The sequence below is a fragment of the Lactuca saligna genome, chromosome 3 (genome assembly GCF_052625555.1).
Source record: "Lactuca saligna cultivar CGN05327 chromosome 3, ASM5262555v1, whole genome shotgun sequence".
In the NCBI taxonomy this organism is placed as follows: domain Eukaryota; kingdom Viridiplantae; phylum Streptophyta; class Magnoliopsida; order Asterales; family Asteraceae; genus Lactuca; species Lactuca saligna.
In genome coordinates, this window is record NC_136419.1 from 36,666,701 (window position 1) to 36,738,789 (window position 72,089).

At 38.3% G+C, this 72,089-nt stretch overlaps 4 protein-coding genes across 5 annotated transcripts; 1 reads left to right on the forward strand and 3 right to left on the reverse strand.

Annotated features, from left to right (window-relative positions):
• The first annotated feature begins 24,891 nt into the window (after positions 1 to 24,891).
• Positions 24,892 to 26,526, forward strand: LOC145035383 (12-oxophytodienoate reductase 2-like). Its single transcript, XM_078983930.1, has 5 exons — positions 24,892 to 24,996; positions 25,093 to 25,233; positions 25,333 to 25,463; positions 25,549 to 25,728; positions 25,812 to 26,526. The coding sequence occupies exons 1-5, from the start codon at positions 24,935 to 24,937 to the stop codon at positions 26,402 to 26,404; spliced, it is 1,107 nt and encodes a 368-aa protein (XP_078840056.1). The 5' UTR covers positions 24,892 to 24,934; the 3' UTR covers positions 26,405 to 26,526.
• A 3,553-nt stretch (positions 26,527 to 30,079) lies between these two features.
• On the reverse strand, positions 30,080 to 31,791 carry LOC145035382 (12-oxophytodienoate reductase 2-like). Its single transcript, XM_078983929.1, has 5 exons — positions 31,679 to 31,791; positions 31,384 to 31,524; positions 31,173 to 31,303; positions 30,889 to 31,068; positions 30,080 to 30,802 (listed from the first exon to the last, which is right to left on the reverse strand). The coding sequence occupies exons 1-5, from the start codon at positions 31,738 to 31,740 to the stop codon at positions 30,210 to 30,212; spliced, it is 1,107 nt and encodes a 368-aa protein (XP_078840055.1). The 5' UTR covers positions 31,741 to 31,791; the 3' UTR covers positions 30,080 to 30,209.
• Positions 31,792 to 36,800: 5,009 nt separating this feature from the next.
• Positions 36,801 to 47,015, reverse strand: LOC145035366 (uncharacterized). The gene is made up of 4 exons (XM_078983915.1): positions 46,977 to 47,015; positions 46,741 to 46,893; positions 46,432 to 46,659; positions 36,801 to 37,124 (listed from the first exon to the last, which is right to left on the reverse strand). Exons 1-4 carry the CDS (start codon positions 47,013 to 47,015, stop codon positions 36,801 to 36,803), a joined length of 744 nt encoding a protein of 247 aa, XP_078840041.1.
• Positions 47,016 to 52,143: 5,128 nt separating this feature from the next.
• LOC145035384 (Ribosomal protein L12/ ATP-dependent Clp protease adaptor protein ClpS family protein) lies at positions 52,144 to 53,600 on the reverse strand. 2 transcript variants are annotated; one of them, XM_078983931.1, is made up of 3 exons: positions 53,438 to 53,600; positions 52,683 to 52,875; positions 52,144 to 52,609 (listed from the first exon to the last, which is right to left on the reverse strand). In XM_078983931.1, the coding sequence occupies exons 1-3, from the start codon at positions 53,502 to 53,504 to the stop codon at positions 52,348 to 52,350; spliced, it is 522 nt and encodes a 173-aa protein (XP_078840057.1). In that variant the 5' UTR covers positions 53,505 to 53,600; the 3' UTR covers positions 52,144 to 52,347. The 2 variants fall into 2 exon arrangements, with proteins under 2 accessions (XP_078840057.1, XP_078840058.1); XM_078983932.1 differs by having other exon boundaries at positions 52,683 to 52,830; positions 53,438 to 53,595.
• Between the last annotated feature and the right edge of the window lie 18,489 nt (positions 53,601 to 72,089).

Consider the following 72,089-nt stretch of genomic DNA (forward strand, 5'->3'; position numbering starts at 1 on the left):
TCTCATCCTAGGCTTGCCCTAGGGAAAACTCAAGTTCAACACGACTGGGCCTCAGCTGCTGTAGGTCTCCTCATAATGCCAGTTAGCCACCACCTAAACACCATCACATGTGATGAGGATTAGATAATCCTTCAAGTAAAAGATCTGTCCCTACAACGGTTGGACTCAAACAAGAGCTGCGCAATAGGGCCAGTTCCAGTACTTTGGGATTATTCAAACCTGATTACATGTGGTGTGACGTGTTCACCTAGTGGCTAACTCCCATTACTCAGAACCCCACCAAGCACGAAGCAAGCAGCATTCGATTAAGGGGAAATAGACTCAAGCCAAACTATTCTTATAACAAGAAACGGCACTAGCATAAGATGCTAAGCTCATACTATCAGGCATAACCTAAACAGGCTATCCTACTGCTGTCTACTCAATTCTAGCATGCAATACTCATAAAGCTGTAACACATAAGCAGGCACATAAGGCATCACTCCTAGATCCTTAGCCCTATTCTAGCATGCGGTTCTACGTAAGCTGATAAACATAACATAAACTTGTATGGGTACTATGGGGAATACTTACTTGAGCTCGACCGGTCGCGCACGTCACACACTTCGCTCTTGCTTATGACTTTTTTTTCCCGAGTTTTTAGAGAACATTTTCTTTTGGAAAATCTTTCAATCCCTCGATTTGAGTTCAGACACTCCCGAAGGCGTGTCCGAATCCCTCAAACCAGGGCTCTGATACCAACTTGTAACGACCCAATTTTCATGTCCAAAAATTTCATTTTAAAATATTACTTTTAGAAAACACTAATAAATAAAAACATTGTTTGATCACGCCATAACACATCGCAAACCATGTTTTAATAATCAAACCATATAGCCCATCAAATATCAGAGTACAATCCCAGTGAATCTCGCAAATGCGGAAACCGAAGAGTGTGTGTGTGACATGTTGCTACCATGCCGGCTCCTTTTCCCTAGCTGAGGAGGTACCTGAAACCAAAACTGAAACCGTAAGCACAAAGCTTAGTGAGCTCCCCCATAATACCCCATACCATACAGCATATAACAATTAACATGCAATTAGGAGATACGGGCCCCGCCCACACTCGTGAAGATACGGGCCCCGCCCACACCTCACTTTCTGAGAGATACGGGCCCCGCCCACACTCGTGAAGATACGGGCCCCGCCCAAACTTCGCTACCTGGGAGATACGGGCCTAGCCCACACTCCATTCTCGGAGGGATACGGGCCTCGCCCACACCCAACCGTCAACACATATCATACAAGTATCACGCAGACAACAAGTGTAAACAGTTCTATCATACTGGTATATATCACAATCAACTTGACTAATAGATACGGGCTCGGCCCACACTATAATACTATCGTCTCATCTATACGGGCCGGCATTGGTGCCTTAGACCCGTTACTACTAAAAGGAAACTCACCTCGAAATAGCTGCTGGTCTGTGTAGGAATTGATCACCTACTACTGCTGCTGCTGCTCCGGAAACTCCCCGGCTGTAATTCCCACAATATACTTAATTATACACTGCTAACTGTCCTCTGGGTAAAAAGACCATTTTACCCCTGGTCTAGCCCTAAGTCAAATCGAAGTCAACTTTTAGTTGACCCGACTCGCCGAGTGGATCTCCACTCGCCGAGTCCCTAGCAAACTATTGTCCTGGGTCCCTGATTCTACTCGTCGAGTTGGGCTATGACTCGACGAGTTCATCTTCTAAACTGTCATTCAACTCCTTCATCCTACTCGCCGAGTTGTATGAACAACTCGTCGAGTTCATCTTCATCCTAAGAACACATATGCTAAGACTCGCCAAGTTGTATGAACAACTCGCCGAATCTGTTCTTGATCTATGAAGATTGCCTTGGACTCGCCGAGTCAGGCATTGACTCGCCGAGTCCTATCATGAGTGAGTCCAGCTTTCAACTCACCGAGTCACCCCCTATGACTCACAGCTCAACTCGATACGTCTAAAAGGGACCAATTTGGTGACTCGCGAGCCGACTCGCCGAGTCGTCGCCATGCATCCACTAGATACACCGATTTGTTTGATTCCAGTTCATGTCATTCATAGATCTGGGCTTCTAAGACACGAATCATACGTAAAGTTTCCAACTTTACGTGTGGATCTTCACTAATATGGATTTTAGGGTCCAAAATGCCTCAAAAAGGGTAGATCTAGGATGAACAAGCCACATGGGTCCATAAAGCTAACAGATCTGAGCTCTTGGAGCTCAATCTTGTCTAGATCTAAAGGCCAACCCACTTATTACGAAACATTAAGCACAAACAAGTTTGGGGAATGGCTCAAGAGTGCCTTAAATGAAATCTTAAGAATAGAAACAGGGGGAAAACGAGATATACCTCAATGAAACCTGCTGAAAAACACAATGATGCTTGGATGGCTCTCCTTCCTCTTGATCTCTTTCCCCTCCTTGCCTCAAAACCTTCAAGAATCCACACAAGAGCCTCAAATTCACAAGAAACAAGCTTAGGACGAGTTAGGTCGAGGGTTGGGAGCTCTGGGGGTGAATGGGGGTTGGCAAGAGGCAGATATGAGGTTTAAATAGGGTGCAAACCCCTGAAACTTAGGGTTTCATCCAACAGCGGTGACTCGCCGAGTCCAGGATATGGACTCGCCGAGTCGCCCACTTAAACGTGTCCCGGGTCTCGTCCCTACTCGGCGAGTCGAACCTTGTGACTCGCCGAGTCCAAGGCTAAAATAGGGCAATACTCAAATAAAATTCACATACCGGAAACCAGGTGCTACACGATCAACATGGTCGGTGGACATTTTCTTGGATGGCCCCGAGGATTGAGCTTCACGCGAAGAACCATGAGATGCGTGAATGGTCTTATCCCTTGCCATTGTACCTGTGAATGAATCTAGCAAAGACAAAAACTTGAACAAGATTATCCCTCACACTCGCCTCACACCAATCCAATCAAATCAAATAATTAAAACCGGGTAATATTCCAAATTGGCAATTTGGCACAATGCAACTCAATTCAATCAATTCAAGGCAAGCTAAGACTAATTCTATTTAACCTAATGCATAGCATAAGTCTAGTACAATTAGAAATTGAATGCAATAAATTAAAAGGGATTACCAACTTTGTGTGTTGAAGTCCGAAAGAAATACGCAAAAATCCGCACCCTAAGCTTGAATTTTAAGCCCACAAATTAAGTCTTTTGAATCTCCGGTGAGAAACAAAAATTTTGAAATTTTTGGGGAAAATTTGTGGTGGCGGCCGGTGGTGGAGCTTGGCTTTCCGGCGATAAGATTTTCCCAAATTAAGAGTAGATCGGTGTGTGGTGGAGTGTTTGGTATAGGTTGCCCCAAGAATTTTTGGAATTGGATGGAAGGTTGTGTCGGGATCTATGTTTTTCGGTTTTGCGGCGAGGATGAGAAGGGTGGCGGCCGGCGATGATTTTGGAGTTAAAAGGGGTGGGGTTTAGGCGGAATTAGGTGGGGAAGGTAGTGGTGGTGGAGCGCCGACGAAGCGTCGCTTTTCCGGCGATGAAAAACAACCGCAACGGGAATGCCGACGGAGGGTTGGAGAAGGAAGTGGTGGGAGGCGGTAGAAATTGGGTGGAGGCGGAAGATGTGAGCGGTGGCTTTTGGTGATGCTCGGCTGGTAGGGCCGACCGGTGGCGTAGACAGCGGCGGCGGCGATGTGCGGTCGGAGAAGAAGGTGCTGGGAGGCGATGTCCGTTGCGGACGGGAGGCACAAGGAGGGTAAAGGGGGCCGACGGGTTAAAGGGGTTATAAGGTTGGGTGATAAATGGGTCGAATCCGGTTCAAATAGTGGGTATGGGGCGGGTATCCGGGTGAGTTTTGCAATTTAGGGCAAATATGGTGGCCGCGCAATAAATAAAATGATTTAGTCTTGGCCGCGCAAAAGTCTTGCGCGGGTGGGTATTGGCCGCGCGCAACAATCAGTTTGCACCCCTTGTTTGTGTAATTTGGAACTCGGGACCTGCGCGGCTGGGGTTGGTCGCGCAAAGACTGCGCGGGCACCCGCGCAAAGACTGCGCGGGCACCCGCGCAAAAGTCAAAATTTTGGAATTTTTCAAGCTTCACCAAAATCACTGGAAGACTTCTATATGCTTATTTTTATGGCTAACTTCAAATGTAGAAACACCCAAAACTTCAAACGGACATTATTTATTTACATTGCATTTATTTAACGTCTTTGCCAAGACATAGTCCCGCTTCCATCAACTTTCGTAATTTGGTATTTCCAATGTTATGTTATCGAATTCTCCCGTATCAAAGCCTTCATAAAATGGTTTCAAGCGGTGCCCATTCACCTTGAATATTTGATTTGTTTCCAAACTCTTAATTTCAACCGCACCATGATCAAACACTTTTATGACAATAAAAGGTTCGTGCCATCGAGATCGCAACTTTCCCGGGAATAGTTTTAAGTGTGAATGATAAAGAAGAACTTTTTGACCTGGAATAAAGTGTTTTCGCGTGATGTGCTTGTCATGAAACGCTTTCGTCTTATCTTTGTAGATGCTTGCGTTTTCGTAAGACTCGTTTCTCAACTCCTCGAGTTCTTGAATTTGCATTTTTCGGTGCTTTCCACTTTCTTCAAGATTGAAATTGCACTTTTTAACCGCCCAATAAGCCTTGTGTTCCAATTCCACCGGTAAATGACAAGATTTTCCATAGACAAGGCGGAATGGAGACATACCAATTGGAGTTTTGTAGGCGGTCCGATACGCCCATAAAGCATCTTCTAACTTTAAGCTCCAATCTTTTCGGGTAGTGTTGACGGTCTTTTCAAGAATTTGTTTGACTTCTCTGTTTGACACTTCGGCTTGGCCATTTGTTTGTGGATGATAAGCGGTTGATATCCGGTGTGTGACACCATATCTCTTTGTCATTGCTTCCATCATTTTATTGCAAAAATGAGTGCCCCTATCACTCACCAAGGCTCTCGGTACACCATATCTTGCGAAAATGTTTGACTTCAAGAAGTCAATAACAGTTTTTGAATCATCATGCCGTGTAGCCTTTGCTTCAACCCACTTTGAAACGTAATCAACTGCCAAGAGTATATAAGTATAACCAAACGAAACGGGGAAGGGACCCATGAAGTTTATTCCCCACACATCAAAGATTTCACAAATAAGGATAGAACTTTGAATCATCTCATGCCTCATGGATATGGTACCCATTCTTTGACATCTATCACAACTCTTGCAAAATAGATAGGTATCTCTTGACATTGTTGGCCAATAGAGTCCGCATTCGAGCACCTTTCGCATGGTTTTGTCTTGACCAAAATGTCCCCCGCATGCATATTCATGGCAAAATTTCAAAATTGACTCGACCTCATTTTGATGAACACACCTCCGTATTAGTTGATCCGGACAATGTTTCCAAACATAAGGGTCGTCCCATACGTAGTATTTAGAATCACTCTTCAACTTGGCCTTTTGGTGCTTGGTAAAGGCGTGAGGAATTTCTTTAGTAACCAAGTAATTGACAATATCCGCATACCATGGAATGGAATTTGAGATATGGAAGAGGTGCTCATCCGGGAATTCATCAAGGATAGGAGAAGAAGAATCACCAACATTCAACCGACTTAAGTGATCCGCAACTAAGTTTTCGGCACCACTTTTATCCTTTATCTCAAGGTCGAATTCTTGTAAAATAAGAATCCAACGAATCAATCGTGGTTTGGCATCTTTCTTGGTAATGAGATACTTTAATGCGGCATGGTCGGAATATACAATTACTTTTGTCCCAAGAAGGTATTGCCGGAATTTTTCCAAGGCGAATACAATGGATAGAAGTTCCTTCTCAGTGGTGGAATAGTTGGCTTGAGCATTATCCAATGTTTTAGAAGCATAGTAGATGACATGTGATGCTTTGCCCTCTTTTTGACCTAAGACCGCTCCAATAGCAAAATTGCTTGCGTCACACATTATTTCAAATGGAAGCTCCCAATTTGGAGGTTGGATTATTGGTGCGGAAGTGAGCAAGTCTTTAAGTTTGTCAAAGGCTTCTTGGCATGCAACATTGAAGTCAAAGTCGATATCTTTTTGAAGGAGAAGGCACATTGGTCGCGTAATCTTGGAGAAATCTTTGATGAATCTTCTATAGAATCCCGCATGACCCAAGAAAGATCTCACTTCTCTAAAACATGTTGGGTAAGGTAGGGTTTGGATGACGTCAATTTTGGCTTTATCAACTTCAATGCCCTTTTTGGAGACGATGTGTCCCAAAATGATTCCTTGATTAACCATGAAGTGACATTTATCAAAGTTTAACACCAACTTTTTCTCTATGCACCTTTTCAAAATCTTCTTAAGGTTACCCAAACTTTCATCAAACGAATTGCCATACACGGTGAAATCATCCATAAACACTTCGATTATACTTTCAACATACTCGGAGAAGATACTCACCATGCATCTTTGGAATGTGGCGGGAGCATTGCATAATCCAAATGGCATCCGCTTGTAAGCAAATGTGCCAAAGGGGCATGTAAAATTTGTTTTATCTTGATCTTCGGGGGCAACGGGTATTTGGTGAAAACCTGAGTATCCATCAAGGCAACAATAATGCGATTTCCCCGCCAATCGCTCGAGCATTTGATCAATGAAAGGAAGAGGGAAGTGATCTTTCCGCGTGCTTGAATTCAACTTTCTATAATCAATGCACACCCTCCATCCATTTTGAACTCGAGTTGGTACCATTACGCCTTTGTTATTCTCCACAACTGTGATTCCCGTTTTCTTGGGAACCACTTGCACCGGACTAACCCATTTGGATTCGGAAATTGGATAAATCATATCTGCATCAAGTAGCTTAATTATCTCCTTCTTGACAACTTCCATCATGGGAGGGTTTAATCTTCGTTGAGCTTCCCTCCTAGGCTTGCAATCATCTTCCATGAGTATCTTGTGAGTGCATACATTAGGACTTATCCCTTTGATGTCCGCTATGGTCCATCCCATGGCTTCTTTATGCTCTTTCAAGACTTCAATCAATTGGTTTTCTTCAAAGTCTTTCAATTGAGAAGAGATAATCACCGGTAAAGTCTCATCTTGACCTAGATAAGCATATTTCAAATGGATAGGTAAAGCTTTCAACTCAAGTGTGGGTGGTTGGATTATGGAAGGTGGCATCTTGATTGGAGAATGAGATAAGGAAACTTGAGAAACATCCTTCTTTGTGGAATTAGTAATTTCTAAAGCCTTCACAATATTTTCGACTTCAGAATCCAATGTATACATATCCAAGGTATTCTTCAAACTTTCACCTTCAAGACTCATGTTAAGCACCATCTTCAAAAGATCCCCATTTGATAACTCGAATAATTGTTGGGTGATTGGCTCAATCACATCAACTCGATACAATGGAGATATATTGCTAGGATATCTCATTGCGTCGAAGATGTTGAAGTGAATGGTCTCTCCATCAAACTCCATGGTGATCTTCCCATTGTGGACATCAATAATCGTGTGAGCGGTATTCATGAAGGGTCTTCCAAGGAGAATCATAGATGACTTGGAAGGAGTCTTTTCTTCAAGATGAATGACAGAGAAATCCGCGGGAAATACTAGTTGATTAACTTGAACGAGTACATCCTCCAACATGCCTCTTGGAAATACACTTGACTTGTCCGCTAATTGAATAATGACTCCGGTTTCTTCCAAAGGTCCAACATTGAGAGATTGAAAAACCGAGTATGGCATGACGTTGATTGAGGCTCCAAGATCTAGCATGGCACTTTCAACATGTAAATCACCAATGGTACAAGGTATAGCAAACATTCCCGGGTCTTTGCATTTGGGTGGAAGCTTCTTTTGTATGACCGCGGATACATTTGCATTTACTTGAATCTTTTCATTTGTCTTGAATTTTCTCTTGTTGGTGCACAAATCCTTAAGAAATTTGGCGTAACGTGGGATTTGCTTAATGGCATCCAATAGTGAAATGTTGAGTTGAACTTTTCGGAAAGTCTCAAGAAACGCTTGCTCTTCTTCTTGTTTCTTTGAGGAAGCCAAACGGGATGGAAAAGGTGGTGGTATGACCAATGGTTTGATGGATTTGTTGGAAGGGTCGGGTTGATCAACATTTGGCACAACCGGTTCTTTTGGAGGAACCACAACTTTTGGAGGTTCCACTATGATCACTTCATCTTCTTCTTCTCTTGAAACTCTTTTAGGTTGACTTTCTCCAAGTATTTTCCCACTTCGTAAGGTGATGGCATTCACATTGGGGTTCTTCTCGGTTTGAGATGGAAGTTTTCCCCTTTGTTCTATCTTGTTGAGAGCGGTTGCCAAGTCTCCAATTTGTGCTTGAATGTTGGAGAAAGTATTCTTGGTTTCTTGTTGAAATTGGGTTTGACTTTGAGCAAGAGAAGTAACAAGTTCTTGAAGGCTCATTTGATGGTTACCACTTGATTGAACTTGTTGTGGAGGGTGTTGGTAATGTGGAGGGTTATAAGAATTTTGTGGATATGGAGGTTTTTGGGATTGGTATTGTGGATGTTGGGGTCTCATCAAAAGATTTGGTGGATTTTGCTTTGGTGGATAAGGGTTGTTTTGGGTATTCCTCCAATTTGGGTTGAAGTTATTTTGAAATCCCATGGGTCTTTGTTGACTTTGATATCCGCCCATTGCATTCACATCTTCCGGTTCACTTCCAAGTGTGGGACACTTATCCGTATAATGACCCGTCATTGCACAAATACCACATACCATCAATTGTTGACCACTTCCCACCACCATTTGACTTAACACATTAGTCAAAATCCAAGAGCTTTGATTCCAAATGTTGAGTGTTGCTAACTTCACCAATCACTTGTGTAGAATTTCTCTTCATGTCATTTCGAGTCCCAAAATTCCTTTGATTTTGAGAAATGGTACCAAAAAGTAATCGGATCTCGTGAGGGGTTTTGTTGAAGATGTCACCACCACTTGAAGTATCAATCATCCTCCGATATTTTTCATTCATACCCTCATAAAATTGTTGAAGAAGTAGTTGTTCGGGTATATTGTGTTGAGGACAACTTGTACACAAATTATTGAAGCGCTCCCAAAAATATGAAATGTTTCATTTTCCCCTTGACGAATCCCCAAAATGTCACTTCGTTGGCTTGATATTCGGGAGGTGGGATAGAATTTGCTATTGAATGCCTTGAGTAACTCTTCCCATGTGTGAATAGATCCCGGTGGTAAGTTGAATAACCACTCTCTAGCTTTGTCTTCCAAGGTGAGCGGGAATGCGGTTAACTTGAAATCATCCAATGTCACATTGTCGGGCAACATACTAACACATATCATATGAAAGGACTTCAAATGCTTTTGAGGATCTTCTCTATCCAACCCATGGAACTTGGTAAGTTGATGGATGAAACTTGACTTCAATTCAATCCCTCGGCGGTTGGCGGGATAAACAATAGCAAGAGGTGTATGAGTAACATCCGTTTCCATCATTTGTCTAAGTGTCAACTCTTGAGGAGGATTGGGTGGATTGGGGTTATTGGGATATTGTTGTAAGTAATTGGGTGGTTGTTGGTAAGGTGGATATGGGTATTGTTGGGGATTGTAGATTGGTGGTGGATACGGTTGGTAGTTAGGGTATTGGTTGTAAGGAGGTTGTTGTTGTGGGTACATTGGGTTTTGGTACATTGGAGGGGGTTGGTAATTTGGTTGATTTGGGTAATGTACTTGTTGAACTTGAAAAGCATTGTTTTGAGGTTGGTTGTTTTGGTGGAAGTGTTGGTTTTGTATTTGTGGTGGTGGTTGATAATTGGGTTGGTTTTGAGGAGGGGCTTGATTCCAAGGTGGCATATCAATGAGAGGTTCTTGTGGTTGTTGTCTTGGTTGATGGGGTGGGGTATTGGCATCTTGGTTGATTGGGTTTGGGTTGGGATTATGAGGTGGAGTGTGATTCATGGCTATGTGGTTTTCAAATGGAATGTCTTCAAAGGAATGACCAACAATTGGAGAACTCGGTTCGGTGTCGGTATCACTTGAAGTATGAACTTGATCTTCTATGGTGATTAGTGGAGAAGAGGAAGAAGCTTGAACTAGTTGTTGTTGCTTTGCTTGTTTGGCTAACTTTTTCAACCTTTTTGCTTCTCTTTCAATTTCCGGATTGTAGAGTAGTTCACCGGTTCTTGTAGACCTAGGCATAAACAATCAAATAACAAAAACCAATTTCCCCGGCAACGGCACCAAAACTTGATGGGGAATGTCAAGCCCACCAAGCAAATTACACCCTTTGATTGCTAAATAAACGTAATATAATGGTAAAAAGGGGTATCGATCCTCGGGGAAATGGTTGTATTCAATCACCAATGCAATTCAATAGAACTAGTGAAATTAAACTAACTAACTACAATTAAAATAAAAAGGGGGTGTTTGATTACTTGAAAACTAAAATACTTGAATAACTAAAAACCTTGCAATTAAGCAAGTTAATGAGATGCTCAAAGGTTGGGAATAATTGGTTAACTAAGGCAATTCAACACAATGAACATTTGTGTGTTTATCATTAGGATCTAATACAAAGCTTATCCTTCATCCCAAATTGGTTATAGCAATCATGAAGCATGATATGCCAAGATTCCTCATAGGTAGTATGGAGGTTGGGGAAGCCCACAACTGTAACATCCCGGAATCGCAAGAGTAGAGTTGAAGGGCTAAAAGTGTAAGTTTTAGAGGATGACTCGGCGAGTCCATGGATGGACTCGACGAGTCAGGTCGCGGTCATGGTCGCGTGTCAAGTGGCCTACTCGGCGAGTAGGTGCTGTATGGAGAAAACCCTAATTTTCGGGGTTGAGCCCTATATAAAGAGCATTATACCCCTCCACAGCCTCCCTTATTCCCCTCTTGAGTTCCAGAAACCCTAAATTCGTGGAGAGATCATTTGTGGAGCAAATTAGAGCTTGGAGAGGTGTTGTTTGAAGAGATCTTGAAGGAGAAGTGGCTTGGATCAAAGGGCTTTGCTTGGATTCGAGTTTGGCTGCTATTGAGGCATCTTTTGGAGGTAATATCTTCGTCCTTAGGCTGTGCATTCCTAGTTTCATCATTTTGGGGTTTGTGGGGAGTATGTCTTGGAATGTTTTGGAGTTTGGAGGATAGATCTGAGGTTGCTACCTCAGATCTGGAATATTGAAGGCCTAGAGCGCATTAAAGTTCCTGTGTTTGAGTGCTTAGTGAAGCCACCATGTCCCAAACCTTGGTTTTAAGGTGAATATGGCTTAGATCTCATTAGATTCACGTAAAGTTTGCCACTTTACGTGATGGATGGATTGTAGGAGGTTGGATCTATGTTTTGGATCAATTGCATGGCCTGAGATGCTTCTGTATGGATTCAGACCGGTGGTACTCGACGAGTCACATGGGTGGACTCGACGAGTTACTTGAAGATGGCCTGGGACTCGACGAGTTGGAAGAACAACTCGGCGAGTAGGTTGAAGATGGCCTTGGACTCGACGAGTCCATTTGGACTCGGCGAGTCTTGTCGAGGAAGTCCCAATATTTCTGGTTGAGTCGATGAATCGGTGAGTCAAGGGATGACTCAGTGAGTTGGGTGCGAGTGGACTCAGAGTTGTTGGACTCGACGAGTCTTGGGGTGACTCGGCGAGTTGGGTCGCTAATTGAGGGATGTTCTGAGCATAAGGACTCAGCGAGTCATCGGGATGACTCGGCGAGTAGGGTCAGTCAGGGGTTGACTTTGACTCGTCCAAGGTTGACCAGTTGTCTTCCAGGGGTATTTTGGTAATTAAGGGTATTTATTGAGTTGTATGTTTTGATGTTTAGTGGAGGAGTTCGTGTCAGAGTTCGGAGCAGCGGGATCTTATCTTTTCAGCCGGCAGTTTCGAGGTGAGTTATCCTCACTATATCAACAGGGTCTAAGTGTTGGATAAGGTGTCTAAGTCCATAACTATTTCTGGTATGTACTTGACCCGACCCGGCATGGTCCATTTGGGTTGCATGGCACCATGCAATTGGATAAACTAAATGAGAGAAATAACGCTTGGAGATTATTAATATATTATAAGTTCTAATATATTAATAATATTATTTGATTAGTTTGATCAAGAATTAATTTAGAATTAATTAAGTGATCAAAAGATAACTAATTAAATATATGGGTTGATTAAGTAAATCATCCATATCTTGTATAGTGGGCTAAAAGGCTCCATGGATCATCAAGTTGGGTTCCACCCATAGGATGCTCCATGGATGCTCCATGGGAGTTACAAACCCATGGGTCATGGAAATGAAGAGTCATGACACATTAGGGTTTAACCCTAGATGTGTCAACACTATATAAGAAGCATAATCTCCACCAAAATTTGTTGCAAAAAAGAAATAGAGGGCTTGGCCGATTTGAAGAAGTGAGTATACTCTCATAAGTTCTTCCAAGAGCATTTGGTGTTGTGTGAAGCATTTGAGGCATCACCACTTGAGGTGCTAGGCTCACAAGGTTTCAAGGAACACAAGCAACAACAAGGTAAGTTATTCTATCTATACTTTATGTTAAAATTGTTCCCCATGTATGCTAGATAGGAATATAACCTTGGAATTCAACTTTGCATGACAAATTAGACAAACATAGATCCAAGGTTATTAGGGTTGCATGTACACTTAGGAAGTGTTAGAATGCTCAAAACCCATCACTAAGGCACCAAGGCCGGCCCTTTATTGTATTGAGATTCGGTTATGGTTATTATGTTATTGTTTGATGTGTATGCATCCTGGTAGCTAGGATGGTACATGCTAGGAGGCCTTGCTAAGGTCAGTTTTCCCGATATACAGAGTGATGCTATGCTAGTGACCGGTTAGGTCGGTAACCCGATTAGGGTAATGATATGCTATGTGATCTGCTTGCTCGATTTGTTGACTATGACTGTTATATGAATGTATGTTTTGTGCACATGGTTGTTTGGACTGGAGATGGGTTGAGGCGGGTCCTACTTTGTGCTGTAGGCCAAGATACCCAGGGCGGACCGGTTGTTCCGAAGGCCCAGCGAGCGGTCCGGATAGGCTGTAGGCCCCACGAGGGCGGACCAGACGTGCCGAGGCTCGGAGAGTGGACCAGGCCGACTGAAGGCCCGATGCGGGCGGACCAGTCACACTGTAGACTCAGAGAGTGGACCAGGTGGGTTGAAGGCCCGATGCGGGCGGACCAACCCCACTGTAGACTCGAAGGACATGACTAGACCCGGAGGATGGATCCGTTGGACTGAAGGCCCGATACGGCGGACCAGTCACACGGTAGACCCGATATGCATGGTTGTTCTATGTTCTGTTATGTTATGTATGTTTTATATGTTTTGGACCGGAAGGTCGTAGCCTGGAAGGGCGTATACGTGGTTGGTATTTTGGGGGTATCTCACTAAGCTTTCGGGCTTACAGTTGTGGTTTAATGTTTTTCAGGTTCTTCAGAAGACTGTGGCAAGGCGAAGGCGCGATCGTACCGCTCCTAATGATTTTGTAGCAATGCGATTCTGGGAATACTTAATGACTTGTATTGAAAACCTTTTTGTAAACATTTTAGTGAAAATCGGGTTGTTTGAAAATTTTAAATTGGTTGTGTTTTTCGGATGTTACAAGTTGGTATCAGAGCCTTGGTTTGAGTGAATTGGAGGAACACTTGTGTGACTCCAGTCTCAAATCGAGGAGAGTTTTCAAAAAGAGAATTTAAAATGGTTTTCAAAATAAGTAAAGGAGGACGCGGAGGTACGATCAGCCGGAGCCAGTAAGTAACCCCAAAATACCATACATGACAATTGTTTGATTGAGCTTTGATAGAACAGCATGCTAGAGTTAGGCTAGGGATCTTCAGGATTTATTGATGAGTTGCCTGATTTATGATGCCTGCTAGACTAGGGTTCCTTGTGAGAGATTTCTAGTGTTCCTCTAGTTGTGAGGATAGAGCGATGTTATGTGTGTCGCTAGGGTGTTGTGGGAGTACTTCATACAAATATGGGTTGGTGTGGAAGGTAGTATGGGCCCGTACTACTGAAAGCACGGACTCATACGCGTATCAGGGAAACCATGACCTCTAGGGTTGGGATGAGAGCTGGTTCCCGGGATAGTGGAATATGTCTGAGATTTGGTGTTTTATTTTTAGTATGGAGATTTCAGGGCACGCTGGGAGTGGATCCGGGTCAGGATCAGGAGCAGGAGAGGGAGTTCCGGGTGGGTCTGTACAGCCAGAGGTTGTCAGTCAGGTGAGTACGCACGAGTTGGATGCGAGGATTCGTGAGATCCTGCATGATGAGGTTGTTGCATTGTTTCGGGCTGAGCTGCCAGAGTTGTTTGGGTCGATCAAGACCGCCATGGTGGAGTATTTTGATGTGCGCTATGCGGCTCTCACGGAGACGGCTGCCACAGCGGCTACGGCAGCAGTAGCAGCGGCAGGGGGAGGAGCCAGTAGAGGTTTTCAGTATCGGGACTTCGATAATACGAAGCCTCCCACTTTTGATGGAGTTCAGGATCCGATCGTTGCTATGAGATGGTTATCAAATGTGGAGGGATGTTTCTTCACATGTTCATGCCCTTCTGATCAGAGGGTGAGGTGTGCTTTGAACCTGTTGAGGCTCGGAGCAAAGGATTGGTGGAGATTAACCACGGGGTCGTACTCGGATGCGCAGAGGGCTGCGATTTCATGGGATCGGTTCAGAGAGATGTTCAGCACTCATTATGTTCCGCAGGTTGAGAGGGAGAGGTTAGCTCAGGAGTTCTTGGAGCTGAAACAGGATTCAAAATCGGTGACGGAAATCACCAGGATGTTTACTGAGCGGGTGATGTTTTGCCCTGAGTTCGCTTCGGAGCAGGCTCAGATGTCCCGGTATCTGAGTATGCTAAAGAGGGACATCAGACAGTTTGTGTCTGCGCAGAGGTGCGAGACTTTGCTGGAGTTGTAGGAGGCCGCCAGGCGGCGTGAGTTAGAGATTGAGTTACAGATGCGTGAGCTGAGGCAAGCTCCGGTTCAGTCGCAGCCGGCGACGAAACGGTCTAAGACCGTTGATTCCAGGATGGGAGATCAGGGTGGCCACGTCTGTGGAAAGTGTGGAAGGGGTCATGCCAGGGTTTGTCGGTCCGGTGGAGCATGCCGCAAGTACGGAAAGGAGGGACACTATGCGAGGGATTGCCGGCAGTCAGTGCCGGTTCGGGATTTGAGGATATGCTATCATTGTCATCAGGTTGGACATTTGAAGGTCAACTGTCCACGGCTTGCTGCAGGACCGGTGCAGGCTCCAGCACCGGCTACGTTGAGGATCACAGGTGGAGATCAGGGTGGAGCGGAGCCCCCAAGGGCTTAGGGTTGTGTTTTTTCAGCTTGCTGCTGTGGGTATGTTTCTTTCTGATGTTTTGATTATTTATGATTGTTGTGGAGTATTGTTATCTGTTGGTTTCGTTAGTTGGTTATGGAATTGCGTTTCGGGTTTTCGTGTGGTATCCGTTGTTCCTTGAGGGTTTGGCGAGTTGTGATCGAGATTTCGTTTTAGTATCTTTTGTTCCCTGAAGGATCGTTATGGTTATGGATTAGTACGTCGAGATATCGTTGATTATCTTTGTGAGGATTGGTGGCGGATGCGGCGTTGGTTTGAAGGCCAGTTAGATTCTGCAGTCTGAGGAATGGATAGTTGAAGATTGGGTTCCTTTCGAGCGGGTTGTGCAATGTGGGAACGTGATTTGTATGAAGGTTGTTGGCGCTGGCGAAAACATTTTGAGTGCATGTGTTGATTCCTGCAAGGTTGCTTGGGGAGATCAGTGATGGCGACCGGTGACTAACTGTCAGTATCCTAAGTGGGGGAGAATTGGAAATTCTCTGGATGATCGTTGGGCCTGAGAGGTTGTTTAGCTGCTTGGGGAATTCAGCGGTATTTCTATCAGTCGAGAGCAGGCTCGTATGGGTGAGTAACAGGCGTGCGGGGCGGAATACAGACCTAGAGCAGTTGATTGCGGAAGGCATGGGAGCAGGCCGGGATCGAGTATGTATGATGGAGATAGAGTTCGGAACCCCTAGAGGTCTAGAACGGTATGCACGGGAGGATTTCCCAAAGGGATGGTTCGGAGTGTTGAATGCTAGTTGAGCGTTCCGGATAGACTGAAGGCCGGTAGGCGTACCAGTCAGACCGAAGGCTCGGAGAACGGTCCAGTCAGATTGGCTGAAGGTTCTGAGAGTGGTCCAGATTGGCTGAAGACCTGGGGAGGCGGTCCAGTCATGCTGAAGACTCTGCGAGTATTGTTGGATCGGAATGAGGTTATGGGTTGCGTATGTTGCAGTGTGATTACATTGGGAGGCCTGGCCCCGGGTAGCGATCTTGAGCAGTGAAGGTAGTGCATGGGTTTGAGAGTCCCTGTGATGAGAGTTAGTGTAGTGGTGATGCATGGATGTTGGGTACGCTTTAAAGAGGTAATGTAGCGTGGGATGAGCACCATGGTGCCTGTTATGGTGACTGGGCGGACGAATGGTTTCCTTGATAAGGAAAGAGGGAGGAATGGAATTCCGAAAAGGGAGTGCGAATTCACGGAAGTGAAAGCGGCAGTGTAGAGTTATGATTGGAGTGGTCCGTCGATGGTCTTTGAGTAGTGTGCTGCGGCGGTGGAATAAAAGCTCATTCGACTTGATATGTTGCTCTGGGCGCGGAGGGAATACCGCGGCGTAGAGCCAGGGAAAGGGGTTCGGAAGGGATACAGAGGGAGAGTCTTGGACTCTCAGTGTGATTCTGATCAGGGTTTTGGGTATGTATCAGCGGTTCATCCCGGAAGGATGTTTGGAGGATATCAACGGTGTATCAGGTTATCCGAACGTGAGGGTGCTAGAGCTAGATCAGCATGTGTGTGTGATTGCGAGAGGAGAACTCGGGGGAGTTGCTCCGAAATGGAAGAATGGGTCTTTCGGTCGTCATGGGATGGATAGAGTGGAATTCGGATCGGGGATCCGATGGTTCGTGGCATTATAGCCATATGAGTCAAGTGAAGGATGGGAATTGGAGCAGTAAAGCATTGTTTTGAGGTTGGTTGTTTTGGTGGAAGTGTTGGTTTTGTATTTGTGGTGGTGGTTGATAATTGGGTTGGTTTTGAGGAGGGGCTTGATTCCAAGGTGGCATATCAATGAGAGGTTCTTGTGGTTGTTGTCTTGGTTGATGGGGTGGGGTATTGGCATCTTGGTTGATTGGGTTTGGGTTGGGATTATGAGGTGGAGTGTGATTCATGGCTATGTGGTTTTCAAATGGAATGTCTTCAAAGGAATGACCAACAATTGGAGAACTCGGTTCGGTGTCGGTATCACTTGAAGTATGAACTTGATCTTCTATGGTGATTAGTGGAGAAGAGGAAGAAGCTTGAACTAGTTGTTGTTGCTTTGCTTGTTTGGCTAACTTTTTCAACCTTTTTGCTTCTCTTTCAATTTCCGGATTGTAGAGTAGTTCACCGGTTCTTGTAGACCTAGGCATAAACAATCAAATAACAAAAACCAATTTCCCCGGCAACGGCGCCAAAACTTGATGGGGAATGTCAAGCCCACCAAGCAAATTACACCCTTTGATTGCTAAATAAACGTAATATAATGGTAAAAAGGGGTATCGATCCTCGGGGAAATGGTTGTATTCAATCACCAATGCAATTCAATAGAACTAGTGAAATTAAACTAACTAACTACAATTAAAATAAAAGGGGTGTGTTTGATTACTTGAAAACTAAAATACTTGAATAACTAAAAACCTTGCAATTAAGCAAGTTAATGAGATGCTCAAAGGTTGGGAATAATTGGTTAACTAAGGCAATTCAACACAATGAACATTTGTGTGTTTATCATTAGGATCTAATACAAAGCTTATCCTTCATCCCAAATTGGTTATAGCAATCATGAAGCATGATATGCCAAGATTCCTCATAGGTAGTATGGAGGTTGGGGAAGCCCACAACTGTAACATCCCGGAATCGCAAGAGTAGAGTTGAAGGGCTAAAAGTGTAAGTTTTAGAGGATGACTCGGCGAGTCCATGGATGGACTCGACGAGTCAGGTCGCGGTCATGGTCGCGTGTCAAGTGGCCTACTCGGCGAGTCCCAAGGATGGACTCGGCGAGTAGGTGCTGTATGGAGAAAACCGTAATTTTCGGGGTTGAGCCCTATATAAAGAGCATTATACCCCTCCACAGCCTCCCTTATTCCCCCCTTGAGTTCCAGAAACCCTAAATTCGTGGAGAGATCATTTGTGGAGCAAATTAGAGCTTGGAGAGGTGTTGTTTGAAGAGATCTTGAAGGAGACGTGGCTTGGATCAAAGGGCTTTGCTTGGATTCGAGTTTGGCTGCTATTGAGGCATCTTTTGGAGGTAATATCTTCGTCCTTAGGCTGTGCATTCCTAGTTTCATCATTTTGGGGTTTGTGGGGAGTATGTCTTGGAATGTTTTGGAGTTTGGAGGATAGATTTGAGGTTGCTACCTCAGATCTGGAATATTGAAGGCCTAGAGCGCATTAAAGTTCCTGTGTTTGAGTGCTTAGTGAAGCCACCATGTCCCAAACCTTGGTTTTAAGGTGAATATGGCTTAGATCTCATTAGATTCACGTAAAGTTTGCCACTTTACGTGATGGATGGATTGTAGGAGGTTGGATCTATGTTTTGGATCAATTGCATGGCCTGAGATGCTTCTGTATGGATTCAGACCGGTGGTACTCGACGAGTCACATGGGTGGACTCGACGAGTTACTTGAAGATGGCCTAGGACTCGACGAGTTGGAAGAACAACTCGGCGAGTAGGTTGAAGATGGCCTTGGACTCGACGAGTCCATTTGGACTCGGCGAGTCTTGTCGAGGAAGTCCCAATATTTCTGGTTGAGTCGATGAATCGGTGAGTCAAGGGATGACTCAGTGAGTTGGGTGCGAGTGGACTCAGAGTTGTTGGACTCGACGAGTCTTGGGGTGACTCGGCGAGTTGGGTCGCTAATTGAGGGAAGTTCTGAGCATAAGGACTCAGCGAGTCATCGGGATGACTCGGCGAGTAGGGTCAGTCAGGGGTTGACTTTGACTCGTCCAAGGTTGACCAGTTGTCTTCCAGGGGTATTTTGGTAATTAAGGGTATTTATTGAGTTGTATGTTTTGATGTTTAGTGGAGGAGTTCGTGTCAGAGTTCGGAGCAGCGGGATCTTATCTTTTCAGCCGGCAGTTTCGAGGTGAGTTATCCTCACTATATCAACAGGGTCTAAGGCACCAAGGCCGGCCCTTTATTGTATTGCGATTCGGTTATGGTTATTATGTTATTGTTTGATGTGTATGCATCCTGGTAGCTAGGATGGTACATGCTAGGAGGCCTTGCTAAGGTCAGTTTTCCCGATATACAGAGTGATGCTATGCTAGTGACCGGTTAGGTCGGTAACCCGATTAGGGTAATGATATGCTATGTGATCTGCTTGCTCGATTTGTTGACTATGACTGTTATATGAATGTATGTTTTGTGCACATGGTTGTTTGGACTGGATATGGGTTGAGGCGGGTCCTGCTTTGTGCTGTAGGCCAAGATACCCAGGGCGGACCGGTTGTTCCGAAGGCCCAGCGAGCGGTCCGGATAGGCTGTAGGCCCCACGAGGGCGGACCAGATGTGCCGAGGCTCGGAGAGTGGATCAGGCCGACTGAAGGCCCGATGCGGGTGGACCAGTCCCACTGTAGACTCAGAGAGTGGACCATGTGGGTTGAAGGCCCGATGCGGGCGGACCAACCCCACTGTAGACTCGAAGGACATGACTAGACCCGGAGGATGGATCCGTTGGACTGAAGGCCCGATACGGCGGACCAGTCACACGGTAGACCCGATATGCATGGTTGTTCTATGTTCTGTTATGTTATGTATGTTTTATATGTTTTGGACCGGAAGGTCGTAGCCTGGAAGGGCGTATACGTGGTTGGTATTTTGGGGGTATCTCACTAAGCTTTCGGGCTTACAGTTGTGGTTTAATGTTTTTCAGGTTCTTCAGAAGACTGTGGCAAGGCGAAGGCGCGATCGTACCAATTCCTAGAGGATGTCAAATGCTTACACATCCATAAAGGAGATATGATTCATAAGCTAGAGATGATTTCTACCATCATAAAGCCTTTGTTCTAGATAAATTCAATGATCCAATGCAAAATCAATGAAATAAATCAACTATTGCTCCATCAAATACTAAGCTCATGATCAAAGTATCAAATAGGCATAAGAATTGCAAACTAGAATCATAAACATGGAATAAATTGATAATCAACATAAATCCTTCAAAACCCACAAACATTCATTGGTTTTCAGCCAAAGTTAACCAAATAAGAGTATTAGCCACTCATGGCAACAAAGTAACAAGAACAATAATCTAATTGCATAAAGAAACTACCTAAGATTTGGAAAGATGAAAGGAAATGGTTTCTAGCTCCCAAGATCGCCTCTTGCAGGTCTCCAATGGTGGAAAATCGTGAATGAGCCTCCAGATCTGATCCCCAAGGGTTATGGCAAGCCAAATGACCAAAATGCCCAAACTGGGCAGTTGAGCGGGTACCCGCGCAACGGAAATTCCACCCGCGCAAATGTTGCTGTAATGCTATTGGTCCACCAAGCCACTCCACCCTTCCACTACCAAAGATTCCTTTGGTCCCCCCTCCTTGTCCATGTAATTTGAAATGCACCAATCATCATTTAGCCACCAAATGGATGCTCCAAACCCAAAATTTGAATTTTATGATCCATCTTCACAAGCCCAAATAATCCAAGTCAATAACTTTCAAAGCCCAATTCTTCCTCTTTGATTCCGCCAAGCCCAATAATGCCTCGGGAGCCCACTAAGCCCGTCTCCAATCAACCCGCAACCGCAACAAGCACCGGAAAACCTACAAAATATCTCATACAACATAACAAGCACCCGGTACGATCCATACTAAAGAAAAATAAATAAAATACAATGCATTAATGATAAAAAGATCTAAAAATCTAAAATAAACTAATAAAAATAAGGAAATAAAATAATCTATCAATCATAAGCTCATTTTAAAAGTCGGTGTCCCAATTATGTTATTGAGAAACATTGATCAGAAAAATGGCTTATGTAATGGAACTAGACTACAGGTTAAATCTTTGGGCAAACGTGTTATTGAGGCGATTATCTTATCTGGAAGTAATATTGGAAACCGAACTTTTATTTCAAGAATGTCTTTAACTCCTTCTGAAGACAAGATCCCGTTCAAATTCCAAAAAAGACAATTTCCATTTGTAGTGTGTTTTGCAATGACAATTAATAAGAGCCAATGACAGTCTTTATCGAAGGTTGGTTTGTTCCTCAAAGAACCCGTTTTCACACATGGTCAATTGTATGTTGTTTTATCCAGAGTTCAAAGTAGAGAATGATTAAAATTGTTGATGTTAGATAAGGATGGTAGACTGACAAATAAAGCTTCTAATGTTGTGTTTAAAGAAGTTTTTAGAAATTTATAAAAAAAATTTGTACAATTTTATTATTCATTTAAATTTCATTATTTGTTATTTTTTAAATTTATATTTCATTTCATAAAATTATAATTTCTTTGCATATCTACAAATACAAAATGCCTATTGCATATTCAAACAACTACCGGTTCGTATTATTAACCAACAGTTATGTTGTTATCTTATTAAATAAGTACAATTTAATTAAAAAAAATTCTAATCTGTAGTACCCACGGATTATAACCTAGTAAATCAATAATGAAGAGATAATCAATACTGGAATACTATCACCAGAACAACTAGTTAACTTATCATCATGGTTTATGGTTCAATATTTATAATTCATTCCAACTTAGTTATAGTAATTGAATTCAAAATCTTAAATCGCGCAGATCCTCCATAAATAGAAGGAAAGTTAGAGAAGTTATTTACAATCTTTAATCAAATTCATAAATCAAATAAGTATTTTTTTTCATGTAAATTGACTATAATTATGGTTTGAGAATCACCAAATAAAAAATGCACTTATACTTTGGAGAATACAATCCTTTGATTTAAAATGAGATTATAAGCATCTACCTAAATCATTAGTTACTAGTTTGTTTTGAAAATCCAGTATGTTATTTAGAAAACAAATAACCATAAACATTCAAGTATTTAAACTCATTATTAAAAACACAAAGAACAATTAAGAAATTTAAATAAAGATTTCATTCATAGATGTAAAATAAAAACTCATAATCCATTCAAAATATAGTTTGTTGTGCATGGACATTTTACCCGATGTTGTTAAAGGAGAAGTTAGTCACATATGATCATAAAAAAGAAATAAAATTTACCAAGCATTAAATCCACACGTTCATAAGTTTAATCTTTCAATAGTTCTTCAAAAACCCTTCAAAACTCTAAAGAATATGCTCCAAAACCCTATTCTACGATTTGGGAAAAGTCCACCTACCATGCCACAAAAAAGAGCCAAAACTTGAAATGAGAAAATCACCCCTAAAGTCCCGACTTGGACAGAGTAGTCTTGACATATTTTTCTACTTAGATAGTATGGCAACCGTCAAAATTCTAGATATTTCTAGACTTGAATATATTAATGTTGCACGTGTAGACACGACACATTCTAGACTTATTAGTCAGAAGCTAAGTCATGATCTTAGAAGAACCCGGAAACGTTTATAAACAAGGTCAAATGTAATTAGTATTCGCATCGACATGTGAATTATCCAACTATTTTATAAAATGCCAAAATTATAATCATACAACTCGTTACAAATTTCGTACATTCAGTACCTAAAATGTAGGTTTCAGGAGTGTCGGTGCTAGGTGTTGTACCTATGATTTATCAACCTATAGTGTGTATATAGAATGGGGGCAGGTTGAACATTTCACTAATAGGGTAGGTGTTTACTAGTGAGTTAGTGTGTCATATGTATGTCATGTAAGAAAGTCACGTGTGGGTTCACATCCAGTCTGGATAGCCTAATCTTCTTCACCTGCATATGTAATTAGTCAATAAATTAGTATCTATTTAAGTAAATGAGTCATGTGGAAGTCCAAAAACATTTACTGAAACACCCACGTATGGGTTTGTTTGAAATAGTGATTTAAAATAATATTTCTAAAGGTTATAAAACCATTTTCAATATATGATTAAGTCCCAGGACATCAAAAACTTTTAACAAGGAAAAATATTTTTTTAAATGAACCTTCAACCTTCAATATTAATAAAAATAAGTAGTTCCAAAAGTCCCTAGGACTTGAACTTAAACATCAACCAAACTTAGTTATGGCTCATATTTGGCCGTTGGAACCAACTTTGTCATCATGTTGAACATGGGGGTGTTCCAACTTTGTCATCATGTTGAACATGGGGGTGTTGAGAGGGGCAAAATAGACAGTTATACATGGCTCAATTTCTTTATTATATGTTTTTATTTAAAAATAATAACTTATAATAATGACAATGACCCTTGTTTTTGTTCGTCTTAGGCCTTTGAGAATATTTAATTTCTTAGGACCGGCTCCAATGTCGACGAGGTTTTCATTGGTGTCGACCTTACTCGCTTTGTTATTTCCTTGCGCATTGACATCTCTGATACAATACTATCGAATGTCAATATGCTTTACTCCTTCATGAAACATATAAAAATTTTCATGAGGTATATATCAGTTTGACTATCACAATAAATTATAAGCGCAAGAAAAATCACCACACACCTCAGTGCAAGAAAAATACCACAAACCTCATTGTACAACCCTTAAAGCCAAGTATCATCTTTACAAGTAATAGAATAGCCATGTTTTTAGCTTCCATGGTAGACAGAAGCAAAAGTACAAGTATTGTAGCCTTCCAACTCACAACAATCAAAAATATACATAACCCATGAGTGATCATCTTCTTTTGCCAAGATTGCCTACATAATCAAAATGAACATATGTAAATAACTCCTATGTTGATTTTGCAAACTCCAAACAGGCCTTAAAAGTATATTTAAGGCATTAGAATATCCATTATGCCAATTTTTAATGTTTATTTCCAAGGTTATCCTTACAACACTCAATGCATGTGATAAGTTGGGTCATGAACTAACGGTTGTATACCTTAATGATCTAAATGCATTTGAATAAGAAACTTTAGAGGGCAGATCAATTTCGTCATTTGATTGAAGATAAAGTTGGGAAGATCGCAAAAAATGACAAACATGTGGTGTACTTATTGGTTCTGCATTTTGCATGTTAAAGTCGTGTAAGACTTTGTTAATGTAGATGCTTTTGCTTAAATATAACATGCATATGTATTGATTTCTTGTAATATCCATGCCAAAAAATATCTTTGCATCACCTAAATCTTTCGCTTCGAACTCCTGGTTTAGTTAACCTTTTGGTATAGTGATGAGTCTTGTATCTTGCAGCATCGAGCATGTCATCAATATACACACAATCATAAGTAATTAAGACAAAAACAATGGTTTTTTTAAATAAACCAATATTCAATATACATTTAAAAAAATAATTAAAATTGTGTGAAGTCAAATTTAAAAAGTAAAAATTATATAACGATGAAACACTTATAAAAGTGAAGTGTAAAGTGTTGCTCCCTTGTGTATGACATGCAATACTTTAAAATAAATCTAGATCTTATGCTAAAAACTAAATAATATGTCAAATTAACGTTAGAGTTTTAAATAATAAATATTATTATTTTTCAAAGAGAAAGACTAAAATATCCTTGAGCATGGCCACTTTCCAACCTTGACTTGTGGCTGCTGGATAGAGTCAACATTCCTATAGGTATATTATGCTTTAAAACTCGTATATTGTTTTTGATTGAACCATTCTCCCATTTTTTTTTTCTTATAATTAGACTCTATTATATATATATATATATATATATATATATATATATATATACCAGAGACAATATTTTATTTTGAGAATCTTTAGGAGGGAGAGATCAGAGATGAAAGACCAAATCCCACTTCTAACCCCTTACAAAATGGGTAATTTCCAACTTGCGCACAGGTATATATGATATACTCATATATATACATATATGAAGTTCCGTGATAAAGATTTAAACTATTACAAGTTGACTTCAAGTGGTTTGATGTTTTGCAGGATTGTGTTAGCTCCACTGACAAGGTTTAGATCTTACAACAGCATTCCTCAATCATATGCTATCTTATATTACTCTCAAAGAACGACCGAAGGAGGATTTTTGATCACTGAAGGCACTCTCATATCACTTGCAGCCCAAGGGTCATTTTCATAAAACAAATATATTTCTTTTAGTTTATACATCTTATAAAAAGTAGTAAAAATACTACCGAATATATGTTTGTTTTGTTTGGTTTTAAGGTATAAGAATGCACCTGGAATATGGTCGAAGGAACACATCGATGCATGGAAACCCATCGTAGATGCTGTTCATGCAAAAGGCGGCGTCTTCTTTTGTCAACTCTGGCACCTTGGGAGAGTTTCCGATCAAAGTATGTTTTTCTTTTACTTTATCATCTTTTTATTACGATTTAATTTGCGAAATAAAATCTAGAAATTAAATCATCTTAAGTGTAGGTTATGAGGCAAATGCTGGAGTGCCACCTGTCTCTTCCACCGACAAACAGTGTAGTCCTGTAGTTGACAGCAATGGCCATGTTTTGTTTGAATTTCCACCTCCTCGAAGACTAAAAACCAAGGAAATTAGTGGAATTGTTAACGATTACAGAGTTGCAGCAAGAAATGCTATGGAAGCTGGTAAGTGTTCATGGAGTTGGACCAGTTTTCTGATGTTTAATTCCTTTTATATAACGAATTGAAGTCCAATACATGTTATATAGGATTTGATGGCGTTGAGATTCATGGGGCTCATGGCTATCTAATCGACCAGTTCTTGAAAGATGAAATCAATGATCGGACTGACGCATATGGAGGTTCAATAGAGAATCGATGCAGATTTGCCATGGAAGTAGTGGAAAACATCGTAAATGAAATTGGAGCGAATAGAGTTGGAATAAGGCTTTCACCATTTGCAGATTACATGGGTTCGGGAGATTCAAACCCAGAAGCTTTAGGTCTTTACATGGTGAAATCACTAAACAAATACGGGATTCTCTATTGCCACATGGTGGAACCAAGGATGAAACTTCTGGAAGAGCGAAGGGAATGCACAGACAGTTTGGAAGCCATGAGAGAGGCATTTAATGGTACTTTCATTGTTGCTGGTGGATACGAGAGGGAAGATGGTAATGACGCTATAAATCAGAAGCATGCAGATCTTGTAGGATATGGTCGATTGTTCTTGGCAAACCCTGATTTACCGAAAAGATTTGAGCTTGATGCTCCACTTAACAAACATAATAGAGAGACATTTTACACAGAGGATCCGATCGTTGGGTATACGGATTATCCGTTTCTTAAAACCACAGTTTGAGTTTGGAGATGATGGAGTAATTACGAAAGCATTGTTCTAAACTGATCATGTGTATTTCATATATTGTATCCAATTTAGTCCATGGTTTTTATAATATTTCTTGTCTATGGATGTTTTTTTTAGTTGTGCTATGGATTTTTACTATACTATTTTAATATATGAGTTATTAGTTATATAAACTCTTTTAACATATGATATACAAATTATAATGTAGATTACATATATAAATAAAAAAAATGAAAATATGATATATTCGTTACTAAAATTTTGAAACAACGGATATGGTTGATGGATCATAACTGTAGCGAATATATTGAAAATTTTTAAATTTACCGACATGCTGTTAATTATGCTAGAGAGTAGCTACGCCGATGCTAAGATTAATTACATCGATCTTTTTAGTTACCAACACTACCCTCAAAATAAATGTTGCTAATTATGTGACTAAAATCAGTCACGGGGTTGTCTCCAACGTTCCATTGACCATTGTTAAGGTTCGCTAATAGTGATCTTAAACTAAAACATACAACGTTATTGAGTTTCATTTACCCTAATCTTAAAATTGTTAAAATTTTAGCACTTCAACAAAGGACTCATACGATTTCACACATAAAGAGTAATAATGTTGTAAATGCTCACTTGTACTGTTGTACAAAAATAGGTTCACCCCTAGTTACACAACTTGGTGAGCACATGATGAAATTTCCAATACAATGTTTTAATGTGATGGGTTGTCTTCTAACCCGAAAATAGATAGTGACGTGGCTTGGTGCACATATATAGTGTTGGATGTAATGGCGCTACCATTGATATGTTTGTATATAGTTGCAAAGAATTTGACAAATAAAAGGTGAAATCAATTACTTTAGAAGGTTCCCTTTAGGAAATTTACCTAAAATCAACATGTAATCTTCAATTATGCTTCCAATCTTATAATCCACTTTCAAAACTGTTTTCCATCTTTTATCTCATTCAGTCAATCTCCCAATGTCCAAAATGAATAGAAATGGAGGGATTTGTGGGTGTTATCTCTAAACATGTGACAATATGGCAAAATAATCCCTCAACTTTCTAATTTCTAAGTTTAATCTCAAAACGACTTCCAACTAACACACTAGTCTTACGGTTTACATCTTCACTCTATTTTGTTAATATCTTAACATATTTATGGTTAAAGAAGTTAAGTCTAAATCATGCCTAAATTTCCATAATTGGCTAACATTCTAATTTTGACTTAATTCCAATATTAAAATCTAGTTAACATTCCTAGTATCGTTTATTTTAATATTTAATCCTACATATTAATGTTTTTTTATAAATTAAGTCCATGTTCTAGTTAAATGAAATCAATCAAGTGTCATTCTTTAACTTTAAATTAATCCCAAAAGCATTTGACTTCAAATATCATCTAGTAATAGTCAAAGTTTTACTTTAATTAATTTAAATCAATTAAAATTGAAATCTTATATATATATATATATATATATATATATATATATATATATATATATATATATATAATCTGATTCAATATATTGAGTGTTATATATACTCCTTATTCACATAAAAAAATCAAATACACACACTCAACTACTCACAAAAGAGGATACATCAAGCAAGTGAGGATATATATATATATATATATATATATATATATATATATATATATATATATATATATATATATATATATATATATATATATATACTCGCTTGATGTATCCTCTTTTGTGAGTAGTTGAGTGTGTGTATTTGATTTTTTTATGGAGTATATATAACACTCAATATATTGAAATCAGATTTTATATATATATATATATATATATATATATATATATATATATATATATATATAATTTTATTTTCTAAATAATTTTAATAAGGTATTAAAACTTCTAGCTTGCATATGTTACAATATCATCTATTCTTGAATGTATTTGTTATCATTTTCTATGTTGTGATTTACACATGACCACTTTCATATGTATGGTTGGTGTCCCTTATAAACTTATGTATATCACTTAGGATATATTGTAATACTGCAGCATGTATTTTGAAAATGCCTTTCTGAAGTAGTATCGGATTGTGTGTGAACTGATTTATCATTATGAATTTATGTATATCGTTTGATCACAAACTTCTCCTAGTCAAGTTGTGAGAGTTTTTCACTTTTTTATGGAACAAACACTATATGGTAATCAAGGTTGCAAGTTTGTTGTCAATGAAGAAGTTCTTTATTCGTTATGCTTGATGTACTCTGCTTAGTGATGTTTGGGCAGGTGTTTGCTTTGGATGGGTTATGGATTTTACTTGAGAGGAGAAATTATCGTTCGTAACTTATCTTGAGAATGATAATATGTTTACATCTTGTAGATCTCTTTTGGTTTCTATGTAGTTGAAAACTTTTCCTATTACTAAAGGATATTATCTAGGGATGTTTCTATAGAGTACTTGAAGATTTTCTAGTTTTGTTTGAGCATTTGGTCCCAAAAGGTATTGAGGTCAAATGCTTTTAGACTGAAAGGCATTGAATGAAGAGATGCTCACTATGCATGTTTAGCTTGATTTGGTATTGATTAATAAGTTTTTTCATTTATTTGGCTTTGACCATTTTATGACATAGTGAAAGCATTATCCAACTTATGGCTATGTCGAAACTTGGGGTCACATTGTGTTATTTGAGTTTGGACAATTGCTTCTTCCACTTGGGAATCACTTTTGCTACATTTTGGGTTGTAGGTATGTTGATATCAAGGTGGGTATTGTAATTGATGACATTTAGTATAGTCACAATGAAGTGAACATCGTTGGAAGAAAGAGGAAAAAAGCAAGTCATTGATGGATGGCCATTAGATGATCTCATCTCAAGGTAGTTGTGATTGTAGTGTTTGTTTTTCATCCCATGAGTGCAAGTCAATGAAGTGAACTTGGTTGCACGACTTTATATCACAACCATTTTTTGGTAATGTATTTGTGGCCACTTTAATGGGATTTTAGGTCACTTGTGACTTAGTTCTTTCCTATTTTCTCTATAGTGATTTGTTGATGATTGGTTGTCGATTTTTCAGTTGTTTACTTGTAAGTCATTTTGTTGAGGTCATGTGCTTTGATTTGTTGCTCATTTAAATATGTGGTATCTTAGTACGTTTCTTTTTCGTTGTTAGACATGATATCATGTTTTTGTATCTTAGTTTGTTATAATGTTATATGTTTTTGGGAAACGCCTATCCTACTTTTTGTTAGTATCCATCTTCATATTAATATAAAATAATGTCATATGGAATCTATTAATTTCTTTTTTAATCTCCTTTCTTATTTTATTTTTTATCTTATCTAATTAATAAGTAGAAAATTTAATAGTAGCAAAAAATATAGGAGTATTTTTTATTTCTCTTTTAGTTCTTTTTATTATTATATATTTTCATGAATATATTAGATTGTGGCCGGTGTTTGTTTGCATATGTCGTAAGGTCCCCAATGGCAATCTCTTGTGATACAATGGTTTATATTTTATTGTTAAAATTATATATTTATCGTTATCAATACCATCATATATAAATTGTCATTAACTTAAGAGGTGCTCTCATTTCTCTTTTATCAATTGAAGGCATTAACATAAATATTCATCACCTACACCTTGATGTCATCCCTAACGTTTTGCTAGAAAAATATATGTTTATTTTAAATTTTATCGAAAAAGGACATCTCCATATAATCAAACCATTGACTAGTAGATCAAATACAAGTAAATCCAAATGATCAATTTAGAACAAAGCTTTTGTGATTTCTTTTCACATCTCAAAACTCAAACAATCGTTTCAAGAAACGGATAATCCGTATACCCAACGATCGGATCCTCTGTGTAAAATGTATCTCTATTATGCTTGTTAAGTGGAGCATCAAGCTCAAATCTTTTAGGTAAATCAGGGTTTGCCAAGAACAATCGACCATAAGCAACAAGATCTGCACGATTCTGCGCTATAGCATCATTACCATCTTCCTTCTCGTATCCACCAGCAGCAATGAAAGCACCATTAAATGCCTCTCTCATGGGTTCCAAACTTACTGTACATGCGCTTCGTTCTTCCATAGCTTCCATTCTAGGTTCCACCATGTGGCAATAGAGAATCCCGTATTTGTTTAGCGATTCAGCCATGTAAAGACCTAGAGCTTCTGGGTTTGAATCTCCTGAATCCATGTAATTCGAGAATGGTGAAAGCCTGATTCCAACTCTATTTGCCCCAATTTCGTTTACGATGTTTTCCACCACTTCTAACGCAAATCTGCAACGATTCTCGATTGAACCACCATACTCGTCAGTCCGATCATTGATTTCATCTTTCAAGAACTGATCGATTAGATAACCATGAGCCCCATGGATTTCAACACCATCAAATCCTGCAAATCGTTTTTCGAACTTCATTACAAAAACGAAAAAGAAGAATTAAAAATCGGTCAAACTGACAAACTCCTTGCACACTAACCCGCTTCAATAGCATTTCTTGCTGCAATTCTGAAATCATTAGCAATTATACTAATTTCGTTGGTGTTTAATCTTCGAGGAGGTAGAAATTCAGCCAATACTTGACCATTGCTTTCGATTAAAGGACTACATTTCTTGTCTGTAGAAGAAACAGGTGATAATCCAGCATTTGGCTCAAAACCTGCATTCAGAATCAAGAATTTAGCTTTTTAGATTGTGTTGAATAATCCATAATCAAAGACGATAAAGAAAAGAATCATCAATCATATGTATATATATATATACTTTGATCGGAAACCCTTCCAGGGTGCCAAAGTTGACAAAAGAAGATGCCGCCTTTAGCATGAACAGCATCTACGATGGGTTTCCAGGCATCGATGTGTTCTTTTGACCATATACCAGGTACATTCTTGAACCTTAAACCAAACAAAACATCGTTTAATCCTTCAAATGATGTGTTAATGGAAGTAATATGTAATTTAACAATTTTAATCACCCTTGAGCAGCAGATGAAATGATGGTGGCTTCTGCAATCAGAAATCCCCCTTTCGTGGTTCTTTGGGAGTAATATAAGATAGCATGCGATTGAGGAATGCTATTGTAAGATCTAAACCTTGTTAATGGTGCTAATACGATCCTGCAAATTAATCATCAAATTAGTGAATTACCACTTGAAGTCAACCTGTAAATCAATCATCCATATTGTCTAAAGTTTGAATCTTTATGAGTATGAATTAGACGAAAGATGTATGAACGAATATGGATTAGTAAACAAAAGAGAATCAATTTACCTGTGAGCAAGTTGGAAATTGGCCATTTTGTATGGGGTTAGAAGTGGGATTTGGCCTTCCATCTTTTCCTTCTGACTATTCTCAAATGATATTAGGTCTATGGTTTATAATATGCGAAATTAGATATCCTCTTACAATTTCTTTATTTATTTATTTATTTATTTATTTTATTTAGACATGTGATCATATTTTGATAAGATTAATTATATTTTATTATATTTGTCATCATTTTAAATTGGTAGGAAGCTATATAAAAACAAAATTAGAATGATATTTAGGGGGTGTTTGGCTTTTCTTTTTGGAAATCAAAAGTCTTTTCGGTAAAAGTTACAGAAAAACAGTATTTCCTGCTTTTTCCAAAAAGTCACTTTTTCTTATATACAAAATCAAAAAGTAGCTTTTAAAATAGTTTTACCAAATATCTTTTGCATTCTATCTTTATTAAAAAAAACTTTTAGCCCCTCAAAAGATAAATCAAACACCTCCTTAATTTCTCTTATCTCATAGTACTAGGTGTGTGGCCCGTGTAATATACGGGTTGATTTAAAAAAAAGATTAAACATTAAATTAAAATTATAAAATGTAAACAGAAAATATTTTTTTTATGTAGAACATTGAAATAAGAAATATTTTAAAATAAAAAAGAAAGAAACGTATTTATTGCAATTTAATATCATATATATGATATTTAATATTTTATATATATATAAGTATATAATTTTAATTTTAAAAATTGAAACAAATCAAAAATTGACAAGTAGATAATATTTATTTCAAAAATACCACAAAATAATAAGTATCAAAATTAATGAGTGATTGACAAAAAAAAAAAAAAAAAAAAGAACTTTCATTTAGTAATACTAAAGGATTAGTGACGCAACAAAGTCTCTAATCCAAATCAATTTACGACGTTTAATGCATAAGATACGACTAATATAGCACCACTTTTAATACATAAATAATCATTCTAATTTGGCAAAATTATTCGTACTGATTATGAGATACAATTTTAAATATTTATTTGCTAAATTAGTGTATTTTCTAGATGAAACTATAACATCTTATTTAGCGTATGTTCTAATAAAAGCTTTAAGTAATGATTAAATAATAAGAGTAAATTACACGAATCGTCCCTGGGATAAGTGTCAAATTGCACGTTCAGTCCCTATTTTTGAAAATTAACTCGGACCGTCCCTCAAGCATTTGAATACTACTCGTCCAGTCCCTATTGTCGTTAAACGTTAGATTTCTCCGTTTGGGTGCCCCACATGCCCTGCACGCATGGGTATTTTTATCATTTCATGTCTTGTTCCCTTATTAGAGTCGTTGCCCCTCCCCTGCTTTCGTTTATCTTCGTCACCCTTCTTCCCCATTACTTCTTCCCCCTTTTGTTCTTCGATTTCCCTTCTCCAACCAACAAAAATGGCAATTAGATGCAATTGTGGTGCTGAAGCTGTGATTCGTACCTCGTAGAGCAAGAACAACCCTGGAAAACGTTACTATGCTTGTTCTAACCTGGTTAATTTCGATTTCTTGATAAATCTAACCTAATCTCCTAATTTCCCCTATTTTCTGTAAATTTTAGCATTGCTAAATTTTTCGACATGGTATTTTGCAGGCTCGTGGTTGCAAGTTCATTGGTTGGGTGGTGGAGAATTAGAAATGTGCTTGTATGAACATAAGGATGACGCTTGAACAACAAAATCTGAAACTGAAGTTGTATCTAGCTATTAGTTGGTTTCTGTTTGTGTCAGTTCTAGTGTACAAAGTATAGGATAAGTTCTTAGACCAAATTTGGATGTATCAGTTTAGATGTTAATGAAAATTGGGTGTTTTTTGGATGTATCAGTTTGAATGTTAATGAAAATTGAGTGTTTTTTTGGTAATTGCCAAACATGTATTCAGACCAAAGTTAGGTGTATCAGTTTGCATGTGTTCAGACCAAAGTTGGTAACTTCCAAACATGTACTCAGACCAAAGTATTCTTACCAAAACAACAATTTATGTCATATCATTAAGTCATCAAACCATTACAAACATGCATCCATACATTAACAACCTAATTAATCAGTAAGTCATTCAAACCATTACAACCATTAAGTCATCAAACCATTACAACTATCATAGTTAAAGAAGTAGCACAACATTAGTTCAAACTGAAATTACAGACCCAAAATACATGAAATAACATTGTTTCAAGTACATCAAAAGCACTAGCATTCAAAAGACAAGAAAGTAATACACAAACACTAAACCATCGGACTTTTCCCCTTGTTCACAGCACCTGAGTTCTATCCCACACAAGCATTCTGTCCCACATCATGTGACATCCCCAAAATCACGGCCAGAAAAGACCAATTTTGTTTATGCTTTATAAAAATCAGAGTACTTCATTTTATAAAAAGGTTGCGGAATTTGTTCCCAGAAAAACATGGTAAATACGTTATTAAAACATTTTCGAAGAAACGTATTTGTTTCATTTTAAAACGTTTGGGATGTCATCATTAATACAGGAACATAAGCATAAACAGAACTTACAATTATTCACATTAGTGGTCTACATCTCTTTAAATCTCTCAGTGTAATGTCACTTCATATCAACACCTGTGATATAAATAAACTGAGTGGGTCAGGTTGGGAAACCTGGTGAGCACATAGGGATTTCAATCCCACAATGTTATACCATATATACAGTTTAAAATTCACAAAGTATACAATTTCACCATACATATATATATATATATATCTATATATATATATATATATATATATATATATATATATATATATATATATATATATATATATATATATAAACAACTCTTATCCCACCCTGTCGATCCTCACAACGAGGCTATCCATACTCTCGGACCTAAGATTAGTCGTTTTACCTACTCCATACTTTTGGATCAGAAATGAACGAATTTACCAAATCCATACTCTCGGACTAGGGACGAATGACTAATCCATACTCTCGGATTAAAGATGAATGATTATGCCTAATCCATACTTTCGGACTAGGGACAATGACTAATCCATACTCTCGGATTAATAACGAATGATTATGCCTAATCCATATTCTCGGACTAGGGACAATGACTATGTCTAATCCATACTCCCGGATAAGTGACATATACTAACTTCTATTCTCTGAGTTTAACTCACTTGTACTCGTAAGAATATACTACCCAATATTTCTCATATTTAATTTAGGTCTACTCTTTATCCTAAATTATCAAATACAATCAGGTATGTTCTTTAACATGAATTTCAAGCAACATCAATTAACTCGCACATAAACATATAATTAATACTTCAATCAATACTTGTATTAAAATCATGTTCATGAAAGGGACTATGCACTCACTTGATTAGGTGGTGACTCAGCACTCGGACAGCACTTCGATACTCTCAAAACGATGTTCCTTCGATAAAACCTAGTACCGATACAACTAGGGTTTAGTTTAACGATAACCGCGACACATTAATCAGTTTGACTATTATTAAGCGTTAATAATGCTCAATATAACTCATAATAATAGCCCAAATAATTATTTTAAGGACCTAATAACATTCCTATAATTATTTGAAAGCTATATTAAAAATTGCGTAAGCGTAGCACACTTACAACGAATTTTATCGAAAACCGGAACTTAATTGGAGCAGCGTTTCGAAACCGAAAAACTCCTTTTTCTCGGGACTCCGGGAGCCTCGGGGATTCCTTAGGGTGCTAGGGGTTCACCTAGACTTTAGGGAGGGTTCAAAACCCTAGAGAGAGAAAGTAGTGAGAGAAAGAAGAGGTTTTGGGGTGAAGAGAAATGGCAGCCTCGCACCTTAATTTATAGGGTCAGGCTTCGGAATTTACGCTGGGCGTACTCCTCGGGTATGGATGCCAGCCGAAGCCAGCTGTCTCGCAATCACCGAATGGATCAGACCGAAGTTACGCGGGGCGTAAAGCGATGCTGCGTGGCGTGATCCGAAGCGAAGACCGTGTTCAGCAAGCAACGGACCTGATCGAGCCACGTCATCATTTCGCAACAGATTTCGCATTTTCATGCTTCAACTTTAAAAATTCGTAACTTTCGCATACAAGCTCCGTTTTCGACGTTCTTTATATCCACGCGAAGGTGGGAACCTACTTTACAACTTTCGTTTAGACTCTGTCGGCTAATTTTGGGTCGATTTTAAATTTTATATTATTAACGGGCCGGGACACGATTGGTCCGTTAAATCCTCATAACTTCTTCATCCGACATTCATTTTCGCCCATCTTTTTCTCGTTACGCTACTCTCAACAAGATCTTCGATTCTCGTTCAGGTTGTGTCGGCTAAAACCCGCTCGATCTAATATTCGAATTTCGGGTTGTACTCTGCTAGTCCGAAACTTCGAAAAATCATAACTTCTTCATACGAAGTCAGATTTGGGCGTTCTTTTTATCGATGTTCTTAGTTTAACATATTCTACAACTTTTGTTTATATTTCTAAGGTTAAATCTCGCTCTATCGTAAATTCACTATTTACGCTTCCCGGTGCCGTGCCGGTTCCGTCGCGAAACTTCGACGAGCCATAACTTCTTCGTTATAACTCGGATTTCGGTGTTCTTTATATGTACGGAAACCTTGTGACATATTCTACAACTTGGTTAAGATTATTTATTCTAAATAATCTTTTGTCGAAAAGTCATTTTCGACCCTTATTGTCTCTAATTTGACTAGCCCGGATCTGCGGGCGTTACACATCACTACCACCAGCATTCTGTCGCACATCACTACCACTGGCCTGTGATCCTCCCACTTCCTACCCCTTGCAGCTCCTTCCATTATGCCCAACATTTCCACACTTTGAACATCTAATTGTTCTGGTCCCGGTAGCACTATTATCTTCAGTAGCAGATCTTCTTCTTTTCTTTTTTGGCCTACCAATAAGCACATGATGTTTTGGGGGTAGTAACTTTGTTGGACAAGTACTTTTTGCCCACATCATCCTCCCATTAATTGGTTCAATCTTAAAGCAATACATCTCTTGCCATGTCTTCAACCAGTATGTTGGGTGAACCCATGTTTCAGGTATCCTAACATTCTCATTATTTCTCCTCATATCCCATATAGTTGCAATTGTGTGCTAGCATGGTATGCCAGTGACCTCCCATTTGTAACATGTGCATGTACGTTGTGTTATGTCAACTACACATTGGTCCACACCTTCACCACCTGTGACCTGATACTTTCCATTTCCACAAAACACAGCCCTATACTCTGCAGCTTCACCTTTGATCTTCTCTAGAGTCTTGGTAGCTATAAGAGTTAGTGGGCCAGAACATTTGTCAATTGTCTTTTGGACAATAACAAGCTTCTTCATTATGTACTCTCTAATAAACTCCAAGCAAATTATAATTGGTTTGTCACGACCCTTGACAAGTTTGCTATTCAATGTCTCACAAAGGTTCTTTAAGAATGCATCACAATGTGCTCTTCCTATATAATAACAATGTTGCATCATAATTTTCAGTAATCGTTTAAGATGAATACAATCAACAATGTTGAAGAATTCTAACATGTATAACTAACCTGTGAAGTGAGACCTGGACCAATGTGGGGGTGGAATGGTGTGACATCCCCAAAATCTCGGCCAGAAAAGACCGATTTTCATTTATGCTTTTAAAATAATTTCAGAGTAAATCCTTTTCATTTAAAAGAGTTGCGGAATTTATTCCCAACAACTTGATGGTTCATCCATCTTACGCCCTTGCGCCACTTCCTGTAATACAAATAAAACTGAGTGGGTCAGGCTTGGGAGCCTGGTGAGCATATAGGGTTTTCAACCCACAATAAATAATTAAATTAATTATTATCAACCAACAATAACCTAGTTACCCATTCCCGTTATTCTCACTTTATGTCCCTAAAATAAATAACACAAGGGACCTAATCTAAGAATATTTTCATCGGGGTGACAACACATGCTGCAGGTGTTCCTCAACAATATAAGTCAAATAAGGCAACCATGAGGGGGATGGAATACAACGAATGAACAACCAAGTTCATTAACACTTACAGGTTATGAGCCTGCTAGCGTTCCACGGTACTGTATAGAAAAGTCCGTGGTCGTCATCTAAATTCCGCTAGATGACTGGATCAAAACAACAACGAGGCCTCTCATCTGTTTATTACACACCAACTATCTACCCATGTTCTACCCAACATATTAGTAGATAAAAACATACATTTTTATACATATTTTCAAAACCTGTATAGCATGCTTGATCAATACATTTTCCATATAACATATGAGGCATACACACACATAACACGTATTTCATATAGAAATAATCAGATCTGTAAAATAGAAGAAAGTGAATATACATTCACACACATAACAACAAAGTATACACATAACACGTATCTCGTATAAAATACTTCATAATTATACGTTAGGAGAAGGTAACAACACACTCACACATATAAACAACAATATACTTAATACACTCAAACCATACTTGTATTTTTATTGCGTTTATGAAAGGTAGTATACACTCACCTGATCAGAAGATGATCGGACAGCACTACGACTTGCAAAAGTAGTAATCCTCAGCAAATCTGGAAGATCTCTACAAAAATCGAACTTCTCGCGGGCAGAGCTTCGGCTCGAAAACCGCACTTCTCGGGACCTTCGGGATCTCGGGACTTGCTTCGGGACTCGAGAATATTGCCGGGGCTTCGGGGTATTTCTGGCACGTAAATCGAGGCAAAACAGGAGAGAGAATGGAGAAAAATAGCAAAGAAGCCGGCTGCCCTCGCATCCTATTTATAGGAGGCTGGAGCCTCGGAGTACGCAGGGCGTACGCAAGTACGCGGGGCGTACAGGTCCGAAATCGTCACTGCGTTCGTCATCCGAAGCCACTTGATGCGAGTGTCGACATCCTTGGTGTACGCGGGGCGTACTTCGGATGAGTCCGATGACTCGTCCTCGGATAATACCGGATTTTTCAATTAAATTTAAGTACAAATTATTTAATAAACTTCGGAAATTCATATCTTCTTCATACGAACTCCGTTTTCAACGTTCTTTATATCCACGCGAAGGTGAGACTACGCTCTACAACTTTTGTTTAGACTTCGTCGGCTAATTTAGAAATTCTTTTTTATTATTTATTTTTAATAGGCCGAGACAGAAACTTTCGTTATAAATTCATAACTTCTTCGTTTGACGCCCGTTCTCGCCTAACTTTTTATCGTTTTACTATAATTAATGAGATGTTCGATTCTCATTTAGATTGTTTCGGCTGAATATCTCTCTAACGTAAATTCACTTTTTACGTCGCGTTGTATCGTGCCAGTTCTGTCGCGAAACTTCGACAGGTCATAACTTATTCGTTATAACTTGGATTTCGGCATTCTTTATATATTCGGAAACCATGTTTCAACTACTACAACATTATCTAAAGATATCGAGTTTATTTTACACTTAAATTTTGATGCTTATTTTTATTCTTAATTAATCAAACCACATAATTAAGCAATTAAGCACAAAACACATAATACTCAAATAATACACTTCTATTATTTCAAAATGGGTTACAAAGGTTAACCTAGACTATTACATTGCTAAAAAAGGCAAGCCCAGAAACACAGGCGTTACAATTCTCTCCACCTTAGAATCATTTCGTCCCCGGAATCACACCTCAACAAACAAATGCGGATAGCGACCCATCATGTCACTCTCCGTCTCCCAGGTGAGATTCGGCCCATTCGTGTGTTTCCATCGGACAAGCACTAACTCGACCATGTTGCGTCGCAACTTCTTAGTCTTTCGGTCAACAATTGCCTCTGGTTCTTCAATCAACCTTTTGTTCTCATCGATTCTCAACTCTGAAAGTGGAATCATGTCGGGAACTTCCCCCGTGAACTTCCGTAAATAACACACTTGAAAAGTGTTATGAATTCCATTCAGTTCTTCTGGTAGTTTGAGCTATTAAGCTTGGTTCCCAATCCTCTGAAGAACTTTAAACGGTCCAATAAACCTTGGACTCAACTTTCCCCTTTTACCAAATCTTATAAGTCCCTTCCATGGCAAGACTTTAAGCAAAACCGAATCCCCAACTTCAAAAGTCATCGGTCTTCGCTTTTTGTCAGCATAACTCTTTTGACGATCTTAAGCTGCTAACATTCTTTCCCTAATTATTTTCAACTTTTCAGCAGTTTGATGAACCATCTCCGGTCCCATAAATTGCTTTTCCCCAGCCTCCAGCCAACAAGACGGCGTACGACACTTTTGTCCATACAAAGCTTGGTAAGGTGCCATCTTAATGCTCGAGTGGAAACTATTGTTAAAGGAAAATTCTACCAATGGTAAATGTTCATCCCAATTACCTAGGAATTCCAAGGTACATGCTCTCAGCATATCTTCAAGTGTTTGTATCGTTCTTTCACTCTGACCATCAGTCTGCGGATGGTAAGCTGTACTTAAACATAACTTGGTACCCATTTCCTCTTGTAGACTTTTCCAAAACCTTGAGGTGAAACGACTATCACGATCCGACACAATGGTTTGCAGAACACCGTGAAGTCTCAAAATTTCCTTCACATAAGAATTCGCAAGCTTTTCCATAGACCATTTCTCCCTGGCTGCTATGAAATGCGCACTCATAGTGAATCGATCAACGACCACCCAAATCATGTCGTGACCATTCTTTGTTTTGGGCAGTTTAGTGACAAAATCCATAGCAATGTCTTCCCACTTACCCATAGGCACATGTAAAGGTTCTAAACTCCCATACGGTTTCTGATGTTGTGTTTTGACTCTCGCACAAGTCACACACTCGGCCACATACTTTGCAACATCAAGCTTCATCGTCGGCCACCAGTAGTAGGGTTTCAGGTCCCTATACATTTTAGTGCTACCGGAATGAATCGAGTACATGGTCTTGTGAGCTTCTTCCATCAGAAGATCTCTGACTCCTCCTGTCTTAGGTATCCAAATCCGATCTTGGAACACCTTTAATCCATGACCGTTTGTACCAAACACCAATGTTTTGCCTAAACGTTCCTCCTTCCGGTCATTCTTCTCAGAAGCTTCCTCTTGAGTTTTCTTTATACTTTCCACAATGGTCGAGACAACTTCAATTCTCAATGCTCTTGGCCTTTTCCTTTCAAGATTGACTTTCCGACTGAGAGCATCAGCAACAACATTAGCTTTATCGGGATGGTAAAGTATCTCACAGTCTTAGTCCTTGAGTAATTCCAGCCAGCGTCGTTGCCTCATATTCAATTCCTTCTGATTAAAGAGGTATTGGAGACTCTTATGATCAGTGAAAAGTTTGCACTTCGTACCATAGAGGTAATGCCTCCATATTTTTAGAGCGAAAACTACCGCTGCCAACTCCAAATCATGAGTCGGGTAGTTCTTTTCATGCTCTTTCAGTTGTCGAGACGCATATGCTATCACCTTTTTTCTTTGGGTCAAAACACAACCCAATCCAACCCCAGACGCATCGCTATAAACAGCGAAGTCTTCAACTCCATCGGGTAAAGAAAGTATCGGTGCCTCGCATAGTTTCTTCTTTAACTTCTCGAATGCTTCTTTATGCTTCTCACTCCAAGCATAAGTAGCTCCTTTGTGGGTCAAAGTTGTCAACGGAGTAGCGATCGAAGAAAAGCCTTGGATAAAACTGCGATAATATCCGGCTAATCCTAAAAAACTTTGGATTTCCGTGGGACTTTTCGGTTGTTCCCACTTCATCACAGCTTCGATCTTTGCTGGATCAACCATTATCCCTTCTTGGTTGACCACGTGACCCAAGAATTGGACTTCACGAATCCAAAAATCGCATTTGGAGAACTTAGCATACAGCTTCTCCTTCTTCAAGACTTCTAACACTTCTCGCAAGTGTCTGCCATGCTCTTCCTGGCTTTTCGAGTAAATCAGAATGTCATCTATGAACACTATCACAGATTTATCAAGGAACGGATTACAAACTCTGTTCATTAAATCCATGAATGCTGCCGGAGCATTGGTTAGTCCAAACGACATAACCAAAAACTCGTAGTGTCCATATCTAGTTCTGAATGCGGTCTTCTCGATATCTTGCTCTCTTACTTTTAGCTGATGATATCCTGACCTAAAATCGATCTTCGAGAAATAGCTCGAACCTTGCAATTGATCAAACAGGTCATCAATCCTTGGCAACGGATATCTATTCTTTATTGTTGCCTTGTTCAGCTCTCTGTAATCGATGCACATTCTCATACTTCCATCTTTCTTCTTCACGAATAACACCGGAGCTCCCCAGGGTGATGAACTAGGTCTAATGAAACCTTTGTCCAATAACTCTTGAAGTTGCATCATCAGCTCCTTCATCTCCGTCGGTGTTAATCGATAAGGTGCTTTTGCAATTGGCGTTGTTCCTGGTAACAAGTCAATTCGGAACTCTACTTGTCTATCAGCTGGTAATCCAGGAAGATCTTCAGGAAATACTTCTGGATAATCACACACCACAGGAATACTGTGCATCACCTTCTTCTCCTTCTTAGCATCAATCACAAATGCTAAATATGATGTACATCCCTTGGTCAAACACTTTCTGGCTTTCATTAGGGAAATGATTCCAGAATTCACTCGACTTTTGTCCCCATACACCATAAACGAATCTTTTCCAGGCGGGTTTACTTTAACTATCTTCTTCTTGCATAAAATTTCGGCATCATTGGCGCTGAGCCAATCCATTCCCAACACGATGTCGAAACCGTTAAGTTCGATAGGTAATAATTCTTCGTGAAACTTATTCCCATTAAGGTCGATTAAGATGTTTTTCATACGATGGCTAACAGGTACAAACTTGCCACTAGCAACTTCGACTAATAAAGCATTATCTAGTCTATCAACAGGCAAAGCTAGTTTTCTACCAAATTCATGCGATATAAAGGAGTAGTTGGCTCCAGAATCAAATAAAATTTGGGCAGACAATTTGTTAACGAGAAAGGTACCTGAAGCGACATCAACTTCATCTTTAGCAGCTTCCAGTGTCATCTGGAATGCTCTCGCCTTTGGCTTTGGTGGAATGTTGGGCTTAGCTGCCTCCTTCTTCTTCGGACAGTCTTTCAAAATGTGCCCCTCCTCATTACAACCAAAACACATCCTTTTGTTGTTCGTACATTCATTGGCAAAATGTCCAACCTTCCCACACTTGTAGCAGGTTACATCCTCGCTACATTTCCCAAAGTGCTTTTTCTTACACTTTTCACACCACTTCGCTTCGCCTCTTTTTCCCCCACCAAACTTTTTCGAATCAGATTTTGAAAATTTGCTTTTCTTACCAGAACCAGATGTTCCCTTAAACTTTCTCTTCTCACCAACCTCAACCTTGTTGGTGGTTCTCCCCTTTATCATGTTCTCAACAGACTTGGCAGCCCAGATAGCTGCCTCTAGAGTATGTGCCTGACGCACTGGCACCTCGTACTCCCATGGGAGTCCCTTCGCATACCAGTCCACCTTTGTCAGCTCGTCTGGAACGATACGCAAGGCAAACTCCATTTTATCGGTGAAGTTATTGGTGTATTCATCAACTGACATGCTGCCTTTCGTTAGTGTCAGAAACTTGTTCTCTAGCTCCAATAGATTTTGAGCCGAGCAGAACTTGCGCTTGAACTGCACCAAGAACTCAGCCCATGTCAATTGCAGTGGCTCATTTGGGCTCAAAGTCTTCCCTAGAGTATTCCACCAACGAACGGCTCCACCTCGGAATTGACGCACTGCATAGATGGTCTGCAACTTGCCTCTGTAGCCACAAGTCATGAAGGCTAACTCCATTTCAGAGATCCAATCCATCACTCCTATCGGATCCTCCTTTCCATTGAAGGTCGATGGTTTGCAAGTTAGAAAGTCCTTGTACTTGCATCCCATTCCATCATTCCTTCCATAATGGTTGTCTCGCCTAACTATCGGTGGGTTGGCTTAACCAACTGATCCACTGAAGTTTCCACCTTCCGAGTGCCCTTCATTCAATTCAGGCTCTTCCACACGAATTGACAGTTCTTCACGATTCTGTTGAAGCAACCGTCTAGTTTCATCCATCTGATGATCCAACATCGTTTGAATCATCATTTGCACACCACCCATGGTTCTTGGCTTAGGTGCTGCTGCTACGACAGGTCTTTGTTCAATCACTGGTGGTTGATTCCTGTTTTCATCAGCATTTCCAACTCCACTTCTTGTTCTCACCATTTTTGATCTACACACCGAATAAGGTGAAATTAGATCCTCATTCATGATAGATATTCAAATCATCCTTAGCACTCCGAAACGTTTACATGCTAGTTCTAATATCGTAGACGTACGCTTAGAATCCTACACAAATAAGGTTTCTAGATCCGGTCGGCAACAGACCATAGATCCGAACAAATAATATCATATATGACAACATATAATATTTAGCACATAAACATTTTAGGCAACTCTCCTAAAATAAACTAGTACTCGTGTCTAAAATATAACAGACACACATCTCAAAATTCCACTTAGCATTCTAAGTTTAAGTCTAGAAATCCTACAAATTCCTAGTACGCTTAAACTAATACTCTGATACCAACTGTGACATCCCCAAAATCTCGGCCAGAAAAGACCGATTTTCATTTATGCTTTTAAAATAATTTCAGAGTAAATCCTTTTGATTTGAAAGAGTTGCGGAATTTGTTCCCAAAAACAAAACATGATAAAACAATGTTTACCAAAGCATTTCATAAAAGAAATGTATTTTTCATTATATAATCAAAACTCGGGGTGTCATGTTCCGATATAGACCAATAAGCATAAACGATAACATTACAATTCATTCAACAAATATATACATATACAGACTTGTAAAAAAAAACAACTTGATGGTTCATCCATCTTACGCCCTTGCGCCACTTCCTGTAATACAAATAAAACTGAGTGGGTCAGGCTTGGGAGCCTGGTGAGCATATAGGTTTTCAACCCACAATAAATAATTAAATTAATTATTATCAACCAACAATAACCCAGTTACCCATTCCCGTTATTCTCACTTTATGTCCTTAAAATAACTAACACAAGGGACCTAATCTAAGAATATTTTCATCGGGGTGACAACACATGCTGCGGGGGTTCCTCAGCAATATAAGTCAAATAAGGCAACCATGAGGGGGATGGAATACAGCGAATGAACACCCAAGTTCATTAACACCTACAGGTTATGAGCCTGCTAGCATTCCACGGGACTGTCTAGAAAAGTCTGTGGTCGTCATCAAAATTCCGCTAGATGACTGGATCAAAACAACAACGAGGCCTCTCATCTGTTTATTACACACCAACTATCTACCCATGTTCTACCCAACATATTAGTAGATAAAAACATACATTTTTATACATATTTTTAAAACCTGTATAGCATGCTTGATCAATACATTTTCCATATAACATATGAGGCATACACACACATAACACGTATTTCATATAGAAATAATCAGATCTGTAAAATAGAAGAAAGTGAATATACATTCACACACATAACAACAAAGTATACACATAACACGTATCTCGTATAAAATACTTCATAATTATACGTTAGGAGAAGGTAACAACACACTCACACATATAAACAACAATATACTTAATACACTCAAACCATACTTGTATTTTTATTGCGTTTATGAAAGGTAGTATACACTCACCTGATCAGAAGATGATCGGACAGCACTACGACTTGCAAAAGTAGTAATCCTCAGCAGATCTGGAAGATCTCTACAAAAATCGAACTTCTCGCGGGCAGAGCTTCGGCTCGGAAACCGCACTTCTCGGGATCTTCGGGATCTCGGGACTTGCTTCGGGACTCGGGAATATTACCGGGGCTTCGGGGTATTTCTGGCACGCAAATCGAGGCAAAACGGGAGAGAGAATGGAGAAAAATAGCAAAGAAGCCGGCTGCCCTCGCATCCTATTTATAGGAGGCTGGAGCCTCGGAGTACGCGGGGTGTACAAGTCCGAAATCGTCACTGCGTTCATCATCCGAAGCCACTTGATGCGAGTGTCGACATCCTCGGTGTACGCGGGGCGTACTTCGGATGAGTCCGATGACTCGTCCTCGGATAATACCGGATTTTTCAATTAAATTTAAATACAAATTATTTAATAAACTTCGGAAATTCATATCTTCTTCATACGAACTCCGTTTTCAACGTTCTTTATATCCACGCGAAGGTGAGACTACGCTCTACAACTTTTGTTTAGACTTCGTCGGCTAATTTAGAAATTCTTTTTTATTATTTATTTTTAATAGGCCGAGACAGAAACTTTCGTTATAAATTCATAACTTCTTCGTTTGACGCCCGTTCTCGCCTAACTTTTTATCGTTTTACTATAATTAATGAGATGTTCGATTCTCATTTAGATTGTTTCGGCTAAATATCTCTCTAACGTAAATTCACTTTTTACGTCGCGCTGTGTCGTGCCGTATCTGTCGCGAAACTTCGACAGGTCATAACTTCTTCGTTATAACTTGGATTTCGACATTCTTTATATATTCGGAAACCTTGTTTCAACTACTACAACATTATCTAAAGATATCGAGTTTATTTTACACATTCTGACGCTTATTTTTATTCTTAATTAATCAAACCACATAATTAAGCAATTAAGCACAAAACACATAATACTCAAATAATACACTTCTATTATTTCAAAACGGGTTACAAAGGTTAACCTAGACTATTAGATTGCTAAAAATGGCAAGCCCAGAAACACAGGCGTTACAAATGGCTTCAAGCCATTCATATGCATCATTGTTCAATTTCTTCAGTTCCTCCATTGCAAGATTGAATTGCTGAACAGTTGTTGTTGCTGCACATTTCCAGAGACAATCTTTAAACTCCTTTCCCCTCCACTTCCGCTTCATATTCTCATGGATATGACGAATGCAAAATCTATTTTCTGCACAAGGAAACAATTTTGCAATTGCAGGCAACACACCCTACAACATAAACACAGTCAATTTTATATAATTAGTAAAAATAATATAAAGGGGAAGTAGTTAAACTGTGTATAATAATACCTTCTGCCTATCAGTTATAAATCTAAAGTTTGAATTGGTAGTGAAATCCAAATCATCACCAAGATGTTTTAGAAACCATATCCATGAACTGTAGTTCTCAGACTCTACAAGACCATAAGCCACTAGGTAAGTGCAGTTGTTTCCATCTAATCCCTATAATAGTAAGAACAAATTAGGTTAACATCTATAAGTCATAAGTAAGATTAAGTAGTTAATCCATGTCTAAAATTACTTACCACTGTAGTTAGAATCATACCAGGGTCGGGACCCTTCATGAATGCACCATCCAGTCCAAGAAAGTCTCTTTTCCCTACTGCAAATCCTTGTTACAGTGGCCCAAGACATATGTATATACGTCTAAAAATTCTAGTATCTGATGTACGGTTGGAAGAATTATCCACTTGAAGCTTGATTGTTGTGTTTGGGTTTCGACTTTAAACCTCTAGTAGATAGTCCCTCAATATAGAATATTGACCCCCAAAATCAACCCTAATAGTTTATAGGGCTTTTGCTTTTGCCCTAGACACTTTCATGCCTGACATCTGAATTTGGTATTTTCTCTCTAGCTGCTCGTTTAAAGCCCTAATTGGTATTTCTGGGTTAGACTCTAACTGCTCAAGAATTTGTTTGGAAAGAAACTTATAATTACAAGCTTTAATTTTTCTTGTTTGTAGACATTTATGCTCCTTTTCATACGTTTTCACAGTCCAGTTATCATCCTTTTTCCATTTACTTATTAAAAGTTTCCAAGGGCACTTACTGCTTTCACCTACTTCCAATGCACTTTTCTTTTTACTTGGTCCTCCTTTTTCACCCGTTTGTCCTCCTTTTTTACCTGTATGACTGGGTCCACCATTTATGTTCCTTTGACTTGGCCCACCTTTCCTAGAAGTCTCAAGTATCCCTATATCTGGTATTGTTCCTTTACATACTACCCTGACCCTGTTTTTATCATTCTTGACAATATCTAATTCTCTTCTTGTCTCTATCTCATGTAAGTAAATTCTGTCTTTTGCTTCTTGAGAACTTGAGAATCTTTGAAGTATACAGAAAGGGTCACTCACTTGAGTTGCATCGTTTATGTGTGCCTTTTCTGCAGCCCGAATTTTATTTCTTCTTGTACTCATTTGCCCTTCATCAGATGATGACTCAGATTGCAGAACATCAGTGTTGATCACCTCCATCTCCTCATCAGACATTGCTACATTCTCTGTTGTAATAGAGGCATCACCAACCCATTCCAAATTATCATAAATGTTGAGGTAGAAATCGTGCATGTCCACCTCAGGATCATCCAAAAAGTTATCCTTATCCACAATGAAATCACTATCTTCACTATTAGTTGAATCTCCACTACCCTCACTATCACTAGAGCCACCTAGGGCTTCACTAAAGGTTTCCATAATATGGGGTTCCATGTTTGGTTCTCTCACAGATTCAACTTCAATAGGGGATTCCATTCCAGGGGGTGAAATATGTGCAACATCAATATGACTAGGGGATTCCATGTTAGGTTCCACTGTAGGGGTTTGCATTCTTGGTTCTAAAACAGGAGGTTCAACTGTGGTTGTGTCGATCTATTCAAGACACAACCTTCTAGAACAAGAAGAGGGTTCAACAATCTCTTCAATCCTGAGTTTTGAAGGGTTAGGAGACATAGCATATGTATGCAAGTTGGTACGCCAAAATTCTGTATACACATCTATAAGCTTGTGTGAAGCAACGTAGGACCTTAAGTGGTTGACATCTTGATCACTACCCAACGCAAACAACCCAAAATCTAAATCCCCTAACGGTCGTTTAAAGTGATAATACATAACCTTACCTTCTTCAACGCAACCCAACTCTTCCATCATATCATCAATGTCGTGAATAGAGAACAAATCACTGTCGATCAAGTCCACAAATTTTTGTTGTCCATTGATGTATTTTCTCCCAGGAAATTTGGTAAACTCTCCTCCATAGTGCAACCGTATACTAAAAACAGTTGGATTCCCACCTTCACAAGAAAAAAAAACAACAATATTTTCAAAATCAGAGACAAAGTGATCAAGAACAGAGCATAAAATGGTTGGCTTTCCTTACTGTAACTTGCTTCCAAATCGATTTCATCCATCTGTGGTCGTATTCGCCACCCACTCATCTTCAATCTTGACGGAAAACTAGGGTTTTTGTGAGACGAGAAAGGTTTTGATCGGGGACTAGGTATGCAATGTTTGGGTGAACGGGATATGGCGCCATACGCATTTGATGATATACACAAGACATGAAATGACAAAAATACCCCTACGTGCAGGGCATGTGGGGCATCCAAACGGAGAAATCTAACGTTTAATGACAATAGGGACTGGGTGGGTAGTATTCAAATGTCTGAGAGACGGTCCGAGTTAATTTTCAAAATAGGGACTGAACGTGCAATTTGACACTTATCCCAGGAACGATTCGTGTAATTTACTCAAATAATAAATATAATCTGGTCTGTGGTTCATAAAGAAAAACACTTGTAAATTGTTCAATGTTTTAAAATCGTTGACGATTGATTGTTGATTAAGTTGCCTGATTTTTTACCAACAAAAAACTTGTGGTTGAAAACAAAAATGAAAAGCATGCTAGCATTCTTTAGTGGTTAATTCTTTTTATTTGTTAACAATATATGTTGACTTTTATAACTTTTCTATGATCCATATGTAGTTTATTATTAAAATACATCTTAGAAATTTAATCCAAAAAATTAACAAAAAAAATAAATGCAAACAAAAATGTGTGTTTACAATGTTAAGATATAACACCAACTACAACAATATTACACACATGAATTATAAAATCGATGGGGTTGAATACGATTTAATAACTAGATTTATTTATTAAATCTTATATAGTAAAAATGACAAATAAATATATTAAGATATTTAAGTTATTAGTTATTTCAGTCTTATAATTTCAAACGTTCGGGCTTCATACGAAACATTTATAAGTGGTTTTCAAATTTCAGTCTTCAACAATAAAAGTGCTCCCTTGATTACGAGACACAAAAAAATAAATTAGGGAAACTGTATACAAATATTGGGACTCCGGACTCATCATCGTGCAATATTATTATACTATACCTGTCATGCTTTCTTTTGTTAACAAAACCTATAAATAAATCTAAAAAGGGACAGTAGAGTCGTTATCGACATGAAGACCAAGAGTGGCGTGGTTGGCTATGGCTCACACCACGGTTCAAATGTACAACACATAAGGTGATGTGGAGTGACTATTTCCTATGTATATGGTGGGGAAGCCGGGAAATGGTAGTGATGTTGCGATGAGGTGAGAGTATTTTTGGAGTGATCAAGTGGTAACCACTTCTGATAGCCCAATATGATTAAGCATCTAAGAGCAGCTAGAAACTATAAACGGAAAAAGAAAACCCTACTGTCCTAGGGATCTTTAGTGTACAATATCAGTAGTGTAAGGGTAAAGAAGTATATAGGCCTGGCAATGGAGCGGGTTTTGACCCTGATCCGATCCAAACCCTTAATAATTATATGTGTTTGGAGCATAGTTTTTGATCCATTTACCTGTTAACGACCCGTACCCGCTAACCCTTTTATTAAAATGTTCGGGTATGGATCATCATTGATCCGCTCCATATATAACCCGCCCCGTATAAATTTTAGAATTATATATTTATATTTTATACTACCTAAAGTTTACTTTTAATTCCAATTGAAAGTCCAATGAGAAAAGACCAAAGACTATACTGTTTTTACATGGGTCTCGAGGACTTGATTTCTAGACTTCCAATCATCTACTAAGAATCATGATGTCATTCATTTGTATTCAATCAATCAATCATCAATTTAATTTTTATATCAATAAAGTCATTTATCAACAGAAAGAAAGTTTGTAATTGTTATTCTTTATCAATGCAATCGATGGTCAAAAATCAATCAGAAGTTATTACAATAATGATTTTAATTCCAATCGAAAGTCCTCGAGTATTTAATGTGTTCTCTAAATCAACATTTGTTTTATTTGATAAATGAAATTTTAAGATTTACGAGAAATATGTTTGATTTTTTAAAAAACCTACGGGTTACGGGACGAGTTTGGATATATGTCGATTCGGTGGATAAGGGTATGGGTTTGACTATTCAAAACCATGCGGGTTATGGAGCGGGGTTGGATCGGATTTTGAAATTTGTTAAAAGGGTTTGGATCAAGGTAGATTCGCTCCAAACCCGCCCCATTGTCAGGTCTAAAAGTATAGAGTTTAATTAAAAATTAATAGACTAAATTACATATGGTTAGTAAAAATTTGGTCTCTAATATTGCATTTTGTTTTTGATGACATAAATATTCACCGTGATTTTCAACCATCTAAAACCATTACAAATATTAATCACCGTTACCACCATTCACATCCACCACTTAATGAAATCCCAACAATGATTCATCCCCCTTGAGTAACCTTTGCTGTTGAATAAACCAATCCCCAACAATTGGTTTACTTATGTCTGTCATTGTTGTTAGAAAATTCAGGTATTAGAATGCTTGGATCAATGGGAGTTGTAAAAAACATTTTCAGATTAAAGCATTTCAATGGTACTTTTGAAAAATTTTAATCGGATAAAACTCGAAGTTCAAGAATAAAGAATGAATAAGATGATATGATCTTGTGTGTAACAGAAAATGATTTTTTTTTAAACGGGCATATAATCCTTGTCTGAAAACCGACAGGAAAAATTGTCATAAAACAGTTTCACAACCATCATAACTTGTTATAAAATTGTCCCTAAAAACGGGTTCAAATATAGGATCACTAAATTGAGTTTAAAACATAAACTCAGATTTCAAATACAACTCAACTCCAGCCAGGCGATTTTCCCATTGGACCCCGCCAGGGGTTTCCACCGCTTGGACCCCGCTCCTAGGGCCACTGCCCCCAGACCCCTATCGGTTGGTTCAGGGTTTTGCCCCTAAATAACAGTCTACTTTCAACCATGATAAACTTGAACAAATATGCATCCCCCACCATCCTAACTTATTCAATATTTATCAAGGTAACACGGATCAACAAATTAATTTCATTACACTAAATAATATCAGTTATACAAATCACCAACAATCATTTACTCTCAACATGACTTATATTAGGCTTTAGGCTTCGAGTGTCATTAGTCAATATATGTCGAGCACAGGTAAAGATTTTTTAAGCAATTTAATGGATTTTTATATCTTCGTGGTACATTTCATGCTTGTTTGGAATTTGGAAAATTTGGAGAATGATTATCTAGTATTATCGATTCAAACAATATAGCGTATTTGTCTATGGTCTCTCACTAATTATATTTTCACCATTAGCGTTTGTGCTCTCGCCTGCAATCTAATATAAAGAAACCAAGAAAGCATAATAGATACAGTAAAAGCAATCCGAAATCATATTTCTTAATTCTTATCATATTCAATATATATATATATATATATATATATATAATATCATTCTTTTTCATTATTGACATTGATATAGCCATAATCCTAGTACTTACAAATCACAGATGACTGACTATATATAGTGTCACTAGACCCATCATGTACTCACTTACTTACTAACTCACCTTTCTAACACCCTCCACTATCGGGTTCAATTGAACTCAAAAGCCCATTCCCTCTCAGCTGTGTGCAATGCTCTTCTGCATCTGCTTGCCCACACACAATCACCACAGACAACCCATTGATGTGTGCCTCTTGCATGATATTAACTGCATTGTCAACTGTCATTCCAGGTATAACCTTCATCAACACTTGCACAACATATTCCCTCTTGTTGTAGTTGTCATTGTGTAGCATCACTCTATATGGTGGTGCCATTTTCCTTGATTTCCTGAAGAAGAAGAAGAAGAAAAAAAAAGGTAAATCCTCCTAATATATGAATATATATGAAAGTGATACAATACCTCAAGTCAAACTCAGACTCTCTTCCAGGAGTTGTTTTCTCTATTACTGGCTTATCTAACACCCCAGCACCCTTTTCCAGCCTTGGAGGCGCCATTGTCATAACTGTGATCCATTTTGTGCTTTGTTTATGAAGCAGGTATTTGTCCCCTGTATATGGTAGAGTAATCCGTTTATGAAAATTAAGTAACAATTCTGAAAACAAATAGGGGATGGATTAGGAATGAAATGTTCAGATGTCTGTGAAGTGAAAAGAATGATTCTTGGTTAAGATTCAGCATGTGTTTAAGCGATACAGACAGACGCACGAGATACTGATACTCGGTTATCTTTCAAAATGCATGCAACTTCAACCAAATACATTGTAAATCATGTAGCAATCACATGATTTTGTTAGGTGTTTGTTCTGATCTGGATTGGTGCATCATACGTAATTATATCGATAGGTTCGTATGCTTATTTTTGACTGATTAGGATCGTTTAAAAGCCAAAGGAAGTGCGATGGAAACCCTAGGAAGTCGATTATGTCGAAGATTAATATCATCAACGATAGAAATAGAATCATGTTGACTCCATTTACCTAAATCATAACCGAAAACCTAAAAGACATCATCGTTGCTAAACGAAACAGCTAGTTCCAGCCACTTCGTGGATCAATTAAGCGTTAATACGCATCAATTGAAAACACAAACAAACCTATCTCAGTAATCGACGAATCAAGTTACACATACGCAAAGAGAGATATATATGTTCATACCTGGTTTGGATTGAAGAAGGCCATGGTTAGGGGAAGGAGCGAGTCGACGGCTAATGGCAGTCTCCATTGCCAAATCCCTCAATCTCTGTATCTTCTCACCACACACACACACTGTTTTCCCAAAAACCAAATCCTTTTTAATGACTTGTAAACTTTGCCTGTCTGTGGCCTTTAACTCTTTGATTTTTTTTCTTTTCCGATTTTTTAATATTAAATATTTGAAGAAAAATATTTTTATGGTTCAGTAATGAAATTGGAAAATGAAGGGAGAAAAACTAGTGGTTGGTGAGTGGTTGTTTGAGAATGTTGTGGTGTTACCAAGTACACTTGATTAGGGTGAGGTTCAAAATGGTTCCTGAATTTGAGCCCTTGATTATAATAATAAGCTTTGCGCAAACAACAATCCACGGTTACGATTGGTGAAAAATTATATTATTCAATTCAGTGTAAATTATGGTTTTTGGTCTATTATTGGTCTTTAGTTTAAAATTTTAACAACATTGATCCTTATTGTTGGTAATATTAGTTTTTGGTCTATATCTCGGTTACCATCAATGTCTTCCGTTGAATAGACGAATGATAAAATGCCCTCTTTGGTCATTTTCTAATTTTATGTTATCTTGTTTTTTTGTCCCTTTCTCTTTTGTGATAATGAGTAAATTAAAAGTGTTGGTCGGAGTTCATCAGCCGATTTCATGCCAAGAGCTCCATTGCTATCTTTTGGAGATGGAGGTAATAGAGAAAACTGTTGGCATCTAAGTGTGGTCGAGCGATGGTGATGGAGGCGAAGGATCAGAGTGCTAAAGTTATCGGAGAGTAGGCGAAGAGATGGGGAAAGAGGGTTGTGGAGGGTAGAGAGACGGTAGATGTGACATCTCAGAATGTGGGTCTAAAACTGTAAACAATCAATTCATCGTGAGTTTCTTTATAACTTGACCGAGTGAGATTTAATGCACATTTTGGAAAATAAATAGTGTCATAACAATTAAAATAAGATATCAGATGGTATCTTACTTCCAGTTGTGGAAAATCTCAAACGAATTACAAAACACAAACTGTAATCCTAGTTAATACATCTGAAAAACTGAAATGTTGTATTAAGCGTTTGTGAGCGAAGCAAACACTCTAGTCTCGTAGTACATGTTTCAAAAAATATAACGAACGTCTAAACGGAGTATGTATGCAAAAGATACGACCGTTATAAGAAACCAAAATGGTATAATACTGGTTTTCTTAAAACTGCACAAACGGATTCGATTCGTTAAGACATTTTCACACCTCTGATGGAAATTCCGAGAACGTTTTTAGACTCAGGTTATGGTCTATTAGACGTGATCTTTGAACGCGATTTCCAGAAGTTCTACAACTCGAAAAATTAATCTGTTTCGTTTTTTGAAATCGTTGAACTCGGCTCTATCATTCACAACTTTTGAAAAAATTATTAGGTTTTTGGATTTTCACACACAAATCTGGAAGCATTTTAAGGACTTTTTGAGGATAGTGACATCACCATGGCCTACCATCATTGCATTGCAAGATCAAAATCAGCCAACTTTGGCCTCTTTTCCTTCCTCCACACGTCCAAACATCTTCCCCCCTTACTTATATTGAGTGTATACAAGATCAAAAAGTACAAGGCATGGGTATGTTGGATGCTTGACTTTCCAAGAGGGTATGTATATTTTGGAGAATAAATAGTGTCATTACAATTAAAATAGAATATCAGATGGTATCTTACTTTCAGTTGTGGAAAATGTCAAATGAATCACAAAGCATAAACCAAAACCCTAGTTAATACGTCTGGAAAACTGAAGCTTCGTATTAAGCATTTGTAAGCAAAGAAAACACTCTAGTCGTGTAGTAAATGTTCATCTGTTTCCGAAAATATATAGAATGTCCAAAACGGATTCCGTATGCAAAAGATACAATCGTTATAAGAAACCAAACCAATATAATAGCGATTTTCCTAAAATTACATAAACCGGTTGGATCCATTAAGTTACTTGCACACCTCATATGGAAATTCCGAGGACGTTTTTGGACTCAGGTTATGGTCAAAAAATCGGGTGTTTCGGGTCAATTAGACGCGACTCTTTAAACGCGGTTTCCTGGAGTTCTACAACTTGACAAATTAATCCGTTCGGGCTTTTGAAATATTTGAACTCGACTCTATCATTCGCTAGTTTCGAAAAAGTATTATGTGTCGGGATTTTGGCATGCAAATCTATAAGCATTTTAAGGACTTTTTAAGGATAGTGACATCACCAAGGCCCACCATCCTTGCATTTCATGATCAAAATCAATCCACTTTGGCCTCTTTTCCTTCCACCTTAAGTCCAAAAATATTTCCCCATTACTTAGATTGAGTGTACACAAGATCAAAGAGTACAAGGCAAGTGTGTTTTGGCTCTCTGACTTTCCAAGAGGGTATCGCCTTGCATGGCCTTGTGAGATGCCCTAAGGGTTATAAAAAGGAAGTTTGGGCTCTTATTTTCATCACCAATTCATAGCCCTAACATCTCCCTCATTCTTCCTTATCCCTTCTCTCTTTTCCCAATTTGGAACCACCATTGAGGACCACTATTCCACCGCCAAAAACCACCACCCCAACCACCCTTTTTGCTCCTATTTTGTCAAGTTAACACCAGCCAAAACCCTTTGCCACATGCTGCCCCCTTCCCCTCCTCCTCCCTCTATTTCTCCACCGACAGAAGAGAAAACGGAGGCAACAAAGCTACCGAAGCAGCTCCGCCACCCCACTGCCACCTGTTGTCGTTGCTAGGCAGCCTTCGGCCACCACCACCTTGTGCCACTTCATGCTTGGTGTTTGTTGCGGTATTTCCCAAGCCCAACTCTCGATTTCTTTTGTGTTGTGTGAAGTATTTCAAGTCCAAAATCGGGTCGAAAGATTGTTGTTAATTATGGGTATTATGCAAAACATATAAATCCTATGTGTGCAAGCAACCCTAAAAATTGATCTATGTTTTCTCTAATTGAACATACAACTTGAACAACAAAAATAGAAACCCTAAAACACTAGTATATTTTTTATTTAATACAAATAGGTTTATAAGAATCATACCTTGATTGTTATATATTAGTAACAATGCAAATCCTTATGTTGATGAAGCCTTGAGAGCAAGTGTCACAAATGTTATGTCTCTAATGGTTCACACCCAACACTAGTAAAGGAAGATGACTGAGAAGGAAAAGAGAGGCTAGAAAATTCGGCTAGGTCTTCTAAAGAAGGGGTGGCTGAAAATTCTAGGGTTGAGGCTCAATTTATAGTGTAGTTAGGAAACCCTAGATAAGCTCTAATCCAATATTATCTTAAACCGGGTAATTATCTACTTTCTTGTTTATCTACCAGGGATTATTCTAGAACCCTATAGGCTACAAGAAACCGTCCAAGCCTAATGGAGGGTTGTAGATTGTCTCTTGCTCAACTATTGAACAATTACACTTCAGTCCATGCACTTTTAAATTTATTCCTTTAATCCCAAAATTAATTCCAATTAATTTCTGATTAAATATTACTATTTCTAATTAATATATTATTTCATAATATCTTAACAAATTATTTATTTCAGTTAATTAATCAAATAATAAATCAATCTCTTTCTCCAAAATAATCTGTCCAATTGCTAGTTTTTAGGGCAACCCAAAAGGATTGTGCTACTATCAATTTAAGTATATATCAATTATAGCTATGGGCTTAGACAATTAATCCAACAGTCTCTCACTTGGATAAGTCTAATAACTATAGTTGCCAGTATAACTTCTAAATTTGATTAGCAAATTGTATCTCTCAAAAGTCGTTGTCGAACTCTGACCCAGTCAGTTACTTGTCCTAAGATAAGTGATCAAATATTCCTCCGTTCTACAAGATATTGTATAGACATGAGACATGGATTATGATCAATCTCACTGTCCAAGTTTTGTTTCCCGATTTCTGATTTTTGATGACTGGTTTCAGACTACTAATTGAACACGTCAAATTAGCCCATGCTTGGTTAAGCACTTGTAAGTCAACACCAAATCATCGAGGGGCCCAAAGATATCACTTTTCCCGTCATGGAAAAAGGAACTAATAAACTTTGACTTATACGCTTGCACTATTTTACTCATCAAATCATGCACAATAATACGTTTTATAATCATCAAGTTACTAATGTGTTTACGCATTATCAATGCATAACTCACTTGTAAACATCAACTCATATGTCTCCGTTTCAAGAATATAAGATATTATCATCTCAGAATTACTCGTGATAAAATTCATGAAGTAATTCTCTAAGCATGGGTCAATCCAATACTCAAAATCCCTATTTTCTAAGTACTCATGAACATCGCAGCAAAGCTATTGTTATGTCTAATCCCCATAGACAATCTACAATTCAATTCATGGCAGTCTTAATTCGCTACTTACTTCCAAAAGTACGAGTGACTGTGGAATTTTGAAAAATCAAATTATTCTGGAAGTAAAACATGCAAAGTGAAACATAATAATAACCTAATTAACTATGGTCTCAAAACTATTGAATATAAATAAAACCCTTTTTATTTAATCAACATATTAATTAGACTTTATTCATTATATAATGTTTCTAGTAATCAACTAAACACTTGAATTAAACATTAGTCATGCCATGTTATAAACTTACATACTATGTCTCTCTATGGTTCTTCTTTTGTAAACAAATCGACTGGATACTATTCCAATAATGCTCATTTCACAATGCAAATTTTTTTCACTACTAAAAGTGTGTTAGAATACTAACCTTGCATGGATTGTCCTTATGTGATGTCGAAGCTTCAAAGTCATATATACTTATCCAATGATATTACAAAATGTTCCATTGGAGCTTTGTTACTAAAAACAATTCCAAAGTAACGGAGCTTCAAATTCAAGGCACACTCCTTGAACACCTTCCTTGCATTAAAGTTTCTAATTCATATGTAGATTTTAACCATCAACTCCCTCTATGGAATCATTTCTATATTCCCATATGATCTTTAATTTTGACCAAGAATTATCCCATTCTAAAACATGTCATTATGGTTATTCCAAACCATACCATACTTCAAACTGTCCACAAGCAACCAATCATTTGGCACAACCTCAGAATGTTCTTGACAATTGTTTAACAACTTTAGTCATACCTAGTTTGTGACATCCCCATTTTCACAGCCAGAAAAGACCGATTTTGTTTATGCTTTATAAAAATCAAAGTACTTCTTTTAATAAAAATGTTGTGGAATTTGTTCCCAAAATAAAAATATGATAAAGATTTATCAAAGCTATCTTTATATCCCTGGAATTTGTTCCCAAAATAAAAATATGATAAAGATTTATCAAAGTACTTCTTTTATAACTCGGATTTCAGCATTCTTTATATCCCTGGAATCCTTGTTTCGACCACTACAGCTTTATGCAAAGATATCGGGCTTATCTTACACTTTAATTTTGACGCTTATTTTTATCATTTATTTATTATACATTTATAAATAAGTAATAAGCACATAAATGCACATAATCCACATAATACTCAAATAATTCATCTTTATTACTTCAAAAAGAGTTACGATAGTTGACCTAGACTGTTACATCGTCTACCAATGCTTAGTCCCGAAACATGTGCGTTACAATTCTCTCCCCCTTAGGATGATTCCGTTCCGGAATCATGCATCAGCAAATTTCTAGTTCACGAAACTCCTCTCCGCTTCACTATCAAACAATATGCATGCATAAGAGTTATCAAGGAGAAACGTACCAGTGACCACTGTAGGGTCGGCTACCGCTTCCTCGTGGCCTATAGCCAAAACTCTTCCTATGTCACCCGCGTTCCCTGCCTTGGGGCAGTTCCTTTTGCAATGGCCCACCTCGCCACATTCGTAGCAAGCCTGGCCCACACCAGCTTCGGGGACTTGGCTGATTGGCCTTGCTGGAGACTTGCAGAAACGGGCAGTGTGCCCCTTCCTGTTGCAGTTAGAGCACTGCCTTTCCCAGTAGGGTCCATTGTGGTGGAAGCTACACTTATTGCACTTAGGCAAGCTCCTAGCATACTACTTAATTGGCGTATTAGCAATATCATAGCATGAACAGCCACGACCTGCTGCTTCTTGGCCGAGTTCTGCGCCACTTTTTCTTTCTTGTTACCCCAAAACTTCCACTTGTTTTCAGTGGCTTTGGAAGGTTCTGGGATGGCCAGGGTTGTTGTTGTTGATGGGGTGCGGACTCCATGATCTACAAGCCGCTGTGCCAGTCTCTTGGAACTGTCGAAGGTAGTGGGGTTTGAAGCTAAGACATTTCCCTGGAATGGAGACATCAGCCCCCAAATGTACTTCTTGAATTCTTTCCCTCAGTAGGGACCATTCTTGGACATAATGCCACCAGATCGCTGAATCTTGCAGTGTAGGCAACTACGTCGGAGCCCTTCATGGTTAGGCTCCATAGTTCCTGTTCAAGTTTCTGAACCTTGCCCCTTGGGCAGTAATCTTCAATCATGAGCTCCTTCAGAGCTTCCTAGCCCATAACATTAGCCACTATTATAGTTAGTGACTTGACATGGATATTCCACCATGTGAGGGCTCTATCTGAGAAGGTGCAGACAACAAATTTTACTTTGCTTCCTTCTGGATAGGAGCAGATCTCAAATATCGACTCAGTCTTCTCGAACCATTGTGAGAGGGCAATGATTCCTCCAGTCCCATTAAAGGACCTGGGCTTGCAGTTTGTGAAGTCCTTGTATGAGCACTCCCTAGAGCGCACTGGAACATCACCTTGAGTAGAATGTACCGTTGTTCCACCCTCGCTAATACTGCTTGTACTAAATTGAGCTAAAGTTGTCATAACAGCCGCAGATACCGCAGCTTGGAGAGCTGCAGGATTGTATTGTGGAGGAGGTGGTGGTGGTTGATTTGGAGTTATCGGATGGTTGCGTCTCGTCCCTCTTCGTGGATGCATTTCTTACTGAAAGTTTACAAAGATGAAGATGATAGTAAGAATCAATTGTGAGTATAATGAGAGTGGTCCACAGACTAAATCGCCATAATCCAACAAAACAGATGAGAGTATGACTTTAATGAAGATCTAAGAACAGAAGGATGAAAGAATTTAGATAAGGATTTCCCATAAGATTAGATGTCTGTCAATAATATTGGCATTAATGATGTAACAAGTTAGGGAAAAATAACCTAAAAGTAGGTCTTACATTAAACCATATAAAGAAAATTTTGACAACACCAAGACTTTAATAGACTAACAAGTTCCAATTCTTATCATAGACAGGAAATTAAAACTAGAGCTTTTACATAGACCTAAGTTATATCCAAAATAGAAAGTATAGTAGACTCTACTAGCGACAAGATCCGCTCGAACGAGTCCTTGAGTCATCCAGACGACGCTCGATATCTCGCATGCGCCTTTCAAAGGTCCCTTGATGAGCTCGAAGTCCCATGACTTCATCTTGGGTTGCAGTAAGTTCTCTCTAAAGGGACGTATGCTGGTTCAGAGTTCTTCCCTAAGCAGACTACAGATGGCGAATGCGAACCGTTTTGACTCCTGCATCGGCATCCACCTCCACAACTCGGTCGATGGCCACCCTTCCTTACTCCTCATTGCGAGTAATCCTGCGAACCAGGATAGGAAGGACTCTGTCTGCTAAGCCGTAGAAGCTTTGGTCTCTGTTGTAGGGTAAGGGTTGACCCTGCTCGTGACTCCATCTGTTCAAGTTTGTTGCCCACAGAGGTGTGGGGCCTTGAAATGTTGGACGAGGGCTAGGATTTGAGATTGGAGCCACCAAAGGTAGATTATTGACTTTTAGCTCGGAGTCAAAATCCTCCGAAAAGTTCTCTGCAAAGTCATCATCCAATGGGATTGCCTGATTCTCTTCTGGCTTTGCGTCGAGCCATCCACCATTGCCTTGGTTGAGAAAGTACGGGTCGCCAGGAGGATGGAATCCAACCATATTATCTACGCGAGAATAAGGATAAAAGAGAGAGTTAATAGACGTACTACTTAAGATAATTATTGAATCATCCTTACTAGCTACTTCAATACTTGCATAGTGCATACCAGTCACATGTAACCGAAACAGAAATAGATCTTCGAATATGTCACACCCCCAAACCGGAACGACGGAAACGTTCGGGGGCGGAGGACGTCATGTTTAGTATCACAACACATGTATCATAGTAATCATAGTAACAAACAACCATTGTATTAATATTAAAGTTTTTACAAATAGTGATTCACAAAAGATTGAATCCAAAACTAATTAACAAAATAAGACATGAAGCTACTATACTTCATCTTCTGAATCCCGACGAGCGTACCTGTCTACTATTTTTGAAAGAGTAGATCATCATTTAAGTTGGTGAGTTAATGAGATTTTAGTGATGTTAAGTATGTTGAAAGTTCTTTTTAGAAAAGTTCGACTGTTCCTCCAAAAGATCCTATATCTTCTGATATGATGAAAGATAAGTATAAATGACTCTACAATCCTTTCTATAGGTACTAAATGGATACAAGTTATATATAATTTAGAGTAAACAACCAATTGATTGCGGGAATCTGCCCTAAGCCCACACCCAAACATGGAACAGGGAACGAGGCGGAGGTCACACATCCCATTGGTTATTAGATCTTTACTGTATATAACCCTGGTGTATTCATTCAGTACTTACGAAGTTAATTGTAATAGTTCCTTTATATTTGATGAAAACATTCTTTTAAGAAAAACCCTTATTTCCTTTAGTAAAAATAGTAACCACAATAGTTCCTTCTATAATCACTTAGTTTATACTAGTTATATATAATCTAATATTGAACGGATAGTTAAGTATGTGAATCTGCCCTAAGCCCACAACCAAACAAGGAACAGGAAGTAAGGCGGAAAGCACACATCCAACTGCCTATTGGATATTATTTATATATAACCCTGATTTATAAGCTGAGGTATTATGGAATTAACCACTAAAGGTCCTTTAAGTTATATTGGTTTAATAAAATGGATTAAACCCTTTTTACTGATAAGTTTCTAGTTTAGTCTACTACATGTTCTATCTGAAAAGCATATTTGTGTACTAGAAATCAGTGTATTGAATTTGTGTACTATGACCTGACCCATACTCGGTACTCCTTATGATTACTTGGTGTATACGGAATACATATATAACCAAGATTGCATATATAGTAGACTGGGTGCATCTGCTCTAAGCCCACAACCAAACAAGGAATAGGAAGTGAAGCGGAAAGCACACGTCCTACTAAATGCTAGATCCGATTAATATATATCCCTGATGTATACCACTAAGGAATCATAAGGTTAGCATTATAGGCCCCTTTCTAAATGAATGTACTAAGACTTGACTGTTATGTTTGTCTTGTTGTAAAAATGAGAGTATTCAATAATGTTTGTAAAAAGTAACTACTGAGCACTAACTACCTTAAAACCAGTTTGTTAATTAAGGTTATAATGTGATGTGGTTGGATACGACATGTGATAAACCTGACGACCAAAAGGCGTCAACGCGAAATGTGATATTTGTCACCCTTGGACGTGAAGTCCTACTGTAGCTAGCAGCAAGGTGCGGGGTGTCAATCCCATATAGATCTATACACAAACTCTTGCTCTCCCTCCAGGAGACTCTGGTTACAAAACGTAACCTAGCAAGTAAATTGCTAAGTCGTGAAGTAGTCTCACATAAATTTTATCTTGTTCTTGTTTTAGTATGTTCTTTCTGTTCTAGTGTGTAGTATGTTTCTTCCTGTATCTCATTATAGTATGTTTTGAACTCCTAAACTATACCTATTATAGTTTACTAGAATGTTTGTTTTGAATTGTAACTGAATTGAATAAAAGACTCATTTATCTACTGAGTTATAATTCTACTTTAAAAATGGAGTTTTGTAAACTGTAAAGTAACATAACTTTAAAATTGTTTTTGAAATGTTTTGATCACTTATAAATATATAAGTAATCCTTTAAAAGTTGTTTATAAAAAAACATTTACACAATTATCATTGTATCCAAATTGAATCCCCCCCCCCCCTTTTAAAAGCATTTAAAACACTTTAAAAGATTGATTATAGGGGTATGAACTCACCTTATGTGGGTGATTAAATTGCATATGCGTGTAAGGATGAGAAGCTCCGGAAATGAACTCTCGAGACACAAACGAGTCCTAATGACATATATAAGCATGAATATAGTGTTTAAATCAACTTTCATGCAAGAAAACACTCCAAGGGACTAAGGAACACTTGAAGTGAAGTGTAGAATCACATGTGATTGATCAAAGGGATTTTTATGGCCGCCAATTGGTGTTTACGGCCATGGAGTGTACGGCCGTAAACTCATGGTAAAATGTGCACAAGAGGGTGATTGAATGATAGGGAAGCTTGCGGGACTATTACTCAACAAGAGGATGAACAAAACTAACCTTTTGGAAGGTTTTGAGGTGTTTACGGACACACCAAGTGTGTACGGCCGTAAACACTTCAAATGGTGGTATTTGGGTCTTAAATTAAAGGGGTTCAAGAGTTCTTAATGGATAGCAAGTACCTAGAAGTGTTTAAGGCTCAAAATATGACCAAAACAAGGGTTTACGGCCATAACCAAGGGTTTACGGCCGTAAACTCTTGAAGTTTATGTGGTTAGATGTTGTTTAAAGGCTAGGAAATCAAGTGTTACATATGCTTAACTGAATGATAGAAGATGTACTCACACTTTGAAGGTACTTGAGGAGTTTTCAGCCCAAATGGATGATAATTATGAAGATCTAGACAAAAGGGTGGATTCCATGGATGAATCATAAGATGATTAACAAACTAAAGAGGATATAAAGGATGATGGATGAATTACTTACCACTTTTGAAGATAAGGAGGAATGTTTTTGATGATAGTTGAGAGAGTATGGGAGGGTTTGCGTCCAAAGGAAAGGAAAAGTGAAGAAAAGTGGCAAGGTTCCTTTATATAGAAGGAGTTCACAGCCAGGAGAGAGTTTAGGGACGTAAACTCCCTGTTTTGGGTTTTCTGGCTTGAATACAACTTGAAGAACTTAAATTAATGTAACATACACGTTTTGAAATCATGTTTTGAAATAAATAAAATTGTGAAATACTATAAGAAATTGAGTGTTGAGTTCTAACAGATAGTTTTTACTACAAATGAAGTAAAATTATGTTTAGAATCACTCATAAAATATTGGAAGTCTTATGAGATTCCAATCAAAAGCCAAATAGTGAAATATAGCGAAAATATAAAATTTGAAATACATAAAATTTTATTATTGAAAGTTATAGATAATCTCGTTAGAAATATTTAGGTGAAAACCTCGTCGAAATTCGAGTTATAACAAAGAAGTTATGACCAATCGAAGATTCGCGACAAAATCGACACGACGCCGAATGACGTAAAAAGTGAGTTTTTGATAAACTAACTTTTAGCCTTAGTGATATAAATGAAAGTCATAGTATTCGTTAAACCGAGAAGTTCGATAAAAAGAACGCCAAAATCTGACTTCGTATGAGGAAGTTATGATTTTTCTAAGTTTCGAATTACTAGTAGACAGCTAAAAACTCGAATTTTAGATCTAGCGATATTCAGCCGATACAACCTAAACGAGAATTGAAGGTCTTGTCATTTTTAGTACAACGGTAAAAAGACTGACAAAAACAGACATCGGATGAAGAAGTTATGAATTTTTAACGGACTTTTCCTGTCCCGGCCTGTTAAAAATATAATAATAAAAATGAATTCAAAATTAGCTGATGAAGTCTAAATGAAAGTTGTAGAGGATATTCTCACCTACGCGTGCATATAATGAACGTCAAAAACAGAGTTCATACGTAAAAGTTATGAATTTTTGAAGTTATTAAATAAAAATAAAGGAAAAATCAAAATCTTATTTGAGGCCGTACGCCCCGCATACACGAGGTTACGCCCAACGTACCTCGCACGTATCTGGTCCGGAGTCAGCCATGTAGTCTGCCTTCGCATGTTCGCCACATAGAAGCCACGTTTGAGACCCGGGAACCGAGCATGCGACACCTCGCGTACGCCCAACGTACCGAGGATTTACGCCCCGCGTAATAAGGTGCTTCGCACCCTATATGAGGGACGCGAAGGTCTCCGGAAATGTTTGCTCATATTCACTCTTTTACACCATCTACTCATATTTTTAGCCACTTTTAACCCCCAAAAGTCCTGTTATCATCCCCGACATCTGAAGCAAGCCCCGATGCCCCGAAGTTCCCGAGAAAATCTTATTTTCAAGTCGAAACTATACCCGAGTAAAGTCCGGTTTTCAACTAAAAACCCCGGTTTCGCCCCAGAAAGTCATATTTGGAGCCGAAGTGCTGCCCAAATTATTATTTTAACCCCGGTTATTTCAAGGTGAGTTCAATATATAGGAACAATTGTATGTTATGTGTTATATGTTCTATGTGCTTTTCAGTGTTATTATTTCGGGTTATTTTCCTGTGTTATTTTATTCGCTATTTTTATAGAAAAAGTAATACATTTGACCATGTGATCAATGGAAGGACTTAGATTCACATTGGTATTGGTACGTAGCCTCTGGTCATGTAGATCATGTCTCCGTAAGAGAATGACTTTTATTCTATGGCATTGGCAAATGGTTAGACATGACTATAAGCCTGAAATCTAACAAGATGTTAATCAGAAATCTTATGTCTTCTGTGCCATTTGGGCCGAAGCTTTATTGATGTTTATCAAGTATGAAAATTGTTATGTCTCATTGATTGTATATCTTTGAATCAAGTCATTCATTGATATGAAAAGCTTGTCACATGAATTCACATATGCCTTTGTTGCTCCTTGATTCTCTTTGCTTCTGCCATATTGAAGTATATATATGACATAACATTATATTGTATCTATTATTGAACTCACTAAGCGTCACCGCTTACCCTATCAATGTTTAACAATTGCAGGTGATAAGTAACCAGTATAATCATATATTGTTGAAAGAATTAGAATAGTTTGTAATAATACTTTTGTACTTCAGTTTATGTTTGTATAAATTACAATATCCTGGGTAGTTATGTAATATATAGCACTTTGTAATAGACTGTTTGTATCCAATAGTTTGTAACCTCTTTATCAATGTAAAATATTGTTTTTATGAATATGCAAGTAGCATTTTTTGGAGTAATAGTATTGTGAAGTATGAAAGTTTGGGACTTTCTGAAATATGAAAGTTGGGGTCTTTCAATTAACTCATCCCTAAACCCAATCCTTAAATGTAATAGGCTTAGAACTCATTAGAATGACCCTTCACAAGGCTAGAAGACAACGAAATTAAGTCTGACTTTTTGGTTGACTGACTTGACTTATAAGACAAAAAATATCGGGTTGTCACAGAATAAGTGACCCTAACTCTAAATCCACAACCAAACAAGGAACAAGAAGTAAAACAAAGATCACAGATTCTAATTCTATGACACCTTAGTCTCATATAACCTGAGCGTATCCACTCAGCAACTATTGACCTACTAGAAAAGACCTTTTTAGTTCTCAAATATGTAATTATAGTAACACAAAATACTCCTATAGTATTTTAAGTTTATGTTCTGTTCTAAAGTTTTCATTGTAGTAGTGTTGGTAAGTTTTTAGACTTTTTGCAACACCACAACCATTCTTAGGCACATATTACACTTTTCGGATAGATATAGTTGATCAGGCTATATCACTCCCAGATCTGATTATATGTCTGTAAGCCTACTTGTGTTGTCCAACAATCGCAATACTTTTTGTTCTGTCCTAGTATGACACTGATTTTAGTATGAATGCAGGTATGTATACTTTGGTTAAATATTTTATTATTTAAAACTATTAACTCTTAGTCAAAGTATTTTAATCTTGATGTGTTTATAGTTTGTATATCTTTTATGGGTTGATATACTCAATTTACTATAAACAATGCTCTAATACCAATCTGTCACACCCCCAAACCGAATTGGCGGAAACATTCGGGGGTGGAGGACGTCATGTTTAGTATCATAACAATGCATAATAGTAAAACAAGCAACACCATCATCCATTGCATTGATAGTATAATTTTATACATGTGTGTTCTGTGCAATAATAATAAGACACCAAAAAATAAATAATCAAAATAAAGACGAGTCTTGAAAGTGCTCTGTATTCTCAAAACCTGTCACCGGTACCTGTCTACTGGTGGCCTGAGAAAACAAGTTATTTTGAAAGAGAGGATCACTATTTAAGCAGGTGGGTTCATAAGTATTTAATGTCAAATGTTGTATAAGTTTGAAGAAAGTGTTTGTAAATGTTTGTATCTTCTAGAAAATCCTATATTTTCTACTAGAAATATAGCCTTATACCAAGCTCGAATGTTCTGTACGTTGTTTGTTTGTAAAAGTGAATGTGTTTCCCAAGTATCACTATCATTACCAAAATATAGTTTTACATTACCGTTTATGTGAGAAGATCACAAAGTGAATGCAATGGGAAAATAATAATGTACTGTAGTATTGTATATAATAACTACTGTTGTACTAACTACCTTAAACTAGTTGTTAATTAAGGTATAATGTGACATGATTGTAACCATGCTTGATCTACTAGTAGAAAACACGACGCTCAAAGATGTCGAAATGTTATGACATTCATCATCCGTAGACCTGCAGGTCCTACTGTAGCTAGTAACAAGGTGTAGGATGGTCAATCCAGTATAGATCTATACATAAATTCATGCTCTCCCTCCAGGAGACTCTGGTTACAAAACGTGACACAGCAGTATGATGTCATGCCACGAAGTAGTGGCTCACATTAATGTTATAGTATTATTGTATATGTATAGTATGTTCTCTCTGTTCTAGTGTATTGTATGTTCTCTTTGTATAGTATATAGTATGTTGTCTTTGTATAGTGTATAGTATGTTCTCTTTGTTTCTCGTTATAGTATGTTCTTTTTGTTTCTCTTTATAGTATGTTTGAACTTACTCATGTATGAATTGACTCTTGTATGTTTCATTGTACTAGAAATAGTGAGTAGTAGTCTCCTAAACTATACCTATTATAGTTTACTAGTAATGTTGTTTGAATGACTGAGCATGTTTGTACACCTTTGTTACGCAAAGGCATTTGAACTAATGTAAGAACTTTTATATCTATACATATATACATAATATATAACTAAGATTCAAATGACATTCGGACAAACAATCGATACCCTAAGTCCACAACCAAACAAGGAACTGGAAATAAAGTGAGTTATTAGTCCTAAGTCCTTTCAACCTTATTTATATAACTATATCTGGATAGACATGATTTTGACAAAATATAATTTTAAAAGAGTTTAATAATGAGTTTTAGCATATAAAAGAGTTTGATAAAATGTTTTGAAATAGCTGTTTGATAACACAGTTTTGAAGTATAAGAAATCCATATGTTTGATAGTTATTAATCACATGTGATTGATATAATAACTATAATGTTTATGCTTTTATTCCCCCCCATAAAAGCATTTAAAATAATTTAAAAAGTAAGTTAGGGGTATGAACTCACCTGTAGTGAGTGGTTTGACTGTAAGCCTGGAAAAGGATGTTGAGTGCTAAGTGAAATCTCGGGCACAAACGGATCCTATTAAGCATATAATGACACATATATGTATATAATTAGTGTACAAGCAACTAATCATGCAAGGAAACCACCTTAGGGACTAGGAAACACTTATATTGAAGTGTTACAGTCACAATTGATTGCATTAAAGGGGTTTACGGCCACACAATGGTGTGTACGGCCAGATGTTTACGGTCCAAGTGTATACGACCAAAGGGGTATACGACATTTGTGTATACGGTCATGGAGTGTACGACCGTACACTTATAGAAGATCATGCAAAAGGATTTTTTTACTACCTAGTTAGCATGCATTAAGTGCTTTCGATCCTAGGTTCGGACATAAGGGAGTTTTAAGGCCAAAACATGTACCAACACAAGGGTTTACGACCATGCAAGGGTTTACGGCTGTAAAATCTTGATGTTCATGTATTTTATGGTGCTTTAATGCTAGGAATCAAGTGATAAACCAGCCTAACTAGAAGATAAAAGAGGTACTTACATTTTTGAAGCTTGGGAGGGGGTTCACGGTCCAAGAACTAGTATGTGTTCTTGGTGAAGGTGAAGAAGACTTGGAGATCTATCCAAAAGAGATATTTCATGGATGAAAACATGGATCTTCACTAGATAATGCAATGTATCAACAAATCAACGGAAGGAATACTTACTTCTTTGAAGATCAAGGCGAAAAACTTGATGATAGTTGAGAGAGAATTCGAGTTCTTGAGTTGGAAGTGGAAAAAGTGATAAAAATGAAGGGATATCATATATGATGGGAAGATTTCACGGCCAGCCAAGGGTTTACGGTCGTAAACCCTAGTTTACGGTCGTAAACTCCAATCCTTGTACTTTTCCGGCTTGTATGTTGCACACTGAAATCTAGAATATATTTCCTAACACTTTATTCTTGAAGGTATTGGGCTTAGAACACTCAAACATACATTTTTCAAGTCTAAAAGATAGCAAAAACAAATCTGACTTTGATTGCATTGAAGGGATTGTACAAGATAGAAATTTCGGATGTCACATTATCTCCGACCAATGAAAAGGGCGGTGTCAATGCTAGTGTGTTTTTTTTTTTGGGTAAATGTTGGCTACAAGACAAAGAAAAACATCGGTCCTCTAGTCTTCGTTGTGAGGATTTAGATCTGCAAAATGGCGAGGAATTTTCATGGTGAGAGAGAAATGGGGGAGACGATGAACTATTTTGAGAGATGGAGCTACCCCCATTTTTGGGGCATGAGAGAGAAGGGTGGATGAGATTTTTTTAATCAAGAAATAGGTAAATAATAAAAAGAAAAGGAAAATAAATAATAAGGGGCAAATTTGTCAATTTAAGTATTCTTAAAAGAAAATGGACCAAACTTGCAATAAAATGAAAATTTTGTACCAAATTGACAATTTTCAACTTACCGCAAAAACCATTTGTGTAGTTTTATCATTAATTAGTGACAAAATTGCAAGAATGGTCCCTATGGTATGTCAAAACTAGCAGTTTTGGTCAAAAATGGTTTTGACTCGCATTGATGGTCCAATAGTTTCGCTTTGTTGCGAGTTTAGTCCAAAAATTTTAAAACTTTTTATAATGACAGATTTGCCCTTGGTATTTTCCCTTTTTCAATTTTTTTATTACATAAATCAAAAAAAGAAAAAGATAAAAAAGAAAATCTCTCTCTGTCTGTCTGTCTGTCTGTCTGTCTCTCTCTCTCTCTCCCCCACTTTCTCTCTCTCTCTCTCTCTCTCTCTCTCTCCCTCCCCCACTTTCTCTTTCTCTCTCTCTAATACAATCTCTTCATCTTGTTAGTATCTCATAATAAAAAAATAACTCCCTCCTCCTTATTCACTTACGAACAAGAACACCCCACTGCCCTCATAATTTTTGGCTATCACTACCTATCGTCGTCGTTACTCCACTCTCTTCTCCATCGCCGGAAAAGGGCAATACCTCCCCTCGTTTTGCAACAGCCCAACCACCCACCACAACCGATGCCATCAGAATCCCTTCCTTGACCTCCCTTTCATCTTCAACTCGTCTATCTCCCTTGTTTCTCACTTCTCCGGTGAAGAGAGCCACCACAATCGATTGTGGCAACTCTTCCGCCTCCCCCTATCGTGACCCACCACCATCCAACATCCTAAATCTAAATCCACAATGGGTGTTCTTCGTTCTTGATTTTAGATCTAAAATAAAACCCAAATCCAAAAGTTGAAGGTTGGTATGTTATTGGTTCCAAATTTGAAACGAAGATGAAGAAAGGTAGATCTGAAACAAAATCTACACACAAAACCTTACCTGAAACGAAAAACCACCATCGATTCGAATGAAAGGCAAATCGACAGGAGCTCTGGTGCGACTGGGAAATCGCAATGAGGTGCAAGGGGGTCCATCAAGACCGACGACCCTCTGTAGGTTTACTCTTCGTCTTCACTGTCGGGCGACTGTTACAGCGAGGGGGCTGCTCCGGTGGCCTCCTTGGTTGTTCTTATTCTTGTTCTTCTTTTGGAGAGAGAGAGAGAGAGAGGGAGATTTTATTTTTGTTTTATTTTTAATTGTTTTTTAATTGTTGTAATAAAAGAAAAATGGAAAATAAAATAATAAGGGGCAAATCCATCATTATAAAAAATTTCATAGAAAATTAGACTTAACTCACAACAAAACGAAACTATTGGACCATTCTTGCAAGCCAAACCTATTTTGGATCAAATTTGCTAGTTTTGATATACCACATGGACCTTCTTGCAATTTTGTCTTAATTAGTGGTACATAATGTGTATTATGATATTTGTTAAACTAAACTACACAAATGGTCCCTATGGTGAGCTAAAAATTACCACTTTGATCCAAAAATGTTTGGACTAATACCGAGGGTCCAAACTTTTCATTTTGATGTGATTTTGGTCCAAAACATTTTAAATTATTCAAATGATGGATTTCCCCTTTATATTTGTTTTTTTTCCACAAAATTGCAAAAGTGGTTCCTATGGTTGTCAAAAATATGTGGTTTTGATCCAAAACGTTTGATGGTGCATCGCTGATCCAAT

Bases quoted from the DNA above. Each gene is read 5' to 3' on its own strand.
- LOC145035383 (XM_078983930.1), top strand. From the start codon at position 24,935: ATGAAAGACCAAATCCCACTTCTAACCCCTTACAAAATGGGTAATTTC. The intron at 24,997-25,092 runs GTATATATGATA...GATGTTTTGCAG, and splicing joins AATTTCCAACTTGCGCACAG to GATTGTGTTAGCTCCACTGA. The intron at 25,464-25,548 runs GTATGTTTTTCT...TCTTAAGTGTAG, and splicing joins TGGGAGAGTTTCCGATCAAA to GTTATGAGGCAAATGCTGGA.
- LOC145035382 (XM_078983929.1), bottom strand. From the start codon at position 31,740: ATGGAAGGCCAAATCCCACTTCTAACCCCATACAAAATGGCCAATTTC. The intron at 31,525-31,678 runs GTAAATTGATTC...ATTAATTTGCAG, and splicing joins AATTTCCAACTTGCTCACAG to GATCGTATTAGCACCATTAA. The intron at 31,069-31,172 runs GTATATATATAT...TTCTGAATGCAG, and splicing joins TGGAAGGGTTTCCGATCAAA to GTTTTGAGCCAAATGCTGGA.
- LOC145035366 (XM_078983915.1), bottom strand. From the start codon at position 47,015: ATGAAGGGTCCCGACCCTGGTATGATTCTAACTACAGTG. The intron at 46,894-46,976 runs GTAAGTAATTTT...TTACTATTATAG, and splicing joins GTATGATTCTAACTACAGTG to GGATTAGATGGAAACAACTG. The intron at 46,660-46,740 runs GTATTATTATAC...TTTATGTTGTAG, and splicing joins TTATAACTGATAGGCAGAAG to GGTGTGTTGCCTGCAATTGC.
- LOC145035384 (XM_078983931.1), bottom strand. From the start codon at position 53,504: ATGGAGACTGCCATTAGCCGTCGACTCGCTCCTTCCCCTAACCATGGC. The intron at 52,876-53,437 runs GTATGAACATAT...ATTTGTTTTCAG, and splicing joins CCTTCTTCAATCCAAACCAG to AATTGTTACTTAATTTTCAT. The intron at 52,610-52,682 runs GTATTGTATCAC...CTTCTTCTTCAG, and splicing joins GAGTCTGAGTTTGACTTGAG to GAAATCAAGGAAAATGGCAC.